General features: G+C 43.8%; 1 protein-coding gene across 2 annotated transcripts; it reads right to left on the bottom strand.

Annotated features, from left to right (window-relative positions):
• Positions 1 to 23,744: 23,744 nt before the first annotated feature.
• On the bottom strand, positions 23,745 to 63,522 carry LOC121004362 (natural killer cells antigen CD94-like). 2 transcript variants are annotated; one of them, XM_040436548.1, is made up of 7 exons: positions 63,429 to 63,522; positions 60,275 to 60,410; positions 52,806 to 52,931; positions 34,577 to 34,723; positions 34,105 to 34,256; positions 25,036 to 25,148; positions 23,745 to 24,087 (listed from the first exon to the last, which is right to left on the bottom strand). In XM_040436548.1, exons 2-7 carry the CDS (start codon positions 60,363 to 60,365, stop codon positions 23,964 to 23,966), a joined length of 753 nt encoding a protein of 250 aa, XP_040292482.1. In that variant the 5' UTR covers positions 60,366 to 60,410; positions 63,429 to 63,522; the 3' UTR covers positions 23,745 to 23,963. The 2 variants fall into 2 exon arrangements, with proteins under 2 accessions (XP_040292482.1, XP_040292483.1); XM_040436549.1 differs by lacking the exon at positions 63,429 to 63,522 and adding an exon at positions 62,614 to 62,744.
• Between the last annotated feature and the right edge of the window lie 8,567 nt (positions 63,523 to 72,089).

Below are 72,089 nucleotides of genomic sequence, written 5' to 3'. Positions count from 1 at the left end.
TTTTTTATACTGCCACACAACAGGGCACTTTTATGTACTGGAGCACATTATAAGGGGGCATTTTTCTACTGTTACACAAAGAGTTATAAAGAGAATTAATACTACCGGGGGCATTATGGTGGGCTTTATTACAGTTGAGGGACTATGAGGAACTTGAATACTAGTATAAGCACTATAGGAGCATTATTACTTCTGGGAAACAGTGGGGAAATTATTACTGTAGGTGACTAAAGGTGACTACTGTTAACCTGATGAAGGGGACATTTTGAGCCCCGAAACGCGTTGTTCTATACATCTTCATCCTTTATGCAATTAAAGAAGATTCACCATTAGGAGACGTATTGGAGCCTGTGATTTTGCGCCTGATCAGAAATCTCTTTTCCTATTATTACTGTAGGGGCACTATTACTACTACGTGTTGTCTGGTAGATAATTATTTCTATTCGTGGGATTTTGGGGAGCACTGTTACTTTGGTGGGCACCCTGGCATGGTATCGGCTTAGCACAATTCTTTTTGGGGGACATTATGTTTACACTATTAGTGTCAGGGACACTGTTTCCTGGGCGCAGTTATTTTTTAGGACACTGTGTGGCAATAATTATTGAAGGGGAACTATCTGTGGGTTAACTAGTATTTAGAACACAGCAGGCACAATATTAGAGGGGTGTTGATTAGGTGGAAGGATGATGGAAAACTAGGAAATTAAGATGTCTGTCTGTCAAACCCTGCAGAGAGAAGAGATGACTGAAAAAAATTATCATGGTGGTGTGGTTTGAAAGGAGAAGATGAGGACAGAGAACATCTACATCAGAGATGTCACTGGATGTAAGAGGTATGTGGACCTGTATTAAGCTACCTTCACATCTGAGTTAGTGATTCTGGCAGGCTCTTCCAGCAGAGGACAGCCTGCCGGAATTCACCAGCTCCGGCACTGCTGAATTCAGACAGAATGTCCGCCGACCCCATTAACTATAATGGGGTCCAGCAGAGATCCGGCCACAATCTGGCAAAAATGCAGAGAATCAGTGGGACACAAACCGCTGCATGCCTGAGTTTGTGTCCGGCCAATTCCTTGCATTCTTTGCCGGATCAGGTGGCCGGAGCGTAGTGCTGCAGGGGTGAAAGTAGCCTTAGCCTGTATGTTTTGTATTGCTATAAGTAATGTTAGGACGGAATAGGTTATGTTGAGAACTTGGCTTGGAGGGGAGGGGGCCCAGGCACATTCTTTGCACAGGGGCCCTCTGCTGTCTGTGTCCACCCCTGTTTCACCTTCAGGGCGGCACCACAAATTAGGCGAGGTGAGGCAATCGCCTCAGATGGCACGGCCCTGTAGATAAGTGGAGGATGGCAGCAGGGCTGAGGGAAATGAGCGCTTCCATTGTGGAAGCGCTCATCTCTCTATATTCAGCTGTATCGCCATCCTCAGGACAGAGATACAGCAGAATGCTGCAGCTGGGCATGGGAGCGACATCTCCCTGCCCGCATTTCCTGTGATAGGCTTCAGGCTTACTGCCTGTAGCCTATCATAGGCCAGAGCAGGCAGCGTGATGCCGTGATCATCTTTGTGTCGCCTGAGCTTGGCAACCTACAGCGCGGGACACAGGCTTGGAGAGGACTGCACTGAATCGCTGACAGCCGCATGGAGGTAAGCATATTATTTTTTTATTTGACACTATTCTGTTGTGGTCAATATGGAGAAGGGGGCAGAGGAGCACTATGGGGGCATCTACTGCAGGCACTATAAAGGTGAATTTTATTCTGGCACAGATTATGGGGGCACTGTGGGGAAGGGGAGAGAGGAGCACTATGGGGGCATCTACTAGTGGCACTATATAGGGATATTTTATATTGGCACACAGTGTGGGGGCGCTATGGAGATATTAGCTCTTTTGGGGCACTAAGATACAAACCGGATTCCAAAAACGTTGGGACACTATACAAATCGTGAATAAAAACTGAATGCAATGATGTGGAGGTGCCAACTTCTAATATTTTATTCAGAATAGAACATAAATCACGGAACAAAAGTTTAAACTGAGAAAATGTACCATTTTAAGGGAAAAATATGTTGAATCAGAATTTCATGGTGTCAACAAATCCCCAAAAATTTGGGACAAGGCCATTTTCACCACTGTGTGGCATCTCCCCTTCTTCTTACAACACTCAACAGACGTCTGGGGACTGAGGAGACCAGTTTCTCAAGTTTAGAAATAGGAATGCTCTCCCATTCTTGTCTAATACAGGCCTCTAACTGTTCAATCGTCTTGGGCCTTCTTTGTTGCACCTTCCTCTTTATGATGCGCCAAATGTTCTCTATAGGTGAAAGATCTGGACTGCAGACTGGCCATTTCAGTACCCGGATCCTTCTCCTACGCAACCATGATGTTGTGATTGATGCAGAATGTGGTCTAGCATTATGTTGTTGAAAAATGCAGGGTCTTCCCTGAAAGAGATGACGTCTGGATGGGAGCATATGTTGTTCTAGAACCTGAAAATATTTTTCTGCATTGATGGTGCCTTTTCAGACATGCAAGCTGCCCATGCCACACGCACTCATGCAACCCCATACCATCAGTGATGCAGGCTTCTGAACTGAGTGTTGATAACAACTTGGGTTGTCCTTGTCCTCTTTGGTCTGGATGACATGGCGTCCCAGATTTCCAAAAAGAACTTCAAATCGTGACTCGTCTGACCACAGAACAGTCTTCCATTTTGCCACACTCCATTTTAAATGATCCCTGGCCCAGTGAAAACGCCTGAGCTTGTGGATTTTGCTTAGAAATGGCTTCTTCTTTGCACTGTAGAGTTTTAGCTGGCAACGGCGGATGGCACGGTGGATTGTGTTCACTGACAATGGTTTCTGAAAGTATTCCTGAGCCCATTCTGTGATTTCCTTTACAGTAGGATTCCTGTTTGTGGTGCAGTGTTGTTTAAGGGCCCGGAGATCACGGGCATCCAGTATGGTTTTACGGCCTTGACCCTTACGCACAGAGATTGTTCCAGATTCTCTGAATCTTCGGATGATGTTATGCACAGTTGATGATGATAGATGCAAAGTCTTTGCAATTTTTCGCTGGGTAACACCTTTCTGATATTGCTCCACTATCTTTCTGCGCAACATTGTGGGAATTGGTGATCCTCTACCCATCTTGGCTTCTGAGAGACACTGCCACTCTGAGAAGCTCTTTTTATACCCAATCATGTTGCCAATTGACCTAATTAGTGTTAATTGGTCTTCCAGCTCTTCGTTATGCTCAAATTTACTTTTTCCAGCCTCTTATTGCTACTTGTCCCAACTTTTTGGGGATTTGTTGACACCGTGAAAATTGGAATCAACGTATTTTTCGTTTAAAATGATACATTTACTCGGATTAAACGTTTGATCTGTCATCTACGTTCTATTACAAATAAAATATTGACATTTGCCATCTCGACATCATTGCATTCAGTTTTTATTCATAATTTGTTTAGTGTCCCAACTTTTTTGGAATCCGGTTTGTATTTTTTTTTGTACTGACCCACACAAAGGGGGCACTGGCACACGTTATAGGGGCACTATGGGGACATTGGCTATACTGGAGGAACTAAAACAGGGTCTTTTTTGCACTGATACACAGTAGGGAGCACTAGCACACATTATGGGGACTTGGTTCTACTGGGGGCACTGAGAGGAGGTATTTTTTGTACTGGCACTCAACTGTGGCATTTTCTGTACTGGCATACAATGGGGGAATTTTTTGTACTAGCACACATTATAAGGTGGCATTTTGCACTGGCACAAATTATAAGGGGCATTTTTTGTACTGGCTCATATTAGGTGGTATTTTTCTACTGTCACTCATTATAAGGAGAATTATTACTACTTGGAGGCATTATGTTGAGCTTTTTTTACTTTTAGGGTACTATGTGGAACATGATTACTATAGCATGGGCACAATGGGAGCATTATTACTTCTGGGGCACAGTGGGGACATTAGTACTGTTGGGGCCACTGTAGGGGCTTTATTAATACCAAGTGCACTCTGGCAGAAGATTATGACTATTGGTGGGACATTGGGGAACACTTTTACTTTCGGGGGGGAGGCACCCTGGCACAGTATCAGTGTAGCACAATTATTTTTGGGGTACATTATGTTTAATCATTAGTGTCAGGGGCACTATTTGCTGGCTGCAGTTATTTTCAGGAGGTGTGAGAATGATGGAAAAGTTGGAAACTAAGATATCTGTTTGTCAATTTCTGCAGAGAAGAGACATGGCTGAAAGAAATCTTCATGGCGATCTGGTCTGAAGGAGATGAGGAAAGAGAATATATACATCAGAGGAGCCGTCACTGGGTGTAAGAATGTAGCAATCTATTGCCCCGTATGTTTTGTACTGCTGTATATAATGCTAGGAGGGAAGAATTTAGGATAAGAATTTGGCATAGGTATGGGGGGGGGGGGGGTGGTTGGCATATGGGTTTTCATTTAAATTTTCGCCTCAGGCAGCAGAAAGGTTAGGTGCATCCCTGGTCACCTCACATATTGTTTGTATGTTACTAAAACAGGAAGTGGTCTATTTCACTGCCTTCCTTCTCTGCAAAAAGCAATATATTTTCACTAACCTAATTTAGTTTAGACAAAAGGTCAACAACATCTATATAGCATTTACAATAAGTGCTTGTGGTTATTTTAATGATGAAGTAGGTGGACAGACATACAGGTGTAGCCAGTACTGCTCCTCAGTAAAATCAAGAATGTGCACTAAAAACTTTAAAATAGCAAATTTCAATAGAAACATTACATCTCACAAGCACCTCAATATTATTGGTTTAGGTTCTGTTCACTGTTACATAGAAAGCCTCAGGAGTTTCATAGATCTTTAGGTATTTTTGATAGTAGGAATTGCACTTGCTGCAACCCTATTCTTGCAGTCAAAAATACCAGAAATCTTTTTACCCCACTAGTCAGTGGAGTCCATGAGTGTCAGATGGGATCTATTTGAAAACCTATCCAAGACCATCATACATCATTGCTTCCATGACAAACATCCAGTGATTGGCTTCAGTGGTCACATGTTGTCAGCATGACGTCATTGCTGCAGGATGTGTCGTGGTGGCAAGTAATGCTTGTTTTGTTACTTCATACCATGTCTTGCCTCCCAGATTTTTGTGATCTCAAACAACTTTTTAAGCCCATCTAACTGACACCAGACCAGGCCATTTAACCCCTTCATGACCTTTTTTTTTTTTTTAAACATGCGCCTTTGAAAGCCATAATGTTTTTTCCCATTTGGTTATGTAAATAATGTTTGCACTTTTTTTTTGGTGATAGATGGGGCTTTATTTATTTATTTATTTATTTTTATTTTAGCCTTTGCTGTTTTTATTTTTTTTATAACCGGGAAAATATAAAAAAGGGGAGAAATACTCAGTTTTTTATTTATTTATTTATTTATTTATTGTCAATAAATGTGCAACTTAAAGGGATTCTGTCACCTCTCATAACACAAATTCGGATTTTAAACCAGTCATGCTCCACAGCTTACCTTGAATCGGCTGTGCTGTTCTATATTGTAATCCGTCCAGTAGTTTTGCAGAAAAACGACTTTTATAATTATGCCAATTAACCCTGAAGGTGCCCAGAGGGGCGTTATGTTCCCCTTTGTGTGCCCAGTAACGCCCCTCTTACAGTGCCCAAAACGCCTTCCTCCAGAATCCCTAACCGCCCACAGCGTCTCATCCCTCTCCTCCCCCTCCCTGATGGCCGAGCGAAGTCTCGCGCAGACGCAGTACCCACTGAGGGCTGCGCCAGTGCGATTTGCTGGAGACTGAGGGAAGAGCGAGCATCGGACGTCACTGGGCTCCGCGCATGCCCAGTGACGACGATGAAGCTCCTGCACTCAGTCTCCAGCAAATCGCACTGGCGCAGCCCTCAGTGGGTACTGCGTCTGCGCGAGACTTCGCTCGGCCATCAGGGAGGGGGAGGAGAGGGATGAGACGCTGTGGGCGGTTAGGGATTCTGGAGGAAGGCGTTTTGGGCACTGTAAGAGGGGCGTTACTGGGCACACAAAGGGGAACATAACGCCCCTCTGGGCACCTTCAGGGTTAATTGGCATAATTATAAAAGTCGTTTTTCTGCAAAACTACTGGACGGATTACAATATAGAACAGCACAGCCGATTCAAGGTAAGCTGTGGAGCATGACTGGTTTAAAATCCGAATTTGTGTTATGAGAGGTAACAGAATCCCTTTAGGCTACTTTCACACTCGCGTTTGGTGCGGATCTGTCATGGATCTGCACAGACAATCCATTCAGATAATACATCTGTCTGCATCCGTTTAGAACGAATCCGTTTGTATTATCTTTAACATAGCCAAGACGGATCCATCTTGAACACCATTGAAAGTGAATGGAGGACCGATCCGTTTTCTATTGTGTCATAGAAAACGAATCCGTCCCCATTGACTTACATTGTGTGTCAGAACGGATCCGTTTGGCTCAGTTTTGACAGACGGACACCAAAACGCTGCAAACAGCGTTTTGGTGTCCGCCTACAAAGCGGAATGGAGACAGAACAGAGGCAAACTGATGCATTCTGAGCGGATCCTTTTCCATTCAGAATGGATTAGGGCAAAACTGATCCGTTTTGGACCGCTTGTGAGAGCCCTGAACAGATCTCACAAACGGAAATCCAAAACGCCAGTGTGAAAGTAGCCTTAAATATATATTTTTAATTATAACCCCTTTTCATAACGGTCATTTGCATATATATATAATATATGGATTGTAGTTGCCGGGGGCAGGGCTAGAAACTTTGATGCGATGTGTGGGGGCAGTTTTTGTGCTCCCCATAAGGTCATACAAGCTTTTTGGGAGACATTTAACATAAGATTTTATTTATTTATTGCTAAATTCTCCTAGAGCTGGGACTGACATAGTAGCCCCAGTTACAAGGGGAATACAGCCCTAGAGAGTAGGGATGAGCGAACCCGAACTGTTTTTGTAAAAGTCCGGGTTCGGTGTTCGGCGCTTTCTTGGCGCTTTTTGAAAGGCTGCAAAGCAGCCAATCAACAAGCATCATACTACTTGCCCCAAGAGGCCATCACAGCCTTGCCTACTATTGGCATGGCTGTGATTGGCCAGTGCAGCATGTGACCCAGCCTCTATATACGATTGGGTCACGTAGCGCTGCACGTCACTCTGCTGATACAAGCATAGGGAGAGGTTGCTGCTGCGACGTTAGGGCGAGATTAGGCAGATTAACTCCTCCAAAAGACTTCATTCTGTGATCGATCTCCAGCTGTGGATCATTGAAGTGCTAATATTCAATTGCTCACTTTTTTTAGGCTGCCTTTTTATATTACTTTTTTCTGGGGTGATCGGCGGCCATTTTGTGGCTTGTGGTGCGCCAGCACAAGCTACCACCAAGTGCATTTAACCATCAATAGTGTAGTTATTTTTTGCTATATCCTACATCAGGTGCAGGCTGAGCCTGTGTCACCCAAGTGCATTTAACCATCAATAGTGTGGTTATTTTTTGGCCATATACTACATCAGGGGAAAGTTGAGCCTGTCACCCAGCGCCTAAAAAATAGGCCTGACATTTATATTCCTCCAAATCAGTACTGTTTTAGCTGGTCAAGTTATTTTTAGTGACCGTAAAAGCACAGTTTTTGTTCTTGGTTGAAAAACAATTCCCAAATTTGCCATTCTCAAAATTAGTAGTTTCTGCTATATCAGGCCTACTTTAAATCTATCCCTAAAAGGGTATATTAGATTCAAGGTGCTGATAGGGTCATTCTGAAAAACTTAACACACACGCTACAGTGCAGATACAAGTCTAATTCTGTGATTAAACGTATACCTGTCACCCAGCGCCTAAAAAATAGGCCTGACATTTATATTCCTCCAAATCAGTACTGTTTTAGCTGGTCAAGTTATTTTTAGTGACCGTAAAAGCACAGTTTTTGTTCTGGGTTGAAAAACAATTCACAAATTTGCCATTCTAAAAAATAATTGTGGTTTCTGCTGTATCAGGCCTACTTTAAATCTATCCCTAAAAGGGTATATTAGATTCAAGGTGCTGATAGGGTCATTCTGAAAAACTTAACACACACGCTACAGTGCAGATACAAGTCTAATTCTGTGATTAAACGTATACCTGTCACACAGCGCCTAAAAAATAGGCCTCACATTTATATTCAGCTAAATCTGTCATTACTGGTGTGCCTGTATTAGTGTAATACGGTACCTAAATAGATAGCCAGACAGTGTTAGGTGTCTGTAAAAAAAAGGCCTGAATTTTAATTCAATACATTGGCCCGAATAATATTTTTCTTATTGTGGTGAACGGGAACAATGAGGAAAACATTTAGTAAGGGACGCGGACGTGGACATGGTCGTGGTGGTGTTAGTGGACCCTCTGGTGCTGGGAGAGGACGTGGCCGTTCTGCCACAGCCACACGTCCTAGTGTACCAACTACCTCAGGTCACAGTAGCCGCCAGAATTTACAGGGATATTTGGTGGGGCCCAATGCCGTTCTAAGGATGGTAAGGCCTGAGCAGGTACAGGCATTAGTCAATTGGGTGGCCGACAGTGCATCCAGCACGTTCACATTATCTCCCACCCAGTCTTCTGCAGAAAGCGCACAGATGGCGCATGAAAACCAAGCCCATCAGTCTGTCACATCACCCCCATGCATATCATGGAAACTGTCTGAGCCTCAAGTTATGCAGCAATCTCTTATGCTGTTTGAAGACTCTGCTGGCAGGGTTTCCCAAGGGCATCCACCTAGCCCTTCCCCAGGGGTGGAAGAGATAGAATGCACTAACGCACAACCACTTATGTTTCCTGATGATGAGGACATGGGAATACCACCTCAGCACGTCTCTGATGATGACGAAACACAGGTGCCAACTGCTGCATCTTTCTGCAGTGTGCAGACTGAACAGGAGGTCAGGGAGGAAGACTGGGTGGAAGACGATGCAGGGGACAATGAGGTCCTAGACCCCACATGGAATGAAGGTCGTGCCACTGACTTTCACAGTTCGGAGGAAGAGGCAGTGGTGAGACCAAGCCAACAGCGTAGCAAAAGACAAAAAGGGAGCAGTGGGCAAAAGCAGAACACCCGCCGCCAAGAGACTCCGCCTGCTACTGACCGCCGCCATCTGGGACCGAGCACCCCAAAGGCAGCTTCAAGGAGTTTCCTGGCATGGCACTTCTTCAAACAATGTGCTGACGACAAGACCCGAGTGGTTTGCACGCTGTGCCATCAGAGCCTGAAGCGAGGCATTAACGTTCTGAACCTTAGCACAACCTGCATGACCAGGCACCTGCATGCAAAGCTTGAACTGCAGTGGAGTAAACACCTTAAAAACAAGGAAGTCCCTCAGGCTCCCCCTGCTACCTCTTCTGCTGCTGCCGCCTCGGCCTCTTCTGCTGCTGCCGCCGCCTCGGCCTCTTCCTCCGCCTCTGGAGGGACGTTGGCACTTGCCGAACAGCAAACATGGGATGTACCACCAACACCACCACCTGCGTCACCAAGCATCTCAACCATGTCACACGGCAGTGTTCAGCTCTCCATCTCACAAACATTTGAGAGAAAGCGTAAATTCCCACCTAGCCACCCTCGATCCCTGGCCCTGAATGCCAGCATTTCTAAACTACTGGCCTATGAAATGCTGTCATTTAGGCTGGTGAAGACAGACAGCTTCAAACAGCTCATGTCGCTTGCTGTCCCACAGTATGTTGTTCCCAGCCGGCACTACTTCTCCAAGAGAGCCGTGCCTTCCCTGCACAACCAAGTATCCGATAAAATCAAGTGTGCACTGCGCAACGCCATCTGTGGCAAGGTCCACCTAACCACAGATACGTGGACCAGTAAGCACGGCCAGGGACGCTATATCTCCCTAACTGCACACTGGGTAAATGTAGTGGCGGCTGGGCCCCAGGCGGAGAGCTGTTTGGCGCACGTCCTTCCGCCGCCAAGGATCGCAGGGCAACATTCTTTGCCTCCTGTCTCCTCCTCCTCCTACTCAGCTTCCTCCTCCTCTTCTTCCACCTGCTCATCCAGTCAGCCACACACCTTCACCACCAACTTCAGCACAGCCCGGGGTAAACGTCAGCAGGCCGTTCTGAAAATCATATGTTTGGGGGACAGGCCCCACACCGCACAGGAGTTGTGGGGGGGTATAGAACAACAGACCGACGAGTGGTTGCTGCCGGTGAGCCTCAAGCCCGGCCTGGTGGTGTGCGATAATGGGCAAAATCTCGTTGCAGCTCTGGGACTAGCCGGTTTGACGCACATCCCTTGCCTGGCGCATGTGCTGAATTTGGTGGTGCAGAAGTTCATTCGCAACTACCCCGACATGTCAGAGCTGCTGCATAAAGTGCGTGACGTCTGTTCGCGCTTCCGGCGTTCACACCCTGCCGCTGCTCGCCTGTCTGCGCTACAGCGTAACTTCGGCCTTCCCGCTCACCGCCTCATATTCGACGTGCCCACCAGGTGGAACTCCACCTTGCACATGCTGGACAGACTGTGCGAGCAGCAGCAAGCAAGGGTCAGTCGCACTGCGGAACAGCACCACTTCACCACCAATGACTGGGCCTCCATGCGAGACCTGTGTGCCCTGTTGCGCTGTTTCGAGTACTCCACCAACATGGCCAGTGGCGATGACGCCGTTATCAGCGTTACAATACCACTTCTATGTCTCCTTGAGAAAACACTTTGGGCGATGATGGAAGAGGAGGTGGCCCAGGAGGAAGAGGAGGAAGAGGGGTCATTTTTAGCACTTTCAGGCCAGTCTCTTCGAAGTGACTCAGAGGGAGGTTTTTTGCAACAGCAGAGGCCAGGTACAAATGTGGCCAGACAGGGCCCACTACTGGAGGACGAGGAGGACGAGGATGAGGAGGAGGTGGAGGAGGATGAGGATGAAGCATGTTCACAGTGGGGTGGCACCCAAAGCAGCTTGGGCCCATCACTGGTGCATGGCTGGGGGGAAACACAGGACGATGACGATACGCCTCCCACAGAGGACAGCTTGTCCTTACCTCTGGGCAGCCTGGCACACATGAGCGACTACATGCTGAAGTGCCTGCGCAACGACAGCAGAGTTGCCCACATTTTAACTTGTGCGGACTACTGGGTTGCCACCCTGCTGGATCCCCGGTACAAAGACAATGTGCCCACCTTACTTCCTACACTGGAGCGTGATAGGAAGATGCGCGAGAACAAGCGCACGTTGGTAGACGCGCTACTGAGAGCATTCCCAAATGTCACAGGGGAACCAGTGGAAGCCCAAGGCGAAGGCAGAGGAGGAGCAAGAGGTCGCCAACGCAGCTGTGTCACGGCCAACTCCTCTGAGGGCAGGGTTAGCATGGCAGAGATGTGGAAAAGTTTTGTCACCACGCCACAGCTAACTGCACCACCACTTGATACGGAACGTTTTAGCAGGAGGCAACATTTCACTAACATGGTGGAACAGTACCTGTGCACACCCCTCCACGTACTGACTGATGGTTCGGCCCCATTCAACTTCTGGGTCTCCAAATTGTCCACGTGGCCAGAGCTAGCCTTTTATGCCTTGGAGGTGCTGGCCTGCCCGGCGGCCAGCGTTTTGTCTGAACGTGTATTCAGCACGGCAGGGGGCGTCATTACAGACAAACGCAGCCGCCTGTCTACAGCCAATGTGGACAAGCTGACGTTCATAAAAATGAACCAGGCATGGAACCCACAGGACCTGTCCATTCCTTGTGCAGATTAGACATTAACTACCTCCCCTTAACAATATATTATTGTACTCCAGGGCACTTCCTCATTCAATCCTATTTTTATTTTCATTTTACCATTATATTGCGGGGCAACCCAAAGTTGAATGAACCTCTCCTCTGTCTGGGTGCAGGGGCCTAAATATGGGACAGTGGCCTGTTCCAGTGGTGGGTGACGTGAAGCCTGATTCTCTGCTATAACATGAAGACTGATTCTGTGCTGACATGAATCCAGATTCTCTGTTACGGGACCTCTCTCCTCTGCCTGTGTGCCTGGGCCTAAATATGTGACAGTGGCCTGTTCCAGTGGTGGGTGACGTGAAGCCTGATTCTCTGCTATGACATGAAGACTGATTCTGTGCTGACATGAAGCCAGATTCTCTGTTACGGGACCTCTCTCCTCTGTCTGGGTGCAGGGGCCTAAATATGTGACAGTGGCCTGTTCCAGTGGTGGGTGACGTGAAGCCTGATTCTCTTTTATGACATGAAGACTGATTCTGTGCTGACATGAAGCCAGATTCTCTGTTACGGGACCTCTCTCCTCTGCCTGGGTGCCGGGGCCTAAATATGTGACAGTGGCCTGTTCCAGTGGTAGGTGACGTGAAGCCTGATTCTCTGCTATGACATGAAGACTGATTCTGTGCTGACATGAAGCCAGATTCTCTGTTACGGGACCTCTCTCTTCTGTCTGGGTGCCGGGGCCTAAATATGTGACAGTGGCCTGTTCCAGTGGTGGGTGACGTGAAGCCTGATTCTCTGCTATGACATGAAGACTGATTCTGTGCTGACATAAAGCCAGATTCTCTGTTACGGGACCTCTCTCCTCTGTCTGGGTGCCGGGGCCTAAATATGTGACAGTGGCCTGTTCCAGTGGTGGGTGACGTGAAGCCTGATTCTCTGCTATGACATGAAGACTGATTCTGTGCTGACATGAAGCCAGATTCTCTGTTACGGGACCTCTCTCCTCTGTCTGGGTGCAGGGGCCTAAATATGTGACAGTGGCCTGTTCCAGTGGTGGGTGACGTGAAGCCTGATTCTCTGCTATGACATGAAGACTGATTCTGTGCTGACATGAAGCCAGATTCTCTGTTACGGGACCTCTCTCCTCTGCCTGGGTGCCAGGGCCTAAATATGTGACAGTGGCCTGTTCCAGTGGTAGGTGACGTGAAGCCTGATTCTCTGCTATGACATTAAGACTGATTCTGTGCTGACATGAAGCCAGATTCTCTGTTACGGGACCTCTCTCTTCTGTCTGGGTGCCGGGGCCTAAATATGTGACAGTGGCCTGTTCCAGTGGTGGGTGACGTGAAGCCTGATTCTCTGCTATGACATGAAGACTGATTCTGTGCTGACATGAAGCCAGATTCTCTGTTACGGGACCTCTCTCCTCTGTCTGGGTGCCGGGGCCTAAATATGTGACAGTAGCCTGTTCCAGTGGTGGGTGACGTGAAGCCTGATTCTCTGCTATGACATGAAGACTGATTCTGTGCTGACATGAAGCCAGATTCTCTGTTACGGGACCTCTCTGTCACGGAACCATGAACCAGACGTACAACAAGAGATAAATGAAAATAAGAAGGCTTTATTGAAAATAAAGCTGTAAAGCAAAAGTCCAAACGGATGGTGAAACCGAGCAGAGTCTTTGCGAAGCCAGAGGTCAGGAACCAGAAGGGTAGTCAGACGAAGCCAGGATCAGGAACCAGCAGGGTAGTCAGACGAAGCCAGGATCAGGAACCAGCAGGGTAGTCAGACGAAGCCAGGATCAGGAACCAGCAGGGTAGTCAGACGAAGCCAGGATCAGGAACCAGAAGCAGCAGCAGTCTTAGAAGCATGTGAACACAAGAGGACCAAGCAAGGAACTGAAGCCGCAGACCTCCTATATATATGAGCTAGGCATCCAGCTCCTCCCAGGGGAAGGAGGAGCCGCAGGGTGGAAGGCTACAAGAAACCCAGGACCCAAGATGGCCGCCAGCACATGTCAAACGAAGGAGAGCAGCAAGCAGGTAAGACCATGACAGTACCTCCCCCTCAAGGGCCCCTCCTCCGCGGAGCACAAAACGGTTTCTGAGGGAAGCGTGCGTGGAAGGCTCGGAGCAAGGCAGGAGCATGGACATCTGCGGAGGGAACCCAGGAACGCTCCTCTGGACCATAACCACGCCAATGGACCAAAAACTGCAACCGACCGCGGACCAGGCGTGAGTCCAGGATATTGCTCACCTCATATTCCTCACGATTGCCCACTTGGACCGGACGAGGCCGAGGAACCGAGGAAGTGAAACGATTACACACCAGTGGCTTCAACAGGGAGACATGAAACACGTTGGAGATCCGCATGCCAGGAGGAAGCGCAAGGGCATAGGCTACCGGGTTTACCCTGCGAAGCACTCGGAAGGGACCAACAAAGCGAGGCGCCAGCTTGGGAGTGGGCACTCGAAGGTTGAGGTTGCGGGTGGACAACCATACACGGTCTCCGACCTGGTAGGAAGGAGCAGGCGCTCGTCTGCGATCAGCCTGGAATCTCTGGCGCTGCGCAGAGACCTCAAGGGACTTCTGGATCTGTACCCAAGAAGCACGTAGGACGGAAAGGTGATCCTCCACAGCCGGAATATCCTGGGGAGAGAATACCTCCGGTAACACGGCAGGTTGGAACCCATAATTGGCCATGAAGGGAGACGTCCCAGAGGAAGAGTTCACCGCCGTGTTCCTGGCAAGCTCAGCCCAAGGCAGGAGGTCAACCCAATTGTCTTGGTGATCGGAGACATAGCAACGAAGGAATTGCTCCAAGGCCTGATTGGATCGTTCTGCGGCCCCATTGGACTGAGGGTGGTAGGCCGAGGAGAAGGAGAGATGAATCCCCAACTGGGAGCAAAAGGCGCGCCAGAACCTGGACACAAACTGACTCCCCCGATCCGACACAATCTCCTTAGGCAAACCGTGCAACCGGAAGACCTCCCTGGCAAAAATCGTGGCCAACTCTTGTGCAGAGGGTAACTTCTTGAGAGGAACACAGTGGCACATTTTGGAAAACCGATCCACAATCATGAGAATGACCGTATGGCCTCGGGATGCAGGGAGGTCCACAATGAAATCCATCCCCAGGTGTGACCATGGGCGCTCCCCGGTGGCTATGGGTTGCAGAAGGCCCAACGGAAGGTGCCGAGGGGACTTACTCTGGGCACAAACGGAGCATGCCGCTACATATGCGGCGATGTCGGAACGTAGGGAAGGCCACCAGAACAGACGTGAAACAGCCCAGGACAGCTGATTCTTTCCAGGATGCCCCGCGGTCTTGGAGTTATGGTAGGTTCGCAACAACCGAGTGCGCAACTCCTCAGGCACAAAACATCTGCCGTTGGGTCTCCCAGAGGGAGCACCAGATTGAGCCGCCAAAATCTGCTCACCCAGGGGAGAGGTCAGGCTGGTGCGAATGGCGGCCAGGATATGATTCGGAGGTATGACCGAAGTCGGAATCGACTCCTCCCTGGACAGCTCGGAGTACTGCCGTGATAAGGCATCCGCCCTGATGTTCTTGGAACCGGGTAGGTAGGAGACCACGTAATTAAAACGTGACAAGAACAGAGCCCATCTGGCCTGACGTGGTGTCAATCTCTTGGCCTCAGAAAGGTAGGTCAGATTCTTGTGGTCCGTCAGGATGAGAACCGGAACCACCGAACCCTCGAGCAAGTGCCTCCATTCTTTAAGGGCCTGCACGATGGCCAATAACTCCCTGTCACCAATCTGATAGTTGCACTCCGCGGAAGACAGTTTCCGGGAGTAAAACCCACAAGGAAGCAGAGGACCCTCTGGTGTTCTACGCTGAGACAGAAGGGCGCCTACTCCCGTCTCAGACGCGTCCACCTCGAGGACAAAGGGCAACCCAGGGTTGGGATGCGACAGAATCGGAGCCGACACAAAGGCGGACTTTAGGGCCTCAAAAGCTCGGATGGCCTCGAGCGGCCAGACCTGGGAATTACTGCCCTTCCTGGTCAGATCCGTGAGAGGCTTGGCCAGCATGGAAAAGTCCCTGATGAACTTCCGATAATAATTGGCGAAGCCCAAAAAGCGCTGCAGGGAACGAAGACCACTGGGCTGGGGCCACTGTAAGACAGCCGAAACCTTCTCAGGATCCATGGAGAACCCCTCAGCGGAAATGATGTAACCTAAGAAGGTTACCTGGGATCGGTGAAATTCGCATTTCTCAAGCTTACCGAACAGCTTGTTCTCTCGTAACCGTTGCAACACTCGTCTGACATCCAGAATGTGGGCCTCCATGGATTCAGAATATACCAAGATGTCATCCAAATAGACTACCACACACTGCTGCAACAGGTCACGGAAAACATCGTTGATGAATTCCTGAAAGACTGCGGGCGCATTGCACAACCCAAAGGGCATAACCAAGGATTCGTAATGACCGGTCCTGGTGTTAAACGCGGTCTTCCACTCATCGCCCGCCTTGATCCTTACCAGGTTATATGCCGCCCTCAGGTCGAGTTTGGTAAAGACCGTGGCCCCTTTAAGGCGATCGAACAGCTCGGAAATCAAGGGTATCGGGTAAGCGTTCTTGATCGTGATGCGATTGAGACCCCTGTAATCGATGCAAGGCCTCAACTCACCGCCCTTCTTTTTCACAAAGAAAAATCCAGCCCCTGCCGGGGACGAAGATTTGCGAATGTGTCCGCGTGAAAGCGCCTCCCTCACGTACTCCTCCATGGCCTCATTCTCCGCTACCGACAGTGGATAGACTTTGCCACGAGGAGGAACGGCACCAGATTGTAACTCTATGGCACAATCGTATGGGCGGTGCGGAGGTAGGGCAACCGCGCGCACCTTATCGAATACATCCCGGTACTCCTCGTATTCAGGAGGCAACAGAGAGTCCGAGGAAGTACACAGCAACTTGACAGACCCATGGATGCAACTAGCCCCACACTGCGGTGACCACGAGAGGATCTCGACCGATCTCCAATCGAAAGTCGGATTATGCTTCTGGAGCCAGGGGTACCCCAAGACCACCGAGTAGTTTGGAGACGAAATAACCTGGAGGCAGACCGACTCTCTGTGAACGGCACCAATGGCTATCCCCACTGGAAGGGTCTCATGAGTCACGTGTGGCGGCAGAAGGGGTCTGCCGTCTATCGCCTCAAGAGCCAGTGGGGAACCTCGAGCCTGCAGAGGAATGGAATTGGCGGCAGCGAACACACTATCAATGAACAAACCACCAGCACCAGAGTCCACCAACGCCTGGGTCGTCACCGAGCCCCCGACCCAGGAGAGGACAACAGTGATCAGTGGTTTGTCAACACAGGAAACCGGGGACGAGGAGACTCCACCCAAGATCTGCCCCCGACAGGATCTCAGGGTACGAGCGTTTCCCGGACGGTTCGGACATGCCAACCGAAAATGCCCACCGAGACCACAGTACATGCATCGGCCCTCGCGTCTCCGGAGTGCCCTCTCCCCCTCGGACAGGCGAGCAAACCCCAGCTGCATGGGTTCACCCCCAGACAAGTCATCCCCAGGAGGCGTGGGAGGAGAGGGAGGCACGGGTGGGACAGCAAACGTAGGCACCAATCTGTTAGAAGACCTCCGCAGGTTCTCCTTAAAGGAAGGTCTCTCCCTGAGTCTGGTGTCAATCAAAATCAGGAAAGAAATAAGAGACTCGAGCTCAACTGGTAGGTCCTTAGCTGCAACCTCATCCTTCAAGGCATCCGAGAGACCATGAGAGAAAGCAGCGACCAGAGCATCATTATTCCAGCCCACCTCTGCTGCCAGGGTACGAAACTCAATGGCGTATTCAGCTACGGATCGTGAACCCTGTCTGATGGACATAAGGAGCTTCGCAGCAGAGGCAGCACGAGCCGGCACATCGAATACCTTCCGAAGAGAAGCAACAAAACCGGAAAACTCGGCAACCACCGGATTGTTGTTCTCCCATAAAGGGCTGGCCCAGGCCAAGGCCTTGTCCGAGAGCAGCGAGATCAAGAAGCCCACCTTTGATCTCTCAGTAGGAAAGGCATGTGGCAGCAACTCGAAATAAATGCCCACCTGGTTAAGGAAACCTCGGCACTGAGTTGGCTCTCCCCCAAAGCGCTGTGGAAGAGGGGCAGAACCGGTCATACCCCGAAACACCGCAGGCGCAACAACAGGTGTCGGGGTAGACTCTGGCGCAACAACCGGAGCGGCAGTAGGAGCGAGCCCAGGAGCGACAACCGACCCATCGGCAACGGGAGCGAAATGAGCCGTGCGTTCAAGCAGGGTTTGCAACGCCACAGCGAACCGACCCAACAGGTGATCCTGCTGATCAAGTCTGGCAACCAGCGTGGGTAGCGAGGATGGCCCTGTACCGTCAGAATTCATGGCTTGGTCCTAATGTCACGGAACCATGAACCAGACGTACAACAAGAGATAAATGAAAATAAGAAGGCTTTATTGAAAATAAAGCTGTAAAGCAAAAGTCCAAACGGATGGTGAAACCGAGCAGAGTCTTTGCGAAGCCAGAGGTCAGGAACCAGAAGGGTAGTCAGACGAAGCCAGGATCAGGAACCAGCAGGGTAGTCAGACGAAGCCAGGATCAGGAACCAGCAGGGTAGTCAGACGAAGCCAGGATCAGGAACCAGCAGGGTAGTCAGACGAAGCCAGGATCAGGAACCAGAAGCAGCAGCAGTCTTAGAAGCATGTGAACACAAGAGGACCAAGCAAGGAACTGAAGCCGCAGACCTCCTATATATATGAGCTAGGCATCCAGCTCCTCCCAGGGGAAGGAGGAGCCGCAGGGTGGAAGGCTACAAGAAACCCAGGACCCAAGATGGCCGCCAGCACATGTCAAACGAAGGAGAGCAGCAAGCAGGTAAGACCATGACACTCTCTCCTCTGTCTGGGTGCCGGGGCCTAAATATGTGACAGTGGCCTGTTCCAGTGGTGGGTGACGTGAAGCCTGATTCTCTGCTATGACATGAAGACTGATTCTGTGCTGACATGAAGCCAGATTCTCTGTTACGGGACCTCTCTCCTCTGCCTGGGTGCCTGGGCCTAAATATGTGACAGTGGCCTGTTCCAGTGGTGGGTGACGTGAAGCCTGATTCTCTGCTATGACATGAAGACTAATTCTGTGCTGACATGAAGCCAGATTCTCTGTTACGGGACCTCTCTCCTCTGCCTGCGTGCCTGGGCCTAAATATGTGACAGTGGCCTGTTCCAGTGGTGGGTGACGTGAAGCCTGATTCTCTGCTATGACATGAAGACTGATTCTGTGCTGACATGAAGCCAGATTCTCTGTTACGGGACCTCTCTCCTCTGTCTGGGTGCCGGGGCCTAAATATGTGACAGTGGCCTGTTCCAGTGGTGGGTGACGTGAAGCCTGATTCTCTGCTATGACATGAAGACTGATTCTGTGCTGACATGAAGCCAGATTCTCTGTCACGGGACCTCTCTCCTCTGTCTGGGTGCCGGGGCCTAAATATGTGACAGTGGCCTGTTCCAGTGGTGGGTGACGTGAAGCATGAATCTCTGCTATGACATGAAGACTGATTCTGTGCTGACATGAAGCCAGATTCTCTGTTACAGGACCTCTCTCCTCTGCCTGGGTGCCTGGGCCTAAATATGTGACAGTGGCCTGTTCCAGTGGTGGGTGACGTGAAGCCTGATTCTCTGCTATGACATGAAGACTGATTCTGTGCTGACATGAAGCCAGATTCTCTGTTACGGGACCTCTCTCCTCTGTCTGGGTGCCGGGGCCTAAATATGTGACAGTGGCCTGTTCCAGTGGTGGGTGACGTGAAGCCTGATTCTCTGCTATGACATGAAGACTGATTCTGTGCTGACATGAAGCCAGATTCTCTGTTACGGGACCTCTCTCCTCTGCCTGGGTGCCTGGGCCTAAATATGTGACAGTGGCCTGTTCCAGTGGTGGGAGACGTGAAGCCTGATTCTCTGCTATGACATGAAGACTGATTCTGTGCTGACATGAAGCCAGATTCTCTGTTACGGGACCTCTCTCCTCTGTCTGGGTGCCAGGGCCTAAATGTGTGACAGTGGCCTGTTCCAGTGGTGGGTGACGTGAATCCTGATTCTCTGCTATGACATGAAGACTGATTCTCTGCTGACATGAAGCCAGATTCTCTGCTATGGCATGAAGAGACTGATTCTCTGCTGAAGTGAAGCCAGATTCTCTGCTATGGGACCTCTGTCCAATTGATATTGGTTAATTTTTTATTTTATTTTTTTTATTTTAATTCATTTCCCTATCCACATTTGTTTGCAGGGGATTTACCTACATGTTGCTGCCTTTTGCAGCCCTCTAGCTCTTTCCTGGGCTGTTTTACAGCCTTTTTAGTGCCGAAAAGTTCGGGTCCCCATTGACTTAAATGGGGTTCGGGTTCGGGACGAAGTTCGGGTCGGGTTCGGATCCCGAACACGAACATTTCCGGGAAGTTCGGCCGAACTTCTCGAACCCGAACATCCAGGTGTTCGCTCAACTCTACTAGAGAGGTTGTACTCAGCTGTATAACCTCACTGCAGAGCTGATCTAGGTCTTCTAAGACCCAACAACTCACACAGACTCCCAGCCCTCAGAGATCTCATGATGTTGGAACGGAACATTAAGCATTGCCACTCCTTGATCTCTGCACACAGAGCTCTTTGAATGCTGTGTATAGAGTATTGGTGACAGCAGGAACTATGAAAACCTGTACTTGCCTTCTTTTAAAATGACCTCCATGCTCCCACTGCCCCATGATGACACTATTCTGTTGTGGTCAATATAGAGAAGGGGGCAGAGGAGAACTATGGGGGCATCTACTGCGGGCACTATAAAGGTGAATTTTATTCTGGCACAGATTATGGGGGCACTGTGGGGAAGGGGAGAGAGGAGCACTATGGGGGCATCTACTAGTGGCACTATATAGGGATATTTTATATTGGCACACAGTGTGGGGGCGCTATGGAGAAATTAGCTCTTTTGGGGCACTAAGATTGTTTTTTTTGTACTGACCCACACAAAGGGGGCACTGGCACACGTTATAGGGGCACTATGGGGACATTGGCTATACTGGATTAACTAAAACGGGGTATTTTTTGCACTGATACACAGTAGGGAGCACTAGCACACATTATGGGGGCATTATGGGGACTTGGTTCTACTAGGGGCACTGAGAGGAGGTATTTTTTGTACTGGCACTCAACTGTGGCATTTTCTGTACTGGCATACTATGGGGGAATTGTTTGTATTAGCACACATTATAAGGTAGCCTTTATGCACTGGCACATATTATAAGGGTCATTTTTTGTACTGGCTCATATTATGTGGTATTTTTCTACTGTTGCTCATTTTAAGGAGAATTATTACTACTTGGGGGCATTATGTTGAGCTTTTTTACTTTTAGGGTACTATGTGGAACATGATTACTATAGTATGGGCACTATGGGAGCATTATTATTTCTGGGGCACAGTGGGGACATTAGCACTGTTGGGGGCACTGTAAGGCTCTCTTACTACCAAGTGCACTCTGGCAGAGGATTATTACTATTGGTGGGACATTGGGGAACACTTTTACTGTGGGGGGGTGGGGGGCACCCTGGCAAAGTATCAGTGTAGCACAATTATTTTTGGGGTACATTATGTTTAATCATTAGTGTCAGGGGCACTATTTGCTGGGTGCAGTTATTTTTTAGGGCACTGCTTGCCAACATTGAAGGGGGCACTGTGTGGTAATATTATTTTCAGGGGGACTGTTTCCACAGTGTGGTTTTGGGGAGTACAGCGGGCACAGTATTGGAGGTGGCAGGATGTGGTGTTCAGGAGGTGGGAGAATGATGGAAATGTTGGAAACTAAGATATCTGTTTGTCAATTTCTGCAGAGACGAGACATGGCTGAAAGAAATCTTCATGGCGATCTGGTCTGAAGGAGATGAGGAAAGAGAATATATACATCAGAGGAGCCGTCACTGGGTGTAAGAATGTAGCAATCTATTGCCCTGTATGTTTTGTACTGCTGTATATAATGTTAGGAGGGAAGAGTTTAGGTTAAGAATTTGGCATAGGGATGGGGGGGTGGTTGGCATATGGGTTTTAATTTTCACCTCAGGAAGCAGAAAGGTTAGGTGCATCCCTGGTCACCTCACATATTGTTTGTATGTTACTAAACAGGAAGTGGTCTATTTCACTGCCTTCCTTCTCTGCAAAAAGCAGACAAAAGGTTTAGACAAAAGGTTAACAACATCTATATAGCATTTGCAATAAGTGCTTGTGGTTATTTTAATGATGAAGTAGGTGGACAGACATACAGGTGTAGCCAGTACTGCTCCTCAGTAAAATCAAGAATGTGCACTAAAAACTTTAAAATAGCAAATTTCAATAGAAACATTACATCTCACAAGCACCTCAATATTATTGGTTTAGGTTCTGTTCACTGTTACATTGAAAGCCTCAGGAGTTTCATAGGCCTTTAGGTATTTTTGATAGTAGGAATTGCACTTGCTGCAACCCTATTCTTGCAGTCAAAAATACCAGAAATCTTTTTACCCCACTAGTCAGTGGAGTCCATGAGTGTCAGATGGGATCTATTTGAAAACCTATCCAAGACCATCATACATCATTGCTTCCATGACAAACATCCAGTGATTGGCTTCAGTGGTCACATGTTGTCAGCATGACGTCATTGCTGCAGGATGTGTCGTGGTGGCAAGTAATGCTTGTTTTGTTACTTCATACCATGTCTTGCCAGATTTTTGTGATCTCAAACAACTTTTTAAGCCCATCTAACTGACACCAGACCAGGCCATTTAACCCCTTCATGACCATTTTTTTTAAAACATGCGTCTTTGAAAGCCATAATTTTTTTTACATTTGGTCATGTAAATAATGGTTGCACTTTTTTTTGGTGATAGATGAGGCTTTATTTGTTTATATTTTTTATTTTAGCCTTTGCTGTTTTTATTTTTTTTTTATAACCAGGAAAATATAAAAAAGGGGAGAACTGTTTTTTATTTATTTATTTATTGTCAATAAATGTACAACTAAAATATATATTTTTAATTATAACCCCTTTTCATAACAGTCATTTGCATATATAGGATATATCGATAGTAGTTGCCGGGGGCAGGGCTACAAAATTTGATGCGATGTGTGGGGGCAGTTTTTTTTGTGCTCCCCATAAGGTCATACAAGCTTTTTGGGTGACATTTAACATAAGATTTTATTTATTTATTGCTAAATTCTCCTGTAGCTGAGACTGACATAGTAGCCCCAGTTACAAGGGGAATACAGCCCCAGAGAGGTTGTACTCAGCTGTACAACCTCACTGCAGAGCTGATCTAGGTCTTCTAAGACCCAACAACTCACACAGACTCCGAGCCCTCAGAGATCTCATGATGCTGGAACGGAACATTAAGCATTGCCACTCCCTGAATGCTGTGTATAGAGTATTGGTGACAGCAGGAACTATGAAAACCTGTACTTGCCTTCTTTTAAAATGACCTCCATTGCCCCATGATTAGCACACAGTAGCCGTCTCTGCGTCTGTGCAGAGATATATGCCAGCTGCCCAGAAGCATATTACCAATGAGTGGTTGGAAAACGGTGAAACCCACATTTGGTCTTCAGTATGCAAAGACTTTTTGTTAATTTACTATTACTTACTTTATATACCACTAACATATATTGAAACTATCTGCAGAGATTGTCATCACTCAGATGCTCCCTGTTCCCAGTAGGACTCCCTGCATTTTATTCGGATCACCATGATTTTCTTCTTTATTCAATGAGGCATTTGTATGAAATATTTTATTTACATGATTCGTTGTATGTACGTTTTTTAGGCACAATTTTGGCAGAGAAATAAAGAAAAAGTAACAACTACAACAGTCTACCATGGTAATTTATATTTTATTTTTTCATTTTTACTTTATTCTCTATGCAGAATAAGCATATGTTCAACTATAATAGATTCAGTAACAACGTTGTCCAAAAGCAAACATAGGTTGTCAAGAACATCTTCCAAATGTAATAATTTATACAATTTTGAAAGAAATGCACACATGTAGTGACACTACAGAGATAATACAAAAGAGCCCTTTGATTTTCATTGGCTGCTGATAAAGATAGTTGTAGTTACATAGTCTAGTCAGTATACAGTATACTTTAAGTTGCAGAGACATCTGGATAGTTGTAATAAAAAATATCAACAGTACTTGATATGTCATTCTCCACTCATCTTTATAGTTTGCTGGCTTTCCTTTGACAAATCCAGCTCTGTTGACTATTACACTTCTCCGAATTATAACGGCTTGATTTCAGTACACAATGGTTATCACCAGGACGAGTGTTTTTGAAATTGAGCCTTTTAAAGTAAAGAAAGGCAATTTAAAAAGTGTGAAACATGAACCAGAACATCGGGCATCATGATGGTGCACTTCAGCAGCAGTTAAAAAGAGCAGAGCGTTCACATCATCAAGGGATCTGGATCTTTTGGAACCTAAATTACCCATATGAGGGAATAAAGTCCACTTTTCTATAAGACACTTTAGGCATTTAAAAACAATTGCATTATGATATCATCATACTTTTCCACTAGCAAAAACTTAAGGGTGTTGCCCAACTTTATATCGTTTTCTAAATACCCCACCCAGCAGGACCTGTTGAGGGAAGCATACTGACCTGCTCTTCACTGCATTTCAGTCTCTGTATGGACACAGGTCACGTTGACTGCTGTGGCCAATAACTGACTGCAGCAGTGATGTGTCCGTGACTCCAAGAAATGAGAGAGTTTGTAGAAGAAGGGAGTGGTCAACTGTGTCAAAGGCAGAGGACAGGTTAAGGAAGAGGGGGACAGAGTAATGTTGTTTGGCCTTGGCAGGAAGCAGGCCATTGGTGACTTTAGTAAGGGCAGTTTTATGATGTAAACTATTATTTACTAATACTGATTGTTTTTATTTAAAACTGTTGTTTATATTATTTGAATACTTTATACTGTTGTTAATGATTGGCTGTTGTTAATCATGTGACCTGGAGACTCAGGTAAAAGGAAGTCATTCTTTTCTAGGTGTAGGCTATGACTAAGGATTTATTGTGAAATGGGTAAGCAATGGGTCCTCCATGTGTGATATGCAAGGTTTTTAGCATGTTTTAATTGAATCATGACCATCCTGTTGTTGAACACTTTCACTTCTCTAGAATTGAACTCATTGTGCTCCCAGTAGTCTGAGCAAGGATAACATCTTGAGAATGCCATTTTGGAGAAGGTAAGCTGACTTTACTTATTTGCATTGCTATTAAAATGTATACTTACTGAAAGTCCTTGCAGGTTTCACAATTCACCCAAGTCCAATTCCTTATATTGTTGTCAAAATACAGTCCAATCCAGTAGCTGGCATCCCTATAAACTATTTGATCCAAAAATGCCTGTTTTAACAGTACAAAATAATAAAAATGATGCATGTGAATTGTGTGAATTATATATATATATATATATATATATATATATATTATATATATAACGTATACTGCTGAACAGCTGCTGGGGTGACTACTGGGGCAATGTGAAGTGCACTGCTTTGATTGGGTATTTGATTACTGGGAATTTGGTGACATGCTGCTGTGGTGTCAATGCGATTCCGGGTGGACTGATGTCATCTGCGCTTCCATACTTGATTTTCTGCTGCTGCTGCCCAAGCAACGCAGCTTTAGAGTGTTCAAGCACTGACTATCTTAGTCCACCTGGAACTGGAGGCGCTGATGGCTTCATTGAGAGCAGAGGAGCACAGCTGCTGGGAGGATAATACAGCCCTATCCCCCTTGTTCCGATGCTCCAATGCTACTAATGAGTGCTAAGACCCACCTCATAGTCAGAGCACAAAATTGTGCATTCCCAGTAGAATGTATGATTGTGCTGACACACTAACACCAATGACTCGGTATACCATAATATTTACACAGTGGACCACCAATGACTATTTGTTACGTTACATAAGTGAGCCACAGCACATTTCCTAAGAACATAGCGCTAGACTAGAGGTCTAACCCTGTCAATCAAAGGGGAGGGAGGAGTGAACAGAGCACAGGAGCATAGCGTTAGCGGTGCTACAAGTGCTACGGCCAGCCTCCTTGGTGCTCTCAATTGCTAAATTGCATACAAATAAAAAAGAAGATATTCTGTTGGCAGTTCACTCTAGAGTTAAAAGACAGGTATTATTTTACTCAGCAGGATAGCTATGCCTGGTTTAATAGGGTTGATCATGCCTTAAATAAATCATTTTATTTGGTAATAATGACACAATCTAACTGATAATACAGGTGAAACTCGAAAAATTAGAATGTCGAGCAAAAGTCCATTTATTTCAGTAATGCAAATTAAAAGGAATTGCAGTAATGCAGCTTAAAATTTGAATTTTGTGAAAAGGTTTAATATTCTAGGCTCAAAGTGTCACACTCTAGTCAGCTAATTAATCCATACCCCCTGAGCAAAGGGTACCTGAGATTGTGACTTTGGGGTTTCATAAGCTGTAAGTCATAATCATCCAAATTATAACAAATAAAGGCTTGAAATATCTCGCTTTGCATGTAATAAGTCTCATATGTTAGTTTCACCTTTTAAGTTGCATTACTGAAATAAATGAACTTTGCACGATATTCAAATTTTTCGAGTTTCACCTGTATATCTTTATAGGTTTCCCAATAGCCAAATTACTGATCTTAGTGTCTTCTGCTACTTTTTTAATTATGCTGTGTGTCATTCCACAACATCTTGTTATGTATCCTATATGCTATGCAAGATATGGCGCCAAAATCCTATGATAAGGAGATATCAAATATGAATATCCATTTCAAGGATTGTAAATTACCACAGGCAACTTGATCTACTGTATATAGGAACTGTTATACATAAAGTACTATATAGTTGCAGCCAAGCTAAACTTCATGGTTAACGCATTAAAGGGGTTGGCCAGTCTCTGGCTAGTTGTGACTAATGTGCATATACGATGACTATATGGCACTTAATATAATCTTTGTTGAACACTTAATAATATAATCTTAGTTGAAATTCTGCTCCATTTTCTATATTTCATAAGGTATGCACCTTCATTTGACAAGTCTTTTGTGCTGTTCACATAGAGGTCTTGTCCATAAAATGGCCACTGACATGTGATGTCTCCTCTATTTAAATACACTGCACCTGCACTAAACTCCCAAAAGAACAAGTGCAGATGGCAGGTACGGTGTATTTAAATGAAGTAGACATCACATGGAGGTGATTTGCTTGGTCACATGACCTCCCTCGGCAACCATTTTATGGACAAGACCTCTGTGTGGACAGCACAGGGGTGTACATAGAAATCACTGGGCCCCATAGCAAGCATCTGAATTGGGCCCCCTAACCCCGCCCACTACCCACCCCTGGCCCATCCCACCTCGTGTCCTGGCTCCTCCCATGCCACACCCCCATTAAAGAATCCCTAATGCCCGGGGGGGGGGGGGGGGGAGGAGTAGGAGAGCACACTGTCCACTATGAGCCCCCCAAAATGCTCAGGACAGTGTGCTTTCCTTCTACTCCTCTCCCCCCTGGGAATTTTGGGGGGCATCAGGGGTTGGGGGGCTCATAGAGGACTCAGGAGGGGGGGGTGGAGGCTCATAGAGGACAGTGTCCCCCACCCTGGACATTTTGGAGTAATGGGGGCGTTAGGGGTTGGGAGGCTCATAGAGGACTCGGGGGGGGGGGGGGGGGGGACTCAGAAGAGTGTGCTTTCCTCCTACTCCTCCCCCCCCTGGGCATTTTGGGGTAATGGGGGCATTAGGGGGCTCATACAGGACAGAGTAGGAGGAAAGCAGACTGTCCTCTATGAGCCCCCCAAACCCTTAATGCTCCCCAAAATACTCAGGACAGTGTGCTTTCCTTCTACTCGGGGACTACTGGTTGCCTACTCTTGACATGTGCATTTGTATTGTGATTTTTATTGATTTAAAATTTTGCTTTTATTTGTTTATTAATAATAAATTATGAACATTTTGTATCTAACCTACTAAATAAAACTATCTCTGGACATCTCGAGTATGCTTCGTTTTTATTTTTTATTTCTGTTTTACCACAGTGTCAAACAGAAATAAAAAATAAAAACGAAGCATACACGAGATGTCCAGAGATAGTTTTATTTAGTAGGTTAGATACAAAATGTTCATAATTTATTATTAATAAACAAATAAAAGCTAAATTTTAAATCAATAAAAATCACAATACAAATACACATGTCAAGAGTAGGCAACCAGTAGTCCCTGACTAAATGTATATACAATAAAAGTGCCTCTACATGTGCAGGGTATATATAAATGTAATATATATCTTTCCTTCTACTCCTCTCCACCCTGGCCCTGGGCATTTTGGGGGGCATTAGGGGTTGGGGGGCTCATAGAGGACTCACGGGTAAAAGGCTAATACAGGACAGAGTAGGAGGAAAGCAGACTGTCCTCTATGAGCCCCCCTCCCTATGAGTTCTCTTGCTGCCTGGCAGTGGCAGGCAATGCTGCATTAATCTATCCCTTCCCGTTCCCATACACAACTACAAACCAACCACGGCACACCAACCAATCAATAGAAGGTGACCACCGTCCGGGACTCCGTGTCCGGTCAGGAGCGGGCGGGCAGGCAGGCAGACCTTCAGTCTAGGGCTGGGGCTGAGCTCGGTGCAGGGTCAGGTCAGAGAATGAATGGGTTTAAGTGGCGCCCGCTCCTGCTGCCTGCAAACACTGGCCAATCAGCAGCTGCCTATTTGTGCTGCTGATTTGTGCTGATTGGCCAGTGTGAAAAGAGAACACGCCTGCAGCCTGGCCGGGAGAATCAAGTTCATGCAGTGAGGCAGGTTAATACAAGACATGCGGGGGGAGGGGGGCGGGCTGCCGATCAAAGACAAGTGCCGCGGGCCCGCTGCGCCTGCACCACAGTGTGTGTAGTGTACTACTAGTACTGCCTAAAATAAGCGGAGGGGGCGCTCCGGGCCCCCCTGTGCTGCGGGCCCCATAGCAATGGCGTGGTCTGCCTATATTGGGACATTGGGACAGCACAAAAGATTTGGAAAACAAGGGGCCATAGCTTATGAAATATAGAAAATGATGCAGAATTTTAACCAAGGCAATATTATAGGGAACCTGTCATCAACTTTATGCTGTCCATACTAACGGCAAATAAACTTACATATGGATTATTCACATATAATCACTCACATGAATCTTTGAAATCGTATTTTAGTGATCTGGATAAGTTAAAACTTAGCTTTTATTATAGCTCTTATAAGATAAATGAGATTTTGTTCCTCAAAATGAAAAATAAAGAGGTAGGTAGTCGTAGATTGCTCACAGTGTCCTATGATATAACGGGACTTGTACTGAGGGCAATACTAGAATGTCCGCAAGGGCAAGAGGTGAAATGACTGATGTATTCCAAACATGATGTTTCCAGGTCTAGACAATTAGAGTGGTACACATCAGTATTCAAGCCACAGGTGGTCGGGTTTGGCACATATAGGCGCCAATATAAGACACATCAAGGTGGACATATAACAAATATTAAACAACAAAAAATCTATATGCACAACGACAGACACAACACAAAAATGACATGGATGTATATATATCCGTGTTACATATTGTACACTAATGCATCCACAGCATATAGGTGCACGGCGGCACCGCTTGAAAGAAAGACACACCACCAGGTGTCCTACCGTACAGGTATGATGTACTCCAGGCACCTGTGTTCTTGAGTCTTTATCAGGCAGGGTGGTCCTTTTCCGGCAGTTGGAGGATATTTAAAGGGAATAGAAACGATGATTTTTCCTTTCTATCCCTAATTGGCCCTCACAGCCCTACAATAAGCCTCCAAAAACTAGCCACGGGGTGTCCCACTATTTGGGCCCCCGTCCGGAACCTAGCCCTGGAATTGTAGTCCCTAAAAAGGCCCTACAAGGATCCCTACATGCACGTTTCTGGGGTAGGGGGAAGAACCCCTCCCCTCATCAGGGGATATAATTTCTAAGGGCCGGAAAATACAGAAAGAGGGTCACCAGAAATGGTGGCTCTCCTATAGAATAAGGCGCACAGGTGGATGTGCGACCGGCAACGGGAATGAAAGAGAGGGGACAGATAGAATAAAGTTCCCTCCCTTTTGTCACTAAAGCGGAGCGCACAGATAGGTGCACAGCCGCAGTGAAGATAGAGAAGGGGGACAGATAAAAGCACCCCTTGTCCTCTTGTAGTGCACAGGTTGGTGCCGCAGGCATATGTCTTACCTGATCTGGAGGTGTACGCGTCCTCTCTTTTAAAGGTTCGCGCCGGGATATCGGCACGTCGCACGCCATGATGACGTCAGCCCTTCCCCTAGTACGGCGGCAGGCGGTGATGGCGTTTTGCCCTTACTTTGCGTGTTATGCCCATACGCCGAATGGGCGCTGGGCATGCGCAGTAGTACGCGCACATTATATTTCCAATATCATCGCGTTAATGCCTGAAATGATGTGTCCAGGCCACAATGCACAAAGATAGTTATTGGATTCCAGTATACAGCCTCCATAGGTCAATATTTATATCTATGTTGTGCCAGCAAACCATCGTACTGGTAACTTCACTCCCATAATGGGGCTGCAATCAAAAAGGTGCTGTTGTTTTATTTGCATGTCGTCAATCGGATGCTGCTGCTAGCGACATGCAAAAAAATAAGACAGATAGAGTATACATCGGGCGTCGGACAAATTAATGATATGTTGTACAGGCACACAATATAAGCCTACAAATATAAAAATACGGACAAAGCATAGATATATATATTTTTTGGTCCGTATATACGGGCGTATTGATATGTAAGCTCCGTATAGAGGTGGATCTGTGGGCAGCGGAACATGTGTCCAACAGATTCACTCAGCAACCCTGATGTGGGTATACAGCATAGATTATTTAGTGGTATTTTTTGCGGTCTTGTTAATTTCATTTTTCAACAGTAGTCAGCAAAAAGTGACACCTGGTAATTAATAGATATTACATGCCATGTCTCCCAGGTAACCGAGATTTAATAAGGCAGGGTGAGGCAATTTTAGGTATTTATTTTAATTAAATCTGTATGAGAGACAGAGACCTTGAAGGGGTATTCTTAAAGGAAGCAGCCAAAGTGGAGGGACTCATTCAAACCTTTGGGGGATACCGTGTCCAGTTGGAAAGTCCAACGTGCTTCTCGTTGAAGCAGGAGACGGTCCCAATCACCACCCCGTATTGGTGGTGGGATTTTATCAATTCCAATGGCTCGGATGCAGTTCGAGTCTCCACCATGGTGTTCATTAACATGTCGGGCCACTGGGGTGTCGCGTTGATTCGTGATATCGCCCAGATGTTCTCCTAGACGTCTACGCAACTCCCTCTTGGTTTTGCCATACTAACGGCAGTATAAAGTAGAGACAGGTGAGTTGATTTCAGCGGTCTGTCATTTCTAAGTTAAAAGTAAGTGGTTGCCGAGAACCAACATCACAATCATTGCAGACTGGGCCTGGAAAAGAGTCACGGCCACCTGACAAGAGTCCTGGTTATTCATGAATTCCTGCTCTTCCTGCACACTTGCTGATGACTGACAGTCTTCTACCTAGTTTTCTCCCTTTCTCTGTAGTAGAGAACTGCTAATCATCAGCATATCCAGTAGCGAGTAAACTTTTATTCTGTAAACTGTCCTGATGAAGGGGGCGCTCCGCCCTTGAAACGCGTTGACTTGAATTCAATAAAAGAATATTATCAATCCTGAGGATTCATCTATATGCCAGCAACGCCGAAAAGTGGTCTCACACTTTTTTATGATCTTCTCTATACAACCTTTCCTGGAACTCTTTGGATTGAGACAGGAAGAGACCCAGGCAGCAGCACGGCATTCCCTGATGCTGGTGGGGATAGATACCAGCTAAGGCATATACAGTTGTTGTGACTCCTCACAACAGCATCCGGTAAGCGAAATACGCACCATACAACTGTATTATCTATAAGGCGATACCACACATGAGTCGCTGTGTTTTTTTGTCTTTTTCTTGTTTATAATCATCAGCAGATGGCTGAGAGTGCAGGAGATTATGAATAACCAGGACTCTTCTCAGGTAGATTTGACTCTTTTCAAGGCCTGGGCTGCAATGATTATGATGCTGGTTCTCAGCAACCACTTACTTTTAGCTCATGAGTGACACACCGCTGAGATCAGCATTTCTGTCACTATTTTATGCTGCCCTCAATGAGATCAGCATAAAGTTGATGACAGGTTCCCTTTAAGTACCATATAATCATCTCACAGACACATTGATGAACAGTGACCAGATATTGGCCAACCCCTTTAAGTAAAAAAGGGCATAAAAAGGTTAACTTACTCTTAAAATGTATTTCAATGGCTTTTGTCACAAGATGGCACGAGATAACACTGTGACATGTGTTATCAGCGTTATCAGAGTCAATTTTAGCTTGGCTACATCTCTAAGGCCCCTTTCACACGGGCGAGTATTCCGCGCGGATGCGATGCGTGAGTTGAACGCATTGCACCCGCACTGAATCCCGACCCATTCATTTCTATGGGGCTGTGCACATGAGCGGTGATTTTCATGCATCACTTGTGCGTTGCGTGAAAATCGCAGCATGCTCCTCTTTGTGCGTTTTTCACATAACGCAGGCCCCATAGAAATGAATGGGGTTGCGTGAAAATCGCAAGCATCCGCAAGCAAGTGCGGATGCGGTGCGATTTTCACGCACGGTTGCTAGGAGACGATCGGGATGGAGACCCGATCATTATTATTTTCCCTTATAACATGGTTATAAGGGAAAATAATAGCATTCTGAATACAGAATGCATAGTAAAATAGCACTGGAGGGGTTAAAAAAAATTAAATAATATTTTAACTCACCTTAGTCCACTTGATCGCCCTGCCCGGCTTTTCGTCTGTCTCCTTTGTTGAACAGGACCTGGGGTGAGCAATGCATTCATCACCATGGTAAAAGATCATGTGATGGATCATGTGATGACCGGAGTGACGTCACCACAGGTCCTGTTCCTGTAATGAATGCTCACCACAGGTCCTGTTCAACAAAGAAGACAGACGAGAAGCCGGGCAGTGCGATCAAGTGGACTAAGGTGAGTTAAATTATATTTTTTTTTTTTAACCCCTGCAGCGCTATTTTACTATGCATTCTGTATTCAGAATGCTATTATTTTCCCTTATTAGGCTACTTTCACACTAGCGTTCTGCTGTCCGCTCGTGAGCTCTGTTTGAAGGGGCTCACGAGCGGAGCAGAACGCTTCCGTCCAGCCCTGATGCAGTCTGAATGGATGCGGATCCGCTCAGACTGCATCAGTCTGGCGGCGTTCAGCCTCCGCTCCGCTCGCCTCCGCACGGCCAGGCGGACAGCTGAACGCTGCTTGCAGCGTTCGGGTGTCCGCCTGGCCGTGCGGAGGCGTGCGGATCTGTCCAGACTTACAATGTAAGTCAATGGGAACGGATCCGCTTGAAGATGACACCATATGGCTCAATCTTCAAGCGGATCCGTCCCCCATTGACTTTACATTGAAAGTCTGAACGGATCCGCTCAGGCTACTTTCGCACTTAGAAATTTTTCGAAGTTATTAATGCAGACGGATCCGTACTGAACGGAGCCTCCTTCTGCATTAATATGATCGGATCCGTTCAGAACGGATCCGATCAAGCGCAAGTGTGAAAGTAGCCTAACCATGTTATAAGGGAAAATAATACAATCGACAGAACACCGATCCCAAGCCCGAACTTCTGTGAAGAAGTTCGGGTTTGGGTACCAAACACGCTCGATTTTTCTCACGCGAGTGCCAAACGCATTACAATGTTTTGTACTCGGGCGGAAAAATCGTGCGTGTTCCTGCAACGCACCCGCACATTTTCCTGCAACGCCCGTGTGAAAGGGGCCTAAGTGTTGTGTCTCTATCCTCAGAGACTGGTGCACATGTATCCCGAAGTGTGTTTTGCAATTTCCGGCTTTGTCATATTTTTTCAATGCATTTTACCTAGTCTTAAGAAGGGTATACACAGTTGGTATGTCCTTGTTATACTGTATTAGCATTTTTACTTGCATTGGCATGTAGGTATTTTAATAATGATTTTGGCTACATGGTGCTGTTTCTTCCATAAAATATTAGATATATGTGTTGAAAATGTGGAAGGCACACTGGTTTACCATATAGGATGGGATACACATATTGAACCATGTCAAGGTTATTTTTGATGGTTGCCATTTGGAGTACACCTCCCACACCTAAGTATTTTTCATATAACGAAATGTAATTAAAACTGGCAATATAACATGTATATGTATTTATCATGAGCACACATACCATCTGTTCTTTATTTTCTATGACCAGTAGATGCGACTTCATTCCTATACAATAGGTTTGACTATCATTCCAACTTTTAATTTGGGTATTATTATAAATTAAGTAACAATTTTCCTGAAAAAGCTTCCAGTTGGCAGGACAAAGTTTACATTCTGAAAGGAGAAGGACATGAGACACTGACATATCTTACAGGATGAGTAGAATACATAGAAAGCTCACTTCTGGTCTTTCACATTAATGATATAATTGATACTGTAAGTGTAATACACAAATAAAAACAGTCAGGTTGTATTCACAAATTCATAAATGGTAACCTTGGAATCAAATAGCAAAGGTGATAATCTTAATCATTGTATCCTGCTAATGACTGTCACAATAAAGGTGGGGTAAGTGAGAGAGACATTATTTATTCCTGAGCATTGTTAGTAATTAAGTGAGTTAAAGATTTTGATTCCTAATAATAATAATTTACCATTTTCCTGATCATTTGTTGTATTTGGATTTTTTATGCACAGTTCAGCTCGTAAATAAGATAAGGAGCATTTATCCTTGAACTCTGCATCCCATGTGCTTCTTGTTCCATTTTTTTTATTTTCAAAATAACTTTGCATTTGATAAACTAAAATAAAAAAAGAATATCACAGTATGAACAACATATCTAATAATAAGCTACATAACAAATCAAATAGTTTTTTACCCATTTAATCATGTTGTACCGGTAATTCTGCATCGATCGCATTTTTAAAAATAAGAAAAATTTGGATTTAATTGCATAAGGCTACTTTCACACTAGCGTTAATATTTTCCGGTATTGAGATCCGTCTGTCACGACGGACGTGCACACAGACTAACAGTTAAACCACCAACCAGGCTCTAGGCGAGAGGCAGGGGAAGGGTCACCTCCTAACTTATCCCTGACCTCTCTCCCTGCAATGCTCAGCCCACATGCAGACCTTAATGGTAGGTATGATGTGTCCCCGTGCCTGGACTGAAACACCCTAAATTCCCTGAGATGGTGAAGAGGGGAAATAGGAGCAGCCTGCTCGCACAGAACCTGGATGGGAGAGATGACACCAAACAATCAAACAAGAAACCACACTTATCTCTGTGCGCTGGAACAGACAACCTTCCTCTCTAGCTTCCAAGACCAAAGTGATGAATATAATCCGCTCAGAGCACTGGGGTGGAGTGCTATTTAAACTCATAACCCCCTCCCAGTGCACCTGATGGGAGGCGGATCCAGCACGGCTCCAAAACAAAACACTAAACTCGTGCTGCTATTCTGGCCGACCACCACACACAGTCAGGACGGGGCATGACACCGTCATAGGGTCTCAATACTGGAAAAAAAATGCTTTCGTTTTGTCCCCATTCATTGTCAATGGGGACAAAACATAACTGAACAGAACGGAATGCTCCAAAATGCATTCCACTCCGTTCTCATACCGGAAAGCAAACCGCAGCATGCTGCGGTTTGCTTTCCATCCTAGGATGCAGAGCAATCATAACCCACCGTCATAACTAGGGTTGTCCCGATACCACTTTTTTAGGACCGAGTACAAGTACCGATACTTTTTTTCAAGTAGTCACCGATACCGAATACCGATACTTTTTTTAAATGTCATGTGACCGTTTTGGGGGATCTGTGGATCTGTGGATGACGCACTGTCATGTGGGGGATCTGTGGATGGCACTGTTATGGGGGACCTGTGGATGGCACTGTTATGGGGGATCTGTGGATGGCACTGTTATGGGGATCTGTGGATGGCACTGTTATGGGGATCTGTGGATGGCACTGTTATGGGGGATCTGTGGATGGCACTGTTATGGGGGATCTGTGGATGGCACTGTTATGGGGGATCTGTGGATGGCACTGTTATGGGGGATCTGTGGATGGCACTGTTATGGGGGATCTGTGGATGGCACTGTTATGGGGGATCTGTGGATGGCGCTGTTATGGGGATCTGTGGATGGTGCTGTTATGGGGGATCTGTGGATGGCACTGTTATGGGGATCTGTGGATGGCACTGTTATGGGGATCTGTGGATGGCACTGTTATGGGGGATCTGTGGATGGCACTGTTATGGGGGATCTGTGGATGGCACTGTTATGGGGATCTGTGGATGGTGCTGTTATGGGGGATCTGTGGATGGCACTGTTATGGGGATCTGTGGATGGCACTGTTATGGGGGATCTGTGGATGGCACTGTTATGGGGGATCTGTGGATGGCACTGTTATGGGGATCTGTGGATGGTACTGCTATGGGGTGGGATATCTGTGGATGGCATTGTTATGGGGTGGGGGGATCTGAGGATGGCATTGTTATTTGGTGGGGGATCTGTGGATGGTGCTGTTATAGGGGATCTGTGGATGGAACTGTTATGGGGAGGATCTGTGGATGACACTGCTATATGTCATCCACAGATCCCCCTCATAACAGTGTCCCCCAATACACCGGGCCCCGCCGCTCACCGAAGTATTTATAAACGTGAATCCTTATCCTGTTGTTAAGTTGAACTAACGCTGCCCTCTCCCATGTTCCCCTGTATCCCCCTGTATCTCCACAGCACTTACTTAAGCTTCCATAGCAGGCAGAGCGGACGGCACCAGTAACGTCACTCACTGACGTCGCGCGCCTGCTCCGCCTGCTTCATTCATAAAGTGGGCGGAGCAGGCGCTCTACGTCAGTGAGTGACGTTACTGCTGCCGTCTGCTCTGCCTGCTATGGAAGCTTAAGTAAGTGCTGTGGGGATACAGGGGAACATGGGAGAGGGTAGCGTTAGTTCAACTTAACAACAGGATAAGGATTCACGTTTATAAATACTTCGGTGAGCGGCGGGGCCCGGTGTAAGAGTACAGTGACTGCACCGGGCCCCGCCCATAGTTACGCCCATAGTATTCTATTTATGTATCGGGGCGGGGTATCGGCGGCTGAGTACCGCCGAGAAAACTCGGAAACGGTCCCGATACCGATACTAGTATCGGTATCGGGACAACCCTAGTCATAACCCACAATGCAAGTCAATGGGGATGGATCCTTTTTCTCTGACACAATCTGACACAATAGAAAACAGATTCGTCCCCCATTGACTTTCAATAGAGTTCATGATGGATACGTCTTGGGTATGTTAAAGATAATACAACCGGATCCGTTCATAACGGATGCAGATGGCTGTATTATCTGTAACGGAAGCGTTTTTGCTGAGCCCTGCCGGATCTAGCAAAAACGCTAGTGTGAAAGTAGACTAACATAACCAATCTAGCTGTTGATTGTTTTTTAAGAATGAAAGAATGCACAAAACTTCTTACTGTCTAGTAATGCACAGTACATATTTCACAATTACTGGAATTACTGGAATCTAGACAAATTATGGGTAGTGTTCTGCAATGAGGTTTGGAAACAAGGCCCTTGTTTCATGCATGATGTTCCACTGTTGTGTGTGTCTGTCCTTGGGCATCTCCAAATTCCACTTGCAATACTTTTTCTTAAAGGGAACCTGTTACCATGAAAATGTGAAATAATCTGCAACCAGAATGTTAAAGAACAGGAGAGGTTGAACAGATTGCAGTGTGTTTTGAAAATCCGATTTGGCAGCTTCGCCGAACTTCGTCAAGAAATAAAATTTGTTCCAAATTACTTTGTGACGAATTAATTTTCATTGTATAGAGCGGGTGCAATGACGGGGAACGGCGATCACGCAGCCCCCATCATTTTACTCCTAAGATGATTCAACGGTGATTGCTGCATCTGAGGCTCACATTAAGGTGCTTAGGGTGAAAAAAAACTAAAATTATACTCACCTAATCCACTTGATGGCCGAGAGGACATCCGCTCTTATCTTGATTGATGAAAACATGCCAATGGACTTGCGGCAAGCTTAATGATGTCACCACCACCTGATCACGCTGGCCTCATGTGGTGATGTTATCACTGAGCATGCAGCAAGTATGATCATGTGGTGACGTCGCCACACTCGCCACAGGTCCTTCGGTGAATTTCTTCAATCAAGATGGGAGTTGATGGCCTCTCTTTTGTCAAGTGGATTGGGTGAGTATATTTTTGTTCTTTTCACCCTGAACACCGGAATTTGAGTCTCGAAATAGTGGATAAAAAAATAAATAATACTCACCTAATCCACTTGATCGCGGAGAGGCCGTCTGCTCCGTCTTAATTGAGGAAAATCCACCAAAGATCATCATGCTCGCAGCAGGTCCTTTGGTGGGTTTTCTTCAATCATGTTGTGGACGTCCTCTCCTTGAGAAAGTGGATGTGGTGAGTATAATTTACTCCCTGAGCACCTGAATGTGAGTCTCAGATGGCGCGATCAGTGTTGAAATTTTTTGTGATGCATTTTTTATGCATTTTTAAAAAGCAACATGTAAACCCCTTTCTTCGACTTGCCTGATCTCTATGTATACAAAACAATTGTTTGTAATTCTATTAATAAAAACAGAACATTTGCAAAAGAGTATAGTTTGTCTAAGTAGCAATATGCCGTAGTTCTAGTCTTTTGTAAACCACGTGTACAGATCATTTTTGTCCATAACTATGCAAATATATTAGTTTTCTTAATTCACTTAGTACACAGTTTTAGAATAATTGGAAATACTTTCAATTTTGAACTAACCATTCTGGTTTATTTTAGTAATATGCTCTTCCTGCATACTTTACTGACACATGGCCAAATCAACATTCATTTCAGTAGCTTGGTGCAGAATTCCACCTCACTGGTGCACACATGTACAGTACAGAAGCAAATGCAACAGTTATCCAATAAAGCATAAGCTTTTATTTAAGGCTATTAGTCGACCATTTAGGACTATTAGATGACCTATCTATGACCATCAAGTTACACTACCAGTGACAAAGAAACACAGATTAATGACATGAATGTTAGACAGCTTTGTGCACGAATAATTGGGGTCATTTATCAAACTGGTGTAAAGTAGAATTGGCTTAGTTTCCCATAGCAACCAATCAGATTCCACTTTTTATTTTCCAAAGGAGCTGTCAAAAATGAAAGGTGGAATCTGTTTGGTTGCTATAGGGAACTAAGCCAGTTCTACTTTACACCAGTTTGATAAATGACCCCAAATATATTTAGGGCAGAATCAGAGAGCTTTTCTAATCTCCTAGGTTGGACATGGGTAAAAGTTTGGGGACTGACACAAAATTGGTATACTGAAGTACAATTATAAGCATTTCAAGCAGTTGTGTAACTAGAGTGCTATGGACCCCAGGGCAAACTTTGTACCGGGGCCAAACACCCTCCCACGCTGTGCCCTCCACCCTCTGTGTCCGCTATTGCTACAACCCTGGTCCCTGATCCAACAGCAATGCCCCCGGTAATGTCTCTCACTGCCCCTGGCAATGTCCCCCACTGTCCCAGCAGGTAGTGCCCCCCACTTCCCTAATAATGTCCCCTACTTCCCCCAGTAGTGTACCCCACTACTCCCGGTAATGTCTCCCACTGCCCCTAGTAATGTTTTCACTGCCCCCAGTAGAGTCCCCCACTTTTCCCAATAATGTCCCCAGTAGTGCCCCCCTAGCCCTTGAAGTGTCCCCCACTGCCCCCCAGTAGTGTCCTCCAGTGCCCCCAGTAATGTCCCCAGTAGTGTCCACCACTGCCCCCACTAGTGCCTCCCACAGCCCCTAGCAGTGTCCCCCACTGCCCACAATCTTCATGTAACGGGGCCGGCATTTTCACTGTACCTAATGCTGGGCCTCGTTAGAGTGCTCCTCACCTGCATGATAAGCACTCCAGTCTCGATGCCTCCAGCATCAGGCCCCCGCGCTGCCTTACTAAAACTAGACACAAATTAAGCAGGTGGGTGGAGCCTAATCATTGATTAGCGCAGCGGGCCCCCTCCCCCTGCTGAGCCTGATTTCAAGTTGTTTTTTTTTACATTTCTTGACAAATACATTAAAATTATGCAAAGACTCAATATGAAGCTGTCAAAATCTGCCATGTATACTGTGGAAGACAGTGGCATACTTCCAATGGAGGCAGCTGCTATGGGGCTCCTGGGGCAGGGGGCGTGGCAGTGGATGAAAGGCCCCATGCCTTAATTACATTTAATACAGGTTCCTTTCCAGTCTCTCAGTCATCAGTGCAGTCCGGAATCTTAGACAGCTAAAGGGCCTGTGATAACACCTAGCCTTTCTGCTGGCTGAGACCAAAATTTAAACTGCACCCCCCATGCCAAATTTTCAACCTAACTGCTTCCCTCCAGCCCTATTGTTAAAGAAATTACATACAGCGCTATAAAGCATACAGGGTAATACAACGCCACATACCTCTTACATGCAGTCACATCTCCTCTGATGTAAATGTTTTCTTTCCTCATCTTCTCTATTCAGACTAGACCACCATGATTGATTATTTTTTTCAACCATCTCTTGTCTCTGCAGTTTGACAAACAGACATCTTAGTTTCCTACTTCAGAAACAGTCCTCCTGAAAATAGTTCCCCAGTAGCAATAATTCTCCTTATAATGTGTGCCAGTAAAATAATGCCCCCTAATGTGTGCCAGTAGAAAACCCCCCCTTATAATGTGTGCCAGTACAAAAAATACCCCCTAATAATGTGTGCCAGTACAAAACAATACTCCCTTATAATGTATGCCAGTACAAAAAATACCCTCTTACAATGTGCACCAGTACAGAAAATAACCCCTTATGTACTTCCTTACCTTTAGATCAAACCCCCATATCACATCCTCAAATCAGATCCCCATATCAAACCTCAAATCAGACCGCCATATCAGATCTTCAGATCAGACCGCGATATCAGATCTTCAGATCAGACCGCCATATCAGATCTTAAGATCAGACCACCATATCAGATCTTCAGATCAGACCACCATATCAGATTCTTAGATCAGACCCCATATCAGATTCTCAGATCAGACCCCATATCAGATTCTCAGATCAGACCCCATATCAGATTCTTAGATGAGACCCCATATCAGATTCTCAGATCAGACCCCCATATCGGACCTCAGCTGAGACCCCCATATCAGACATCAGATCAGATTCCCTCATCAGATCCTCAAAATCAGATCCCAGATGAGACCCCCATCAGACCTCCATGTTAGACCCCCATATCAGACCTCAGATCAGACGCCCTTTAGACCTTCATGTCAGACCCCATATCAGACCCCGATCAGGCCTCAGATCAGACTCAAAATAAATAAATTACCTCTCCTGTTCCACTACTACTCTCCAGGTTCGGCGGCCTCTCCCTGGTCTTCTCTTAGCCCACGCTGCACTGTGACCTGACTGCGTACAATGTCAGGTCATAACATGCGCACTACGTCCTGCGGATAAACTCCTGTATACTAGTCTCCTGTATACTAGTCTCCTGTATACTAGTGAGCCCTTCCATAATGTAAGCGCTCACTAGTAGAAATGGCCCTGCAGTTCGCCCTACTGTCGTTTTGTGGCAAACTTTGCTCGTTCGCGGTTCGCCATATTCTTTTACATTGTGAAGAACTTTGACCAATGACACATCCACCAGGTCGGACAGGACAGCCCATTGAGACATTTCAGCACATGGACATACCCCCCTATAAGTACAGTTGCCTTGATTTATTCTTTACAGATATCACCTAGGGACGACCGCCTTAAAAAGGCACCTGGCCTCCCATCACCGAGCCCAGTTGGAGCAACACCATCAGAACCCACAAAGCCACACTCCTGGCACTCCACGACCTGCCTCTTCTCCTTCTCCTACCAGTTGTCCTCCACTCCACCTTCCACTGTGCCGTCTACGCGTTCATCTGGCAAAAGGCAGGCTTCCGTGGCCCAAATGTTCGAGCGTAAAGAGATGATGACGCCGGATAACCCTCTTGCCCAACGGCTGACTGCCAGCTTGTCAGAACTGCTAGCCCGGCAACTACTAACATATAAACTGGTGGACTCGGAGGCCTTTAGAAAATTTGTGGCCATTGGCACACTGCAATGGAAGGTCCCCGGAAGGAAATATTTCTCCCAGAAGGGCATCCCGGAGCTATATGGCCACGTTCAGCGGCAAGTGAATGTATCTCTGGCACACAGTGTCGGTGCCAAGATACATCTGACCACAGACACGTGGTCTAGAAAACACGGTCTGGGAAGGTACATAACTTTTACTGCCCACTGGGTGAACCTTCTGACGGCAGTCAAGCATGCAAACCGTGGCACCCGTGTGGATTTGGTGTTACCACCACGGATTGCATGCAGGCCTGCCTCTTTTTCTCCTCCTACTCCATCCTCTGTCTCATTCTCAGCTGACTCCTCCTTTTCCACTGCTACCGCCTCTTCCGCTGCGCCCCCCAAGCTCCCCAGAACCTATTCGACGTGCCAGGTGAGACGTTGCCATGCTGTGCTGTGCAGGGACGTTGCTAGGTCAAAACATTCGGGGCCTGGGCCCCTGATGTTTTGTCCCAGGCCCCGAATGTCCTGCCTGCCATTTAGATATAACTGTTTTGGCGTCCTCAGGACGGCAATACAATTGAATCTAATGCATTGCAAGAGCTGAAGGACCTGTGAAGACCTCACAGGTCATGTGATCAGTTCTAAATTCAGTAGCTGAAAAGGTCCTGGGATGATGTCACCATCATGTGACCAGTGCAGGAGAGGACTGCTCAGCAGTGAAGAGAAGCCCTGGGAAGAGGTGAGGTGATATCTGCTACATGAGGATAGGTAAGTAATTGAAGATTACTCAGTGTGAGAGGCAGAGCAATGTGGGGAGTTGTAATTATTTAACTGGGACTGTATGTTAGGGCTGAAGGGAAGTTATTTACATGGGACAGTGAGGTGGAGTGATGTTAATTACATGGGACTGAAATTTGGACGTGGCTGGGGTAGGGTGATGTTATTTACATGGGACTGTATAATGAGGGGTAATGTTATTTATATGGGACTGCATGTTGAAGGCAGCTGTGGGAGGAAGTGAAATTATTTACATGGGATTGAATGTTAGCGGGTAATGTTATTTACATGGGACTGCATGTTGGAGGTGGCTGGGGAGGAGGTGATTTTATTTACATAGGACTGTATGTTGAAGGTGTCTGGGGGAGGGAATGATGTTATTTACTGAATATTGAGGAGTGATGCTATTTACATGGGACGGTATGTTGGAAGGGGCAGGAGAGATGGTGTGATTTTATTTACATAGGGCTGTATATTTTAGGGGGCTGGTGAGATGGTGTGATGGTATTTATATGGGACTCTATGGCGGAGGGAGGTAAATAGTGTTATTTACATGGGACTGTATAGAGGTGCTGAGGAATTATAATTTCTGAGGACACTAAGCGGAGGAATATAACTACAGGGGGCACTGCAGGCAGCATTATAAATACTTGGGGCGCTTCAGGGTGAGCATTATAACAGTAAAGGGCAGTATAAATACTGGGGGCACTGTAGGGGCATTTTAAATCCAGGGGACATTAGGCGTTCTTATTACTACTGGGGGCTCTATAGGAGGGATCTGCATTATTTCTACTAAGAGCACTATGGGGGGTCTTATTACTACTGAGGGGTCTGTAGAGAGCTTTAAGGGATTCTGTCACCAGGATTAACGATATGTAGATATTTATATGTGCCCATTAGTCTTCATGCACTGTTTACAATGATCCCTCTGTTTATGCTCTGTGTGCCTTATATTCTTATAAAAAGTGATCTTATTCATATGTAAATCACCTCTGTCAGGAGACCAAGGGGTTGTCCCACGATCTCCTGGAGCCCAGCCGCGCCCATTGATCCGGAGCCCAGCACCGCCTACTACTTAATTTATTCGCTGCACTATCCTGACGTCATGTAATCTCTACTCCGTAGTCTCGTGCAGGCGCAGTGGACACTGTAGTCTGAGCCTGTGCGGACTACTGGCATCGGCTTCGACGAGTCAACTGCGCATGTGCACGGCACTGAGAAGAACTGAAGTCAGGGATAGTGAAGTGAATAAATTAAGTGGTAGGCAATGCTCGGCTCAGGATCGATGGGTGCGGCTGGGCTCCAAGAGATAAAGTGGTGTGCGACAACGGTGCCAATCTGCTGAGCGCACTGAAACATGGCAAAATGACACATGTGCCGTGCATGGCACACGTCCTGAACATAGTCGTGCAGCAATTCGTTGCCCTGCAGCAGGCCAGGAAAATCTCTGGCCATTTTAGATCTTACACAGACATGGTTCGCCTTGCTGACGTTCAGCGGCGACACCACTTGCCCGTCAGACGTCTGATTTGTGACTGCCTGACGCGCTGGAACTCCACCTTGTATATGCTTGATAAGCTGCCCCAGCAGAAACGTGCATTTAACGACTACCTGTACGAACTTTGCGGAAGGACAGGTTCTGGGGAGCTTGGTTTTCTTTCACTGCGCCAGTGGCTGCTCATGTGCGACGCATGCAGACTTCTGCAGCCATTTGATGAGATCACCAAACTGGTCAGTCGCAGCCAGGGCGCCATCAGTGACATCGTACCTTATGACTTCTTTCTGGAGCGTGCATTGCGTTGTGTCATTGATCAAGCCGTCGAGGAGCAGAAGCAGGAAGATGAGGAAGTCACAATGCTGGATGAATTCCCAGGGGGCGCTACTCCATCAGACAAGTCAACAGGAGTCTGAAGAGGAGTCAGAGGAGGATGGTGCCGCGGTGGAGGAGGAGCAAGAAGAGCATGCTTTAAACGTTTCTGGGATCCTTGGTGTTGTCTGTGGCTGGGGGGAGGAGACTGAGGATGACATTATGCTGGACGATGAGCAGGAGCCAGGCCACTCCACCGCTTCCAGTTTAGTGCAAATAGGGGCCTTTATGCTCCAGTGTTTGAAGAGGGACCCCCGTATAAAAATCATAAAGGGCAAGGACCAGTACTGGGTGGCAACATACTTAGACGTCCGGTACAAGCGCAAAATGGCGGACATGTTACCAGCATCACAGAGGGCTGTCAGAATGCAGCACTTCCAGGCCTTGCTTTGAGAAATGCTGCATTTTGCTTTTGCGTGCGCTGCCAGAGGAATTTCCACTCACAGAGAAACAGTTGCGGGTACCAATCCAACAGCGCATACAAGAAGAGGGCGGTTTGAAGATGTGTTGGTCACTTCGGATATGAGATCATTCTTGCAGCCAAACCATCGACAGCCGCTCTCCAGATCCAGCCTCAGGAAACACCTAGACCGACAGGTGTCCGACTACATCGGGTTAACGGCCAATGTGGACGCTCTGAGAAGCGAGGAATCCCTGGACTACTGGGTGTGCAGGCTTGACCTGTGGCCAGAGCTGGCACAATTTGCCATGGAACTCTTGGCTTGCCCCTCATCCAGTGTCCTGTCTGAACGGACGTTCAGCGCAGCAGGGGGGATTGTGTCACCTAGCTCACAACAGTGTGGACTACCTCACATTTCTAAAAATGAATGAGGCATGGATCTCAGAGGAATTCAACACCTGTGACGACCATGTTTAATTGAATTTCCTCATGCCAGCCCACACATATCCTACAACACCAAGAGCAAAGAATGGTCCCTGTCTTATGTAAATAATGAGGCATTAACGGCCTTTTCTGTCTTAATGCCTCGGAGGAATTCGACACCTGTGACGACCACATGTTTCAACTACCCTATCATTAGCGTTTTTTTCAAGAGGGGGGGATTTCATTAACCATGTTTTTAATCCAATTTTATATTTTTAGTTCTTTTAAACATATGTATTTGACCTAGATTTGTACTGGTCTGCAGTAAAATTGATATCCATTGACCGTCTAATATACCTCCAGCCACATAATCACTTGATCTTTTCTGTGCGGTGAATGCATAATTTTTGGGGCCTTTAATACACTGGCCTGCAGTAAAATTGATATCCATTGACCATATAATCTACTTCCAGCCACATACTTGTTCTTTTCTATACGCTGAATTAATAATTTTTTGGGCCTGTAGTCCACTGGCCTGCTGTAAAATTGTTATCCAATGACCGTGTAATCTACCTCCAGCCACATACTTACTTGTTCTTTTCTGTACAGTGAATACATCATTTTTGGGGTCTGTAGTCCACTGGCCTGCTGTAAAATTGATATCCAATGGCCATGTAATCTACCTCCAGCCACATACATACTTGTTCTTTTCTGTATGGTGAATGCATAATTTTTGGGGCCTGTAGTCCACTGGCCTGCTGGAAGATTGATATCCAATGACCATGTAATCTACTTCCAGCCACATACTTGTTCTTTTCTGTACAGTGAATGCATAATTTTTGGGGCCTGTAGTCCACTGGCCTGCTGTAAAATTGATATCCAATGACCGTGTAATCTACCTCCAGCCACATACTTACCCGTTCTTTTCTGTACGGTGAATGAATAATTGTTGGGGCCTCGGAGAAATTCAACTCCAATGACGACCACGTGTTATCGAATTTCAACTATTATCATTAGGGGTATTTTCAAGAGGGGGGATTTCGTTAGCCATGTTTTTAATCCAATTTTATATTTTTAGTTCTTTTAAACATATGTATTTGACCTGTATTTGCACTGACCTGCAGTAGAATTGATATCCATTGACCGTGTAATATACTTCTGGCCACATAATCACTTGATCTTTTCTGCCCGGTGAATACCTAATGTTTGGGGCCTGTAGTCCAATAGCCTACAGTAAAAATTTTATCCATTGACTGCATAATGTACCTCGAGCCACATAATCAGAATTTATTTTATGTCAGGTGAATGCCTAATTTTTAAGGCCTGTACTCCCGTAGCCTAAAATAACATTTTTCTAGGCTCCAACAGGGCACATTTCAGAGAAATTCCCTTTAAGATGCATAAAAATGTCCCCTGATAAAGATACATATTTTTTGTTGAAATTATTGTCATTGATCCCCCTCTAATATTTCACTGTCCATGTTGTGGGACTATTTGTGCACTTTTACAAAGTATTTGGTTGCTGCAAATATGAGCTGAAGGTTTTTCAGGTTTGCCTGCTATTAAAGTGAATAGGGCCTGCCGCAAACTTGCGGTTCGAGAACATTTGATCGCATTCGCAAACCGTACCGGACGATGTTCGTCCATCACTACTCACTAGTATTCACGTTATAAGAAGCACTGCGTCTTACAAAGCCACAAATATCGTAATTGGTGGTGCGCCACTGGCTCCCCTGGCTTAGCGGCCCCCATCGCAATTGTGATCTTTGTGAGCTCTATTTGTTCACCACTGTCTTTACCCACTGCATCTATTATACCAATTACCTCACATAGCAGTACACTGCTATATATACTGTATGGTGAAGTTGGGGAGGTATTTTGGGCTGCACACTGGTATCATATACTGCTCTGAGGTATTTTGGGCTGCATGGTGGTATCAGATGCTGCTGGGGAGGTATTTTGAGATTTATCATGGTATGTATTATTGTTGAGAAAGGTAAAGTATGTCCCTGACCCTGTGATTAGGCATTTTTATTTTCGAATGTTTATTTCTTCTTTATATTGTATTGATGGTTTAAATAGGGGGCATAGTCAAGTAAAGCACCATTCACTTCTGCAGTGTGCATTGTACACCATTTTTAAAAATACATTATCATATGTGGGCTGGTGGGATTGTGTGCCGAGGCTATTTTGCAATCCCAGTCCCTGATGGCACACTGCATGATACACAGCAGCAATCACAGTTCATGGAGCAAGGGGAGGGGCCAGGAATGGGTAGTAGGAAGGGGTATGGATGGGGCATGGGGACCCAACTCAGATTCTTGCTATGGAGCCTAATGATTTCTATGTACACTCCAGTTTCTGCCATGGTTGCTTACTTGAGATGCCAAGGATCAACTTGCAGTTTAGGCTTTTAACCACTGGTTGCAAACTGCCTCCTATTGAAAACAATAGGAGGCAGACACAAGTGACCATTGCCAGAATTTTGGGGCTGTGTCTGCGTCAAAATTTTAGGGGCATAATCCGCCATTAGAATGGACAGCTTAAAGTGTTGAGCCTTCTTTTTCAAGACTTTTGCAGTTTGTCTTGGCATGCTGGACATCAGCTTCTGGGCCAGATTCTGACCTATGGCAACCTAGTATTGCCTAATCAGTGTTAGGATTTTATCACAATTTGTGAGTTTTTGAGGATTGTTCACAGGGTCTGTGGAGTTTCCAAGCCATGGACCCAAAATGTCACTGTTTTGTTTCACCAAGTTACTTAGTTATTACTTTTGCCTTGTGACATGGTAGAATAACATGCCGGAAAGAGCATTGTTCACCACAAAATTTCTCCTGGATCTTTGAGAGAAGTTGCCCTTGGAGGATGTTTTAATACCATTCTTATTTCTTGGCAGTGTTCTTAGGCAAAATTGTGAGTGAGTCCACTCTCTTGGATGAAAAGCTGTCTCAGAATGCTTTACTGTTGGAATGACACAGGGATCCGGACGCAGTGATCACTTTTTCTTCTCTGGACCAATCAGTCTGTTTCTAAGGCCTCGTTGTGTGCATCCGTGACCGTTGTGCCGTTTTCCGTTTTTTTTCGCGGACCCATTGACTTTCAACCGTTTTTCAGCCGAGACCGTGATCCGTGTATCCTGAACGTCAAAAAAATATGACCTGTCCTATTTTTTTGACGGATAACGGTTCACGGACCCATTCAAGTCAATGGGTCCGTGAAAGAACACGGATGCACACAAGATTGGCATCCGTGTCCGTGATCCGTGGCCGTAGGTTAGTTTTTATACAGACGGATCCGAAGATCCGTCTGCATAAAAGCTTTTTCATAGCTGAGTTTTCACTTCGTGAAAACTCAGAACCGACAGTATATTCTAACACAGAGGCGTTCCCATGGTGATGGGGACGCTTCAGGTTAGAATATACTAAAAGAACTGTGTACATGACTGCCCCCTGCTGCCTGGCAGGTGCTGCCAGGCAGCAGGGGGCAGCCCCCCCTGTAGTTAACTCATTGGTGGCCAGTGGGCCCCCCCTCCCCTGTAGTTAACTCATTGGTGGCCAGTGCGGCCGGCCCCCCCTCCCCTGTAGTTAACTCATTGGTGGCCAGTGGGCCCCCCCTCCCCTGTAGTTAACTCATTGGTGGCCAGTGGGCCCCCCTCCCCTGTAGTTAACTCATTGGTGGCCAGTGCGGCCGCCCCCCCCCTCCCCTGTAGTTAACTCATTGGTGGCCAGTGGGCCTTCTCCCCTCCCTCCCCCTCCTAATTAAAATCTCCCCCCTATCATTGGTGGCAGCGGAGAGTACCGTTCGGAGTCCCAGTTTAATCGCTGGGGCTCCGATCGGTAACCATGGCAACCAGGACGCTACTGCAGTCCTGGTTGCCATGGTTACTTAACAATTTGTAGAACCATTATACTTACCTGCGAGCTGCGATGTTTGCGTCCGGCCAGGAGCTCCTCCTACTGGTAAGTGACAGGTCATGTCACTTACCAGTAGGAGGAGCTCCCGGCTGGACGCAAACATCGCAGCTCCACTGGCCACCAACGAGTTAACTACAGGGGAGGGGGGGGCGGCCGCACTGGCCACCAATGAGTTAACTACAGGGGAGGGGGGCCCACTGGCCACCAATGAGTTAACTACAGGGGAGGGGGGGCGGCCGCACTGGCCACCAATGAGTTAACTACAGGGGAGGGGGGGCCCACTGGCCACCAATGAGTTAACTACAGGGGGGGGCTGCCCCCTGCTGCCTGGCAGCACCTGCCAGGCAGCAGGGGGCAGTCATGTACACAGTTCTTTTAGTATATTCTAACCTGAAGCATCCCCATCACCATGGGAACGCCTCTGTGTTAGAATATACTGTCGGATTTGAGTTTCACGATGTAACTCAAATCCGACTGTATATTCTAACATAGAGGCGTTCCCATGGTGATGGGGACGCTTCAAGTTAAAATATACCATCGGATTGGAGAAAACTCCGATCCGATGGTATATTAACTCCTGACTTTACATTGAAAGTCAATAGGGGACGGATCCGTTTGAAATTGCACCATATTGTGTCAATGTCAAACGGATCAGTCCCCATTGACTTGCATTGTAATTCAGGACGGATCCGTTTGGCTCCGCACGGCCAGGCGGACACCAAAACGACTTTTTTTTCATGTCCGTGGATCCTCCAAAAATCAAGGAAGACCCACGGACGAAAAAACGGTCACGGATCACGGAAAAACGGAACACCGTTTTGCGGACCGCAAAAAAATGCGGTCGTGTGCATGAGGCCTAACTTGCAGAAAAAAATTTTTTGTGACACATTCCCTTTAATTTTCACGGCAACGAAGCAGCAATGTACTTGCCCGTATAGCCCTTTTGATGCAAAGCAATGATGATTGCATGTATTTCTTTAGAAGTTACCATGGTTAACAGAAGAAGACAATTATAGCAAGCACCCACTCCCCTTTAAAGCAAACCAGGCTGCTATTTTTATTCCAAAAGCATGGCAGAGTAATATTTTCTGCAATGTCCTATTTAACACTGTCTCCTAAGCTAACAAGAAGATCACTGAATAGTGTTGATCACGAATATTCGAATTGCGTATTATTATTGCGAATATCCGCACTTCGAGAATTCGCGAATATTTAGAATATAGTGATATATATTCGTAATTTCGAATATTCAAGATTTTTTTTTTAATCAGTACACATGATCCCTCCCTGCTTCTAGCTTGTGGGCCAATGAGAAGGCTGCAAAATGTTTGACTTTAGGAGTAGTGTTGATTGCAAATTTTCGTAATGTGAATTTTTGTAATGAGAATCAAAGAGATCGTGAAAACTCAGATCCGATAGTATATTCTAACCCCCAGACATTCCCATGGTGACAGGGACGCTTGTCGGGGAGGAGTATGCAAAAGTGGAACAACTGTACAGATAAAAAAAAAAGACGAATATTCTAAAAAACTAATATATTATTTTTTTAGAATATTCGTAATATTCTAAAACAAGAATACTGTATATAGCAATATAGCGAATATTCAAAAAACCCCGAATGTAGAACAATTTAGCTAATATAGTGCTATAATCTTTTTTTTTAATAGTTGTAATTTTTTTCCAATCTGAACTTCAGATGAGAAAAAATGACAACTATTAGACAAAGGAGATTATAGCACTATATTAGCTAAATTGCTCTATATTTGTTTTTGTTTTTCGAATATTCGCTATATAGCTATATATTATTTTTTTAGAATATTCGTAATATTCTAAAACAAGAATATATAGCGAATATTCGAGATTTTTTTTAAATTAGTACACATGATCCCTCCCTGCTTCTAGCTTGTGGGCCAATGAGAAGGTTGCAATATCGTTGGCTTTAGGAGTAGTGTTGATTGCGAATTTTCGTAATTCAAATTTTTGTAATGAGAATTTTCGTAATGCAAATTTTCGTAATATAATAATTCGCTATATTGCTATATATTCTTGTTTTAGAATATTACGAATATTCTAAAAAATGAATATATAGCAATATAGCAAATATTAAAAAAAAAATGAATATAGGGCAATTTAGCTAATATAGTGCTATAATCTTCTTTGTCTAATAGTTGTAATTTTTTTCTCATCTGAAGCATAGATTGGAAAAAAATTACTAAAAAAAACTATTAAAAAAAAAGATTATAGCACTATATTAGCTAAATTGTTCTACATTCTATTTTTTTCGAATATTCACTATATATTCTTGTTTTAGAATATTACGAATATTCTAAAAAACTAATATATAAGTTTTTTAGAATATTCGTCTTTTTTTTCTTAATCTGTACAGTTGTTCCACTTTGGCATACTCCTCCCCGACAAGCGTCCCTGTCACCATGGGAATGCCTGGGGGTTAGAATATACCATCGGATCTGAGTTTTCACAATCTCATTGATTCTCATTACGAAAATTCACATTACGAAAATTCTCGTTACAAAAATTCGGATTACGAAAATTCACAATCAACACTACTCCTGACGAATATTCAAATTTCGTGAATATTCGAGGAATATTCTGCAAAATATTCGCGAAATATCGCGAATTCGAATATGACCCCTGCCGCTCATCACTATCACTGAAATGATGTTCACAGATCATTTCAGGTCAATTTAAGGCAGGTCTTTTTTTTTTTTTTTTTAAGTTAACGGGAACCTGTCATGTTGCACGTGGTGTTTGAGCTGCAGGCAGCATGTTATAGAGCAGGAAGAGCTGAGCAGATTGCTATGTAGTTTTATGGGTGAAGATACAGTATAACTAGTATTTTATACATTTAAATTACTGCTCATTCTGGGTGTTGACATCCAGGAGGCGGTCCTATCAGTGATTGACAGCCTTCCCTCTATGACTATTTATAGAGATAGCTGTCAGTCACTGAAAGGACCACCGCTGTGACTTCAAAGCCCAGAATGAGCAATAATTTAAATTTATAAAATACAAGTTTTACTAAATATTTTATATAAAACTATGTACCAATCTGCTCAAGAACTCCAGTTCTACATAACATGTTGCCTATAGATTAAACTGCATTTTAATGGTGACAGGTTTCCTTTAATTTCGATGGCAATTAACTGCAATTCATCTGATCAGTCTTAATCTAGGGTTGATGCAAATTACCACTGTGAAAACAAAAATGTGTTTAATTCTCAAAGTTTTTGAGAAGACTGTATAAAAAAACTGCAAAAAAAAAAAGTAATAAACTACATGGGTTAGTTTTTACTTGTGAAAAGTTGTCAATTAAATATTTAAATTAGCGGATAAGCAACAATCAGTGAGAATTAGTCTGAGAATTTCAAAGACTGTCTTACCAAGTACCCCAATTGTACAGCTGAGAATAATTATGAGAATCAAAAGGAAAACTATGATCGTTCCATTCCAAACATTACTTTGCTTTGTTTTTATTTGTTCCGGTCTTGTATCTGTCACAGATATTTCTGTATCAGAAAACACATTAAAAATATTATGTACGGTATTCAAATTCATGTAACATTTATTTACATATAATTTTGCAGTATGACAAGTAGAGAGAAAACCTTATATATTTGTCTGCAATTGTGCAGTCTTGAGTCTGAAGAATGATGGCATTAGGTGCCACTGTTTAAAATTCATCTGTTATTGATAAATGTGTTCATTGTACCTGTCCCTCATCCATTGACGACCATAGCCGTGGTTTGGAAAGGGTTAACAATATAAAAAAAAACGAATCTTTATAGCTTGAAACACAGAAAACATAGCTTGAAACGGCATCTAGTAAATTGTTGGCCAAACTGGTGACTCGCGTTAGCTTGTGATTGGCTGAGCACAAGACACTTCAACCCGAGACCAGGAAGTGGAGTGCAGTGGACAAGGGAGCAGTGTAAGAATGGCATTTGCGGGGATCATTTTGGATAAAACATGATTCTTTTCTAGTTTATCTATTTTTGGCCCATTTTCAAGTCTCTTTATGATACTTTTAAAACATTGCATTTTAGTATTGATTCTTTCACCTCTTACTAATTAATTAGGGCTAATTGAAATGTTGCAACCAATTTTTGGACAACATCATTACTGTTAGAGAAGTTTTGAAAGATTTGATTCGGCAACTTCGCCAAAGTTCGCCTAAAAATTTGATTTGTTCTGAATTAATTCTCATGAATCGCTATAAATCAGGTATACCCAGGCCTCTCTGCCATAGGTTATGGCCACACAGAGCATGCTTGCTGCAGGTGGGTTGCGACCATGCTGCAGTGAAGAACCGAGTGGCCAATTAACCTGCAGCTGCCTTTCATTTAATAATGAAAACTGCACTGTATAGTCCTTCATTGTTAATGGCCGCTCGGCACCTTTAAACAGAGGCTGTTGTTGGTATGTAGTTTGGCTGGTTAGGTGGAAGGACAATATGCATATTATTGCTGTTCTTGCCTGCAATCTCCTGCAGATTATTTGGCAGTAAATACTGAATATTAATAAACTCTGGCATACTCATATCTCCAACCCCAGAGCTCTCCTGCCCTACAGGTGGGAGCCCTTCTTCTGACATCTGCTTTTCTTCCTTTTCCACATCATCTAATATTGATGAGAACATGTGATCAGGAACATCAAGTTCCACCTTTGTCTGCATCTTAATGACTTTTCTAGGATATGGAGTCATTGAATGATGACTTGGAAGAAGTAAAGCCAACAGAAGATGAGGTTGGTCATCATTAAGACCTGGCCCCCTAAGGGGTGTGGACTGGGTGGTATAGGTTGGCATGCTGGCACTGGAATAATAAAGGCTTCTATCTTATTGGTATTGAATTACATATCTTAGTTTACGGCTGATGAAGGAATAAGTAAATGTAGGAATAAATAAACAAAACTGATGCAGAATAAGACTACGTGCAGTCTCCCTGCACTCTCTCTGCACTCTCCCTGCACTGTTCTTGCAGTCTCCCTCTCTAATATTGTTCTATTATTAGTTTTCAACAAACACTGTCCGTACATATGAGCACTTGCCATGTCTCTCCCTATGCTCAGCTCATAGGACAATGGCAGAGACTGCGGGATGAGGGTTTTATAGGGCTGTAACATCACAGGGGATGGCTATCTGTGGATTGGCTGAAAGGCATTTTGGGTGATCTTCTGTTCCCGGGCTTGTCTCCTCTACACTTAGATTCACTTTTTAACACATACAGCCGCCATTTTAGGAAAATGGATTTGTTTAGAATCAAAATTTTCCTAAACTTTTGACTGAATTCCAATTTCAACACTAATTACTGTACATCTAAAATAAATAAAGAAATAAATAAAGACTGTTTTTTGTACATAAGTCATTTGATCTCTATAAAACAAACTCTGTGTACAGTCTGTCTTTCTGTCATGTGCTTCTCAACTCTCTGGGTCCCCTTTTGTAGCGAATCTAAAGAAAGTATTTAGGGGAACTAGTCGAAGGATGTACTGTAGCACATGACTGCTGGTGAAGCCTGCACAGATGCTATACTTGTAGTTTGTAACAATGCAGACACATAGGTCTGCACTGAAACTGTATAAAGGAAACCATCGCACGTTTTTAATGGCTGTCACACCACTGTTTTCAGAGCAATTGAAGTCTGAGCCTATTCACTTGGCCATGTTTTTTAATGGACCTTGAAAAATGACCATCAAAATATAGGATCTGTTTTATTTTTAATCGCCAGCCCACATACAATACAAGGTGAGCACTTTAATGCCAGTTTATCAGAAAGTGTGTCAAGGCATGTCAAAGTTTTAGATATGTACATTGCAGCAATTAAAATGTTTCAAAAGTAAACACAGCCTAATAGTCCTCTAGAATGGAAGACTTCCATTCACCGTGCAAAGAACAATTATGATACGCTTTTTGGCTTTACTATATTGTGTCATTTCTTTGTGATTTCTCCTAAATATTCATAATCAAATTGACAAATGGGTGTTACAGTCCCCTTGCCAGAATGGTGTGCCCTTACTTAGTTTGGCACTTTCAGCCCTGATTGGACAATGTCAGAGGAAGAATGATCTGGGAATGGCACCGCATAAGAGAAGATGTCCCAGAGTTGTTATACTACAGTCGTGGTCAAAGGTTTTGAGAATGACACAAATTATTGTTTTCACAAAGTTTGCCGCTTCAGTTTTTATGGTGGCAATTTGCATTATCACTTGTTGTGATCAGATGAATCAGATAATCAGATGGATCAGATGATTCAGTGATCAGATGAATTGCAATTGACTGCAAAGTCATCCCTTGACATGACAATTAAGAAAGGAAAAAAAAATAACTTCTACTACATTTCAGCCCTGTAAAAAAATATAGCTGAAATGACATGCTAACATAATTTCAGTGATCTTGTCATTTGCTGAGGAGACAGTATTAACGAGGACGGGCAGCTGATATCACTCTTTCATGCTTCTGGAATTAGAAGAGCAGTTGATTAAAAAAGGAGGGGGTGCTTGAAAACATTGTCTTCTTCTGTTAACCACAGTTATCTCTAAGAAAATACATGTAATCATCATTGTTTTGCATCAAAGGGCTTCACAAGCAAGGACATTGCTGCTTATAAGATTGCACCTAAATCAACCATTTATCAGATCACTAGCAAAGGGCTTCACAGGCAAGGACATTGCTGCTTGTCAGATTGCACCTAAATCAACCATTTATCGGATCGTCAAGGAGAGAAGTTCAATGGCTGTGAAGAAGCCTTTAGGGTGTCCAAGAAAGTCCTGCATGTGCCAGGACTGTCTCTTAAATAGAATTTAGCTAAGGGATCAAGTCACCACCAGTGCTGAGTTTGCTCAGGAATGGCAGCAGTGTGAGTGCATCTGCACATACAGTGAAGCAAAGGATTTTGTGCATGGCCCGGTGTCAAGAAGGGTAGAAAAGAACCCATGATGAAAAACAAATCCGGCACAATGGATGTTTTGCAGTAAAAACTTGAAACGCGTCAACTGGCATACCGCTTGTGTCTGCATTGTCTGTACGTGAAGTTATGTTGCTGAAATTAACGGAAGATTTTACTGCAAAGCATCCATTGTGCCGGATTTGTTTTTCATCATTACGTCTTGTATTCCCTGGTCCTTCCGTGCAAGCGGAGTTTTTATGCAATAGGTGAGCTGGAACTGCAACTCACTAGCAAAGAACCCACTTTTCTCCAAGAAACACATCAAGGACAGACTGACATTCTGCAAGAAGTACACGAATTACACTGCAGAGGATTTTCTCTGAGGTCCCCCCTTCAGACTGTTTGGAAAAGAAAAGGTGAGCACTGTGATGAGTCCCCTGCCATGCCAACAGTAAAGCATCTTGAGACATTTCATGTGTGGGGTTGCTTCTCATTCAAGGGAATGGGCTCACTCTCAATTTGCCTAAGAACACTGTCATGAATAAAAATGGTATCAACAAATCCTGCAAGAGCAACTTCTCCCAACAATCCAGTAGCAATCTGGTGGTGAATAATGCCTTTTCCAACATGATGCAGCACAGTGTCACAAGGAAAAGTGATAACTAAGTGTCTCTGTGTTCGAAACATTGAAATGGCCAGAAAACGCTTATTATATTAATCACATAGAGAACCTGTGGTTAACCCGTAGAGGACCCTCGTGGTACATGAATGGCACTGGTGGACGTGACTTAAGGACCAGCTCAGAACATGTACTGCGGTCTGATCGGGCGGGTGCAGGAACTGCGCCTGCCCGATCAGCGGCACGGACTCGGCAGTTACTGACAGCCGGGGGCCTGCTGCATACGCCAGCAACGTTGAAAACACAGATGTCGGCGTATTAACCAATTAAATGCCGCGGTCAAAGCTGACCGCGGCATGCAGAGGTTTCGCGGAGGACTGCAGCGGCGGGGACCCGATGGCAGAGAAGGCAAGCCCAATGCCTTCCCTAGGCAGCGGGGCTTGCCTTCTATGGAAGCCTGTGAGATCCAGCCCTTAGGCTGGATCTCACAGGCAGGTGTCAGTATAAAAGCTGAAAGGCAATGCATTACAATACAGGTTGTATTGTAATGGATTGCAGAGGGGATCAGACCCCAGAAGTTGAAATCCCAGAGTGGGACAAAAATAAAAAGTAAAAAAAAAGTGGTTTTCATAATAAATAAAATAAAGTTTCAAGTAAAAAAATTAATAAATAAAATTTCTCTAAATAAAACACATAAAATTGCAAAAAAAAATTGAAAAAAAATAAAAACAGACATATTGGGTATTTCCATAATGACCGGCTCTACAAAAATATTACATGATCCACACCCTCAACTGAATGCCATAGAAAAAATAAAAATGAAAACTGTGCTAAAACAATAATTTTTTTGTCACCTAATATCACAAAAAGTGCAACACCAAGCGATCAAAAAGGCGTATGCCCGCCAAAATAGTACCAATCAAACCGTCACCTCATCCCGCAAAAAATTAGCCCTTACATAAAACAATCGGACAAAAAAAAAAAAAACTATGGCTCTCAGAATATGGAGACACTAAAACATGATTTTTTTGTTTCAAAAATGTTTTTATTGTGTTAAAAGTGAAAAAATAAAAAAGGCATATTAGGTATCTGCGTGTCCGTAACAACAAGGTCTATTCAAATATCACATGACCTAACCCCTCAGGTGAACACCGTAAAAAAATAAAGTAAAAACGTTGTTAAAAAAGCAATTTTTTGTCACCTTACATCACAAAAAGTGTAATACCAAGCGATCAAAAAGTCATACGCACTTCAAAATAGTACAAATCAAACCGTCATCTCATCCCGCAAAAAATTAGACCCTACCTAAGACAATTGCCCAAAAAATAAAAAACTATGGCTCTCAGAATATGAAGACACTAAAACATGATTTTGTTTGTTTCAAAAATTCTTTTAATGTGTAAAACTTAAATAAATTTAAAAAAGTATACATATTAGGTATTGCCACATCCATAAAAACCTGTTGTATAAAAATATCACATGACCTAACCCCTCAGGTTAACACCGTAAAAAAATAAACTAAAAACAGTGCAAAAAAAGCACCTTACATCACAAAAAGTGTAATACCAAGTGATCAAAATGTCATACGCACCCCAAAATAGTACCAATCAAGCTATCATCTCATCCCACAAAACATGAGACCCTATCTAAGACAATCACTCAAAAAATAAAAAACTATGGCTCTAAGAATATGGAGACACTAAAACATGATTTTGTTTGTTTCAAAAATGCTTTTATTGTGTAAAACTTAAATAAATTAGAAAAAGTATACATATTAGGTATTGCCGCATCCATAACAACTTTATGTATAAAAATATCACATGACCTAACCCTCAGGTAGACACCGTAAAATAAAAAAATAAAAAAACTATGTAAAAAAAGCCATTTCACAAAAAATGTAATACCAAGCGATCAAAAGTCATATGCACCCTAAAATAGTACCAATCTTACCGTCATCTCAACCCTAAAAAAACTAGCCCCTACATAAGACAGTCGCCCAAAAAATTAAAAATAAATATGGCTTTCAGAATATAGAGGCACAAAAAAATATTTTTTAAAAAAATGCTTTATTATGTAAAACTGAAACAAACAACCAAAAAAAGTAGTCATAGTTTGTATTGTCGTGTCCGTACCAACCTGCTCTATAAAATAGCACATGATATAACATTGTAAATAACAAAAAATAAAAACGATGCCAAAACAGCTATTCTTTGTTACCTTGCCTCAAAAAAAGTGTAATATAAAGCAACCAAAAATTATATGTACCCTAAAATAGTACCAACAAAACTGTGGTGCATCAGGGGGTCTTTAAATGTGACATGGCAACTTAAAATTATCCCAGTGAAATCTGCCCTCCATAAACCACATGGCGCTCTTTTCCTTCTGTGCCCTGCTGTGTGCCCGTACAGCAGTTTACAATCACAAATGGGGTGTTTCTGTAAACTACAGAATCAGGGTAATAAATATTGAGCCCCACAAAGTGACATCAGACCTGAACTGGTCCTTAAAAAGTGGGTTTTAGAAATTTTCAGAAAACTTCTAATCCTTCTAATGTCCCCAAAAAATTTAATGGCATTCACAAAATGATCCAAACATAAAGTAGACATATGGGAAATGTAAAGTAATAATTATTATATGAGGTATTACTATCTGTTTTAAAAGCAGAGAAACTGAAATTTGGAAAGTTGCACATTTAAAAAAATTTTTTGTAAATTTGGTATTTTTTTTAAATAAAAAAAAATATATTGACTGAAATTTGCCACTATCATGAAGTAAAATGTGTCACGAGAAAAGAATCTCAGAATGGCTTGCATAAGTAAAAGCGTTCCAAAGTTATTACCACATAAAGTGACATATGTCAAATTTAAAAAAAATGGCCTGGTCCTTAAAGTGAAAAATAGCAGGGTCCTGAAGGGGTTAATCTTCACAAACTTGGTGGACAAACAAAAACACAAATGTGTGATAAAGTCCAAGCACTGATTAGGCAGGGTGAATTTTAGAAGTATTGAAAAGAAGGGTTTATACTGAGTCTTTGCATAAACTTGTATTTGTCAATAAAATAAAATAAATGTTTCTTATATTTGTACTTCAGTTTACCATAGAAATATCTGACAAAACATCTGACAAAAAGATCCAAAAGTAGTGTATAGTAGCAGCAAACTTTGTGAAAACTAAAATTTGTGTCAGTCTCAAAACATTTGCCAACAACTGTATATGGAGTACATTATTTACTAAAATAGACATGTCTGGAGAGCTGACAGATCCTCTTTATGCTTCGGACTTTATTAACTTCCGTATTTTAGCACATTATACGTACTTACATTTCATATAGTTAATTTTAACATACCAAAAGCTTCTTTTCTGTTAGCAATATCCAACTGGGAATGGTTGGAATCCAAGGGAAGTTTTAAAATAGCATATTCAGTTTGTAATTCCATATTCTTAATTAATGTTAATTACTGAGCACCGTCTTCATAAATTTCCTTTAAAAAAATATAGAAAAAGACCATTTGACCATTAGAACACGTTTATTTATTTTTTTTAAATTGCACACCATAATTTTAAACACCTCATTTGAAGTGGTTTATCATAGTGAATAGAATTAATAATAAAAACAACAATTTATAATAATATTAATAATTATTATTATCATTATTATTATTACTCCTATACACTCACCTAAAGAATTATTAGGAACACCATACTAATACGGTGTTGGACCCCCTTTTGCCTTCAGAACTGCCTTAATCCTACGTGGCATTGATTCAACAAGGTGCTGATAGCATTCTTTAGAAATGTTGGCCCATATTGATAGGATAGCATCTTGCAGTTGATGGAGATTTGAGGGATGCACATCCAGGGCACGAAGCTCCCGTTCCACCACATCCCAAAGATGCTCTATTGGGTTGAGATCTGGTGACTGTGGGGGCCATTTTAGTACAGTGAACTCATTGTCATGTTAAAGAAACCAATTTGAAATGATTCGAGCTTTGTGACATGGTGCATTATCCTGCTGGAAGTAGCCATCAGAGGATGGATACATGTTCTCATTCTGTTTACGCCAAATTCGGACTCTACCATTTGAATGTCTCAACAGAAATCGAGACTCATCAGACCAGGCAACATTTTTCCAGTCCTCAACAGTCCAATTTTGGTGAGCTCGTGCAAATTGTAGCCTCTTTTTCCTATTTGTAGCGGAGATGAGTGGTACCCGGTGGGGTCTTCTGCTGTTGTAGCCCATCCGCCTCAAGGTTGTGCGTGTTGTGGCTTCACAAATGCTTTGCTGCATACCTCGGTTGTAACGAGTGGTTATTTCAGTCAACGTTGCTCTTCTATCAGCTTGAATCAGTCGGCCCATTCTCCTCTGACCTCTAGCATCCACAAGGCATTTTTGCCCACAGGACTGCCGCATACTGGATGTTTTTCCCTTTTCACACCATTCTTTGTAAACCCTAGAAATGGTTGTGCGTGAAAATCCCAGTAACTGAGCAGATTGTAAAATACTCAGACCGGCCCGTCTGGCAACAACAACCATGCCACGCTCAAAATTGCTTAAATCACCTTTCTTTCCCATTCTGACATTCAGTTTGGAGTTCAGGAGATTGTCTTGACCAGGACCACACCCCTAAATGCATTGAAGCAACTGCCATGTGATTGGTTGACTAGATAATTGCATTAATGAGAAATAGAACAGGTGTTCCTAATAATTCTTTAGGTGAGTGTATACCCTTTCTGTTACAATAAATATTTATGTAATTTATTTAAAAATCTCCCTAAGGGACACACATCACAAAATATGCAAATACTAATGCTGATAATTTTAGTAATAACAGAACAAACAATGCATTAAAAAACATAAAATCAAGTATGTCCTCATATAGTCATATGCATTTATAACAAAAACAATGTCAGCATAAAATACAGTATATATTGTACACCATGTTTAGGTGAATATTCTGCCTTACTTTCTAGAGAGGACAGCCTATGTAATATAGCATGCAATAAAACAGGGCACAAATTGTTAGGCACAGTAGGGGGACATTTATTAAAGCTTTTATACCACTATTGTGGCGTAAAAAAGTTGCAAATTATGGTGCATGCCATATTTGTACCATAATGTGCCACATTTTCAACTTATCAACACTTTTCTGAGATGGTGAGAAAAGAATGCAGGGTTTAACCGGGAGGGGACGGCGCTTCCTGATTTACCACAATTTGCCCAACTGTAGTTATAGTTTGGCATAAGTTATAGCTGATGTCTACAGTACGCCAGCCAGAACACTTGGTTTCTGGCTCAAGAAGTACCAGAGATGCGACTAATTTATTATTAAAAGACATTTGCTTCTTAATAAATTAGACACATTTCACTCCAGCTAACAGGGGATCAAGACTGACGTATGGGAAATGTCCCCAATTGAATTTGCTTCTTATTGATTTATATGGAAAAATTGAAGGTACACAGAGGAGTAGTGTGAAAAATCCCCATAGCAGTCTATTGGCTCTGTGCATTAAATCTGTATAACACTGGTAGACATACTACAGCCACATCGTAAGGCCTAAGAGTGACATTTAGTTTATTAGAAAAAAAAATCTAAGTTAAAATGCATCTCTTTACTCTTTAGTATTAAAGGATTTGTCTCACTTCTGCAAATGACAAGTACCATGTAGTTAATATAAGGCACTTACTAATGTATTGTATTTATCCATATTGCTTCCTCTGTTAGCTGGATTAATTTTCCCATCGCATTATAAATGCACATGCATGCATACAGTATGTGTGCTCCCATGGTCCTGGCCACCAGAGAGGCTGACACTTTTTCCTATAGTGTGCAAGCACGATCACCACTGCTGGATTACAGGGTAGTCGTAATACCTGGAAACGAGCAGTGTATAATGTGATGGAAAAACAAATCAAGTCAGCAAAGGAGGCAATATGGGCAATCACAATACATCAGTAAGTCCCTTGTATTAACTTTCCTTACACGATAAATGCCATTTGCTGAAGTGAGACAACCCCATTAAGTTAATACCACAATGTTAACAAAGTATATACACAATACCCATGACATACAACATAATATAGCCTGCCTAAATTATGTTTTCCTCATGTTTTCTTGCTCTGCTCATCTCATCTCAGATTATCTTGAGTGAAGAGGAAAGGTCAAGAAGGACACACATATATGACCTTCAAAATGTTCTTATACATAAGCAGCTATAAACAATATTAGACGCTGGTCGCCAATAATTGGCAATACGTTTTTATTCAATAGTATCCACACCCGCTAAACACATAATTTTTTAACAATCATAGCAAACAATTGCCACAAGTATCGCAAGCAGCTTACAAATTGCTGTTAGAGTACAGCCATACGGTTTCTGCACTTTTTGGAAGCCAAAAGCAGGAGCAAATCATGAAAAGAATAAAGGAGAATTAATTCCTATATGCCAAAAACTGACTGACTGGATGTACCCCGAGAGGTTCCTTTGTCAACATCACTTACCTTTACACATTTTGAAATGGAGTGATGAATTTGCTATTCTTTGAAAGATAATTTAGATGGCTATGATAACCATCAGAACATTAACCATTCTGAGACATTAACCTATTGAATATAAACTCACCTTTCAAGTCATTACATAAAACTAGAAGCTTTTTTTTAACACTCCCTTTTGTCACTATTTTATTAACACCCACTTACGCCACTGTTTCCTCTCTTGGTTCACACTTTTTTGTTTCCTTTTCTCAAATGCTAAATTAAAACATACAGATGCTAGTGAAATATGTGACAGCGTATGGTCACAACAATAATTATAAGAGATGCAGATATAGCCAGAGAAAGTCCAAAAGGCTTCACTGTCACATACAGTGAAAAGATGGGGAGACACTGTTACCGATTTTGTTTTGGGACCCAACTTTAAATCATAGGATGCCAGGATGACGTGTAATATTAAATTTATCAATAAAAACATCTACTTTTCCTGCAAAAAACAAGCCCCTACACAAGATGATCACCAAAAAAATTGAAAAAATATGCCTTTCAGAAAATGGAGACATAAAAAAAATCTTTATTATTAGTGTTGAGCCAGCATGCTTGGCCAAACACTAGTTCTATGCTCAGCACATCGCGGAGTTCGGCCGAACACCACGTGTGCTCGAGCGCGATGCTCGAGTCAGTGTATTTAAATCTAATTTAGCCCCTATTTCTATGCAGAAGATCGCTGTACAGTAAGGGAAATCCCTCAGTGTAAGTCCGCGGCTTAGGAGTCCCTGCTATGACTATATATATAGCTATGTCCATATATGGAGTCAGTGCTTGGTGACACCCAAGTGTATTTAAATCTAATTTAGCCTGTATTTCAGAAAAGTTTCGGGCGGGATTTAAACTCAGTACCTTTTGCATTAGAGGCACTTAACCACTCAGCTATTATAGCTGCATAGCCAGTCGCTTAAATAAATAAATAAATAAAATAAAAAAATATTTAAAAAAAAGAGACTTCTACTGTGCTGTACTTCTACTGAGACCTATACAGTAGAAGTCTCTTTTTTTTTTTTGTAGCGGTTAAAGTTCTGGGCTATGATGCAGAAGTTGTGAGCTCAAATCCTGTCAAAAACTTTTTCAGAAATAGAGGTTAAATTAGATTTATATATTTTTTTTTTAGTAATTGTAAAAAATGTATGGCACAAAATAAATGTGTAATTACTAGAAAATAAATAAATATATATATATATATATATATATATATATATATATATATATTTTGAAGAACAATCCAGCGGGAGCACCACCAGGAATCGGGTGCAAAATCCACAGAGGCAGCGGCAATGCCCCAACAATACGGTTCGAAGAAAGCAGGACTGCACTCCAAGTAAAAGTGAAAAATCAGTGGAGCTTTATTCACCCATAACTTAGGCAACTTTGCGACGTTTCGGCTCACAAGAGCCTTCTTCCAGCATAGAAACAGTGAAAATGGCAACATATAAAGGCAAGTCTCAAGTGACTGGCCAATCATACTGTGATTACAATCATGATTAAATTAAATACATGTGGTACATATAAACAAAATACATGTGCATAGAGTGACATATGAATAAGAGATCGATATCACAAGAACACAGTCCCTGTGATCGATCATATAATGAATACAAATATATATTATAAAGTGCATAATTATAACGGATGGAGATCTTAGAAGTCGCACCTCTAGATGGAATGGCGCCGGCATACGTTGAGTGTCTCAGTTCCTTCATTGCGCATGTCCAAATCCGCGTCATCATCTCTGTCAAAGCACTTTCATTTGACGCATGCGCTCTATCTCAGTAGCATTGCAGACACCATTTTGATATGGGGCAACATTGCCCAACAATACCGTAAGTGCCATTCCTGCCTACCTTCATAAAGCACAACGCTTTCCTGCATAGTACATCAAGCCGCAGTAGGTGCATCCTACACAAATCAGCATGTGGAAGAGGTAGGTGCCAACTCTGCCGAGATGGATCCTACCCACTAGATGGCCTGTGTCGGAGGGGAACACGTCAGTGTACCCAGCCGGCACTGCCAAACTACTTGCTGAAAATAACGCAGGAGGAGGACCTTATCTATGTATCCCACCACTTTCAACATGTGTTGAGGTGGTGGAGATACATAGATGATGTCTTCCTCCTATGGACTGGTACTGAGACACAGTTGTTTGAGTTTCATGAGTATCTTAATAGTATAGATATTGATCTCCAATATACTATATCTTACTCTAAAACCAATTTGTCATTTTTAGATACTAATGTGAAATTGGATGAAGGACGTATCAGTACAGGTTTGTTTGTCAAACCGACAGATAGAAACACTATTCTGCGGTTTGAGAGCAATCACCCACGCAGTCTGATCAAACACCTCCCTCAATCTCAATTTTTGAGGGCAAAACGAATTGTGTCCAATCACACTGAGTTGCCAGCCACATTGAATATGATGGCTGATAAATTCAGAGAACGTGGCTATCCTCGCAAATTGTTGAATCAACAAAAAAGTAAAATCCTCGATATATGTCCAGAACGTACACAATCTATTTCCCCAAAAACTCAGAGAATACCGTTTATGTCCACATATTCTAACTATAGTGTAGAAATAGGACAGATTCTTAAAAAGAATTGGCATATTCTGAGTAGAGGAATTAAAGACGTCCCTGAATTTGTGAACCCTCCACTATTATCCTATCGAAAAAACAAAAATATAAGAGATTATCTCGTTAAAGCAGATGTTGGTCCTAAAAGAAATGTCATTCAGCGACCGTTGACACAGGCGGGACTGGGCTGTTTCCCGTGTCTCAATTGCGTTAACTGTCGTTATATAAGGAAATCAAAATCCTTTATACATCCATCTACAGGAAGGGAATATTCTATTAGACATCATTTGACATGTTCATCATCTTATGTTATTTATGTTCTATCATGTCCCTGTAATTTAATATATGTGGGAGAAACATCTACAGAATTAAAGGTCAGGTTAAATAACCATAGGAACTCAATTAGAAAAGGCCGCACCGATCTGCTGGTTTCCAGACATTTTGGATCCCTTCATCATGGTGAACGGGATCTAAGATGCTGGATAATCGACCATGTGGCTATGCCTAGGAGAGGTGGAGACCGTCTGGCAATCTTGAAACAACGAGAACTAAGATGGATATATACTCTGGACAGCCTACATCCTAATGGACTTAATGTAGATTTCAGATGAGAGCCTTTCTTTGAGGTTTAGCTTGATCTCCCCTGTGTTTTGTTGTTCTTTCTCTTCAGTTGTATATAAGTGCCTTGAAACGGTGATAATACACATTGATAATTATTATGATACGGATTAATTAATCTGTTATTAATTGGTTAAAATTTTCTTTGCCTTTTAGAACAACAATTTTTAAAGAAATTTCTTATGGATGGAGATCCTGGAACTGGCCCTCTTGGATGATGATGGTACCGTGCTGCTACATCTACAGCCTTCTCGCTGCGTATTTCCATATATGAAACCTTTTTTATTTAGCTATGCTTTCCTTTAAGAATTCTTCTTATGGCTGCGTTATTTTCAGCAAGTAGTTTGGCAGTGCCGGCTGGGTACACTGACGTGTTCCCCTCCGACACAGGCCATCTAGTGGGTAGGATCCATCTCGGCAGAGTTGGCACCTCTTCCACATGCTGATTTGTGTAGGATGCACCTACTGCGGCTTGATGTACTATGCAGGAAAGTGTTGTGCTTTATGAAGGTAGGCAGGAATGGCACTTACGGTATTGTTGGGCAATGTTGCCCCATATCAAAATGGTGTCTGCAATGCTACTGAGATAGAGCGCATGCGTCAAATGAAAGTGCTTTGACAGAGATGATGACGCGGATTTGGACATGCGCAATGAAGGAACTGAGACGCTCAACGAAACATGATAGTGTATGCCGGCGCCATTCCATCTAGAGGTGCGACTTCTAAGATCTCCATCCGTTATAATTATGCACTTTATAATATATATTTGTATTCATTATATGATCGATCACAGGGACTGTGTTCTTGTGATATCGATCTCTTATTCATATGTCACTCTATGCACATGTATTTTGTTTATATGTACCACATGTATTTAATTTAATCATGATTGTAATCACAGTATGATTGGCCAGTCACTTGAGACTTGCCTTTATATGTTGCCATTTTCACTGTTTCTATGCTGGAAGAAGGCTCTTGTGAGCCGAAACGTCGCAAAGTTGCCTAAGTTATGGGTGAATAAAGCTCCACTGATTTTTCACTTTTACTTGGAGTGCAGTCCTGCTTTCTTCGAACTATATATATATATATATATATATATATATAATCATACTTCGGATATATATGAATGGATAATACATGGGAAACTACTACTGATGTTTTAGCCATAATATATTTACATATATTCTAAAATATTATATATTTTAAATATATAATAATATGTGTAAATATATTATGGCTAAAAATTTATAAATTAAGTTTAGCCTCTATTTCTGATAGGATTTGAACTCATAGCTTCGGCATCACAGCCCAGAACTTTAACCACTACACTATATAGCCAAACACTTAAAAAGAAAAAAATTACGAGACTTCTACTGTATTGGAATATTTGCTAGTAGTAAGTATTCCTCTACAGTAGAAGTCTCTTTTTTTTTTTAAGTGACTGGCTATCCATCTATATAGTGTAGTGGTTAAAGTTCTGGGCTATAATGCAAAAGCTGTGCGTTCAAATCCTGTTGCAAACTTTTTTAAAAATAGAGGATAAATTAGATTTATATATTTCATATTTTTTTTAGCAATTGTAAAAAATGGATGCCACAAAATAAATGTGTAATTACTAAAAAAATAATATATATATACACTCACCTAAAGAATTATTAGGAACACCTGTTCTATTTCTCATTAATGCAATTATCTAGTCAACCAATCACATGGCAGTTGCTTCAATGCATTTAGGGGTGTGGTCCTGGTCAAGACAATCTCCTGAACTCCAAACTGAATGTCAGAATGGGAAAGAAAGGTGATTTAAGCAATTTTGAGCGTGGCATGGTTGTTGGTGCCAGACGGGCCGGTCTGAGTATTTCACAATCTGCTCGATAACTGGGATTTTCACGCACAACCATTTCTAGGGTTTACAAAGAGTGGTGTGAAAAGGAAAAACATCCAGTATGCGGCAGTCCTGTGGGCAAAAATGCCTTGTGGATGCTAGAGGTCAGAGGAGAATGGGCCGACTGATTCAAGCTGATAGAAGAGCAACGTTGACTGAAATAACCACTCGTTACAACCGAGGTATGCAGTAAAGCATTTGTGAAGCCACAACACGCACAACCTTGAGGCGGATGGGCTACAACAGCAGAAGACCCCACCGGGTACCACTCATCTCCACTACAAATAGGAAAAAGAGGCTACAATTTGCACGAGCTCACCAAAATTGGACTGTTGAAGACTGTAAAAATGTTGCCTGGTCTGATGAGTCTCGATTTCTGTTGAGACATTCAAATGGTAGAGTCTGAATTTGGCGTAAACAGAATGAGAACATGTATCCATCCTCTGATGGCTACCTCCAGCTGGATAATGCACCATGTCACAAAGCTCGAATCATTTCAAATCGGTTTCTTGAACATGACAATGAGTTCACTGTACTAAAATGGCCCCACAGTCACCAGATCTCAACCCAATAGAGCATCTTTGGGATGTGGTGGAACGGGAGCTTCGTGCCCTTGATGTGCATCCCTCAAATCTCCATCAACTGCAAGATGCTATCCTATCAATATGGGCCAACATTTCTAAAGAATGCTATCAGCACCTTGTTGAATCAATGCCACGTAGAATTAAGGCAGTTCTGAAGGCAAAAGGGGTCCAACACCGTATTAATATGGTGTTCCTAATAATTATTTAGGTGAGTGTATATATATATATATATATATATATATAGACAATGAAAGTCCGCAGCACTCCTTTAAAGATAAAATGTGCTCTTTATTCACACATATCAAGTGACAACGTTTCGGTTCTCTCACAGAACCTTTCTCAAGTCAGGTGAGACATAAAGTGCAATAGTGCCAGTATAAATACATAGTAAGGTTGTTACCAATTAATTAATCAACCAATACAAAAAAGTGCACTCCCCTTTTGTGGACTTGTTACAATTCATTCATTTATGCCACATCTCATTGTGGTCAGGAACTGACAAACGTCCTGCATATCTATTATGGCATTATAACAGTGATATCTATTACCAATTTGTTCATAATCATGGTGCATATAATAAAGTGCATATAATAAAGTGCATAGTGCAAATTAAAACCACTTAACATACATGTATACCTTGCTGGGAGAGTGTGGAGTGTACCAAGAGGATGGCGTCTTTGCTTGCGTCGATGCACGCTGGTTCTGCGCGTCTGTTCCTCACCAGTGCGCATGTGTCTACCCTTGTCCCTCCTATTAGGCGGTACATATCTGCTGTACGTCACCGTAGGTGGAGACCAAACGTCGCAACGTCTGGTATCAACGCAGCGTCAACACGCCCAGCGCGCATCACGTGCCCGCGGACCTGTCGTCACCGCTACCAGCACTGCTTCGCTTGTCTTTTGCACCATTTTACCTAAGGGCAATCTTTTGGGCAATGCATATATCTGTCATCCTCTTTGTACCCACCATTTTATACACACACAATCTACAACCCAGCAGGTCAAATTCCTGATTATACATTCCTATCATACAACAATATATAAAATCACATTGTGGAATAATTAATCCGCGTAATTTCCACTGGATCCACCCAATACAGCATTCTGGACACACGAGAACATAAGCAATCGGCAAGGGGGCACTAGCCCACCATCTCCCCTGTTACCCTAAACTCAACATTTAAACCTTTGGGTTTCAGGGTGTCTAGACAGAAAATCCATCTGAGCTCATTTTTCTTTAATACAGTTGTCCCCTCCTCTTTCCAACGGTTTTACATGATCCAAAATCATAAATCTCAACTCATTTTCCTTATGATTTTTTTCTACAAAGTGTTTTGACACCGGCAAATCTGTTCTTTTGTTTCTGATGGATTGTCTATAGTTATTTAACCTGGTTTTCAAATCACATGTGGTTTTACCCACATAAAGCATTTTGCATGGACACCGCAACACATACACTCACCTAAAGAATTATTAGGAACACCTGTTCTATTTCTCATTAATGCAATTATCTAGTCAACCAATCACATGGCAGTTGCTTCAATGCATTTAGGGGTGTGGTCCTGGTCAAGACAATCTCCTGAACTCCAAACTGAATGTCAGAATGGGAAAGAAAGGTGATTTAAGCAATTTTGAGCGTGGCATGGTTGTTGTTGCCAGACGGGCCGGTCTGAGTATTTCACCATCTGCTCAGTTACTGGGATTTTCACGCACAACCATTTCTAGGGTTTACAAAGAATGGTGTGAAAAGGGAAAAACATCCAGTATGCGGCAGTCCTGTGGGCGAAAATGCCTTGTGGATGCTAGAGGTCAGAGGAGAATGGGCCGACTGATTCAAGCTGATAGAAGAGCAACGTTGACTGAAATAACCACTCGTTACAACCGAGGTATGCAGCAAAGCATTTGTGAAGCCACAACACGCACAACATTGAGGTGGATGGGCTACAACAGCAGAAGACCCCACCGGGTACCACTCATCTCCACTACAAATAGAAAAAAGAGGCTACAATTTGCACGAGCTCACCAAAATTGGACTGTTGAAGACTGGAAATATGTTGCCTGGTCTCGATTTCTGTTGAGACATTCAAATGGTAGAGTCCGAATTTGGCGTAAACAGAATGAGAGCATGTATCCATCCTCTGATGGCTACTTTCAGCAGGATAAGGCACCATGTCACAAAGCTCGAATCATTTCAAATTGGTTTCTTGAACATGACAATGAGTTCACTGTACTAAAATGGCCCCCACAGTCACCAGATCTCAACCCAATAGAGCATCTTTGGGATGTGGTGGAACGGGAGCTTCGTGCCCTGGATGTGCATCCCTCAAATCTCCATCAACTGCAAAGATGCTATCCTATCAATATGAGCCAACATTTCTAAAGAATGCTATCAGCACCTTGTTGAATCAATGCCACGTAGAATTAAGGCAGTTCTGAAGGCAAAAGGGGGTCCAACACCGTATTAGTCCATTTGTATTGTGCAGCAGTTGTGTGCGGTTCTGCTGCGATACTGCAGGTATATAGAGGAACAAGCGTTATTGGAACAAATAATTTCTACTGGTGTGATATACCAGTCACCCCCCCAAAAACTGATTAAAGCAGGGTGTTATATACCAATATACTTTCTTTATAGTGCATTTGGGTACTGTATACTGCATTTGCGCATGCGCGTACGCGAAAATTATATTGCCGATATTTTGCATTGAAAAAAATAATAAATGGAGATCGCAAATTTCAATAATACATCTGGTATGTCACTGTCCATGTTGTGGGACTATTTGTGCACTTCTAGTAATTATTTCTTGGCTGCAAATATGAGCTGAAGGTTTTTCAAGTTCGCCTGCAATTAAAATTAATGGGACCCGCTGCGAACTTGCGGTTCGCGAACATTTGATCGCGTTCGCGCACCGTCCCGGCAGATGTTCATCCATCACTATTATCCGATTTACTTATGTAAAA

The sequence above is a fragment of the Bufo bufo genome, chromosome 6 (genome assembly GCF_905171765.1).
Source record: "Bufo bufo chromosome 6, aBufBuf1.1, whole genome shotgun sequence".
Taxonomy (NCBI): domain Eukaryota; kingdom Metazoa; phylum Chordata; class Amphibia; order Anura; family Bufonidae; genus Bufo; species Bufo bufo.
Note: the sequence above shows the minus strand (reverse complement) of the source record. Positions and strands in the feature narration are given on the sequence as shown.

What these genes read in the sequence shown, in the direction of transcription:
- LOC121004362 (XM_040436548.1), bottom strand. Translation starts at nt 60,365, where the DNA reads ATGGAATTACAAACTGAATATGCTATTTTAAAACTTCCCTTGGATTCC. An exon ending in TAACAGAAAAGAAGCTTTTG is followed by an intron (nt 52,932 to 60,274) that starts GTATGTTAAAAT and finishes TTTCTGATACAG; the next exon opens with AAATATCTGTGACAGATACA. An exon ending in TAGAAAATAAAGAACAGATG is followed by an intron (nt 25,149 to 34,104) that starts GTATGTGTGCTC and finishes CTGTTAAAACAG; the next exon opens with GCATTTTTGGATCAAATAGT.